This window comes from Odontesthes bonariensis, chromosome 5 (genome assembly GCF_027942865.1).
Source record: "Odontesthes bonariensis isolate fOdoBon6 chromosome 5, fOdoBon6.hap1, whole genome shotgun sequence".
In the NCBI taxonomy this organism is placed as follows: Eukaryota; Metazoa; Chordata; class Actinopteri; order Atheriniformes; family Atherinopsidae; genus Odontesthes; species Odontesthes bonariensis.
In genome coordinates this window covers 24375337-24439520 of record NC_134510.1, presented here as the reverse complement: position 1 = coordinate 24439520, position 64184 = coordinate 24375337, and the positions used below count along the sequence as shown (strand labels likewise).

General features: G+C 41.5%; 1 protein-coding gene across 2 annotated transcripts; it reads left to right on the top strand.

The window, feature by feature from the left end:
* The first annotated feature begins 31101 nt into the window (after positions 1–31101).
* Positions 31102–63792, top strand: efna4 (ephrin A4). Of its 2 annotated transcripts, XR_012769870.1 has the most exons (6): positions 31102–31639; positions 50284–50582; positions 56114–56182; positions 61301–61327; positions 61889–62031; positions 62145–63792. XR_012769870.1 is itself a non-coding variant. In XM_075466678.1 (5 exons), exons 1-5 carry the CDS (start codon positions 31518–31520, stop codon positions 61972–61974), a joined length of 603 nt encoding a protein of 200 aa, XP_075322793.1. In that variant the 5' UTR covers positions 31102–31517; the 3' UTR covers positions 61975–63792. The 2 variants fall into 2 exon arrangements, 1 of the variants encoding a protein (XP_075322793.1); XM_075466678.1 differs by having other exon boundaries at positions 61889–63792.
* The last annotated feature ends 392 nt before the right edge of the window (positions 63793–64184 follow it).

Here is a 64184-nt window from a genome sequence, read left to right as displayed (position 1 = left end):
TATTTTTTTGTCAAAGGGTTTGTACCGGGATCATCTTTTTAATGATGTCATTCTATTTAATGATATGTCTTACATATCTCGTAAAAATGAGAATCATTTCGTTACAACAGAGTTTTCTCCATGTTAGCTGTTTCCACACGTACATGCTTTATTGGTCAGAAATTAATGCAGCAGCTCCGTTCTGCAGTAACAATGTTAAGTAATTTGTCCCCACCGTCACCTCCATTGCAAAAACTCTGCAGCTCGAGAGGCCAGACAGGGAAAGAAACAGGAAGAAGGAGAGAGAGAAAAGGTAGATAGGAGTGAGATTGTTACAGTTTTCTTGCTGCCTGCTGGGAATGAGTTGGTTAAGGAGAAGTCAGAATGATTTATTGGGACAAAAAAGGAGGGAAATAGGGAGAAGAAAAGCAAGAAAGAGAGAGATGAGATGCCATCAGGGAATCCCTCTGTCTTCTCCAGTCCTTCCTCTCCTCTTATGAGCTGTCCATTTAATCCCCCTATCTCTCTGCCTCGCCGTGATTCCTCTTTCTCTCACCTTATTCTGGGATTTTTCAGTAAAAACTTTCTTCACTGTCTGATCCTCACTTTCTGACTGTGCATTGTTGTGTCTATATTTGCTCCCTGGTGGCCTAGCTGTCTTCTGCCCCCGCTCCTCTCTACGTTTCTCAGTTACACATCAGGAATGCAAAATTTGATAATTTTCCTCCAACCCTACCATGCTCTATCATTCTCGCTCACTTTATTTGAATTGTGTGGTCATGGCAACCAAAATGGTTTGTCACACTGGCCCAAATCCGGCTGGCCGGGAGAAATAGTTTGGCCCAAGTACCGTATGACTTAAGACACAGAACTGGCCAACGGGTTGAAAGTGAACCAGGTCCATATGGTGCCCAAATTCAATATAACAGGCGTGCTCAGTTGTTGGTCTGAATAAATTAAATTGAACCCAAACCAACACAAATCTGGCAACCATTACTGTTCTGAAGCTGACCAAACAAACTCACTCCCAGGACAGAGTCAAATGTGTTGACACCTACTGTCAGCTGGATTTATGGTTCCTTCAGATATGAACTCCCAAGCTTACATGTCATTGCCATTCTCAGCATTTCCACCTGTGTGATGGTGTGTCTGCAGTTAGAACCCCAGAAACATTTGCGGCAGACAACAGAGGTTACCTGATTTAACTCTGGGGGAAGTTACACCCAGTCATCAGATCAGGGCTTTGATCCTCGGCTGCTCTGCATGTCACCGTGCCTTTGGGCAAGACACTGCCCCGCCCCCCCCCCCTCCGCCCGCCCCCCCCCCCCCCCCCCCCCCCCCCCGCATTGTCTCTGATTTGCTCCTCTGTGTGTGACTGTAAAAACAACTAAAAAGTGCTGCATATATTGAGTAAAAATATATTTGTGAACAGATGAATGAAAGAAAGCTTTGGAGAACCTTTAGGAGGCTCAAAGGCTCCAAGTAAATGTAGCCCATCTACCCCTCTACATGAGTATGAGAAATCTGGGCTGACATTAAGTGGTGAATGTGTGTACGGCCACTGAGGCTACACAAATATTATTTTTGAAAATGGGAATCTGCAGGCACAAGGTTGTGTTAAAATTATAAGCAAGCCAGAAACTATTACTGTCATTTGCACAGGCTGACATGGGCTCTGCGTTGACCTGAGGTGGAGGCATACATTTAACTTCAGCCCCAATCAGTCTGGTTTGTCCATTAACCCGGAGTGTTATGAAAACCTGGTACAATTAAATTTAAAAAAACAAGTACTCGTTTCAATTTTTTTTTTTTTTTTGCTATTTTGGGATCCTCTTCTTTGCCTTCAATTCATTCTAATTGCTGCTAATGAGGCTACGTCCAACAATTAATTGGCTAATATGAGCTCAAAGACAGGACAACAGGGGGAAATATCAAGCTTGACGTTAACTGTTCCTCCTAACTGTTTGTCTATGATTTTTAGCCCATTTAAAAGCTAAAATGGAACATCAACATGGCTGATATACTAAGCTTTGTCTCTTTAGTAACTCTGACTCAAGCTTCATAGTTAGATATCTGACATGATATGCAAAGTGTTTCATTTTGGATGCTTAAGTTTGTACATTTGTTTGCTGTTTGCACTGAGCAGCTTACTGTGCACAGTCCAGAAATGACTATCACAAAATGACCGTGATTTATTTACAACTAGTTGAGCCTCTGAATGAACATCTTCAAAGTTTTCCTATAGTGGAAACAACAGCAGAACACGCAGAAACACAAAATGTTTCTGCAACATTATTCTATTGAAATGTAAAGCAAATTTCAACCAAATAGGAAAAAATATCTACATGCAAAATTAAATGTGAATATGCGTGGTTTTATCTACCACCGATGTGTGATTGTTAAAGGCTGGTTGAGCAGAATAAGACCAGTCAGATCCCACAGAAATGAAAACAAACTGTAAAAGAATTGGCAAGTTCTTGTAACCGCTCTGTGTGCAAACACAAGTCCTGTGATTTCTGTACATCATCATTAATCTCTTTTTTCCCAATATTTACATTTTTGGGATTTCCTGATCATTTGAAATAGAACGTTTCCATTCAGAACATTTGGTGAAAATGCACAAAAAGACCAACTCGTCTGACCTCAATCAACTGGAAACAGATGGTGTAAGTGCAAAACTATGTGAACAGGATTTTACCAGTTTTCCCTTCAGTAGAAACATTCTTCTCTGTGTCGTACACTATTTATGGAAATGAATAAGGAGCTTCGTCACTGAGCTGAGGAAAAACATCTTTGAAATAATAAATAATGTTAACAAATCAAAGTTCATTCGATAGTTTTGACAGCTCTCCCACTGCCTCCTTCAGCAAATGCATGTTGCACAGACCCACAAAGCCCGTCTATCCAATAGTTAGCAATTTACTCGCACTACTTTTTAGTTTCGTGAAACCAAAATTCAGTTGTCATGTGATCATATGTGTCTGTGAGACATGCCGGAGGTTCCAGCCAAAGCTTGTAATTGTGAATATTTGTACAATCTGTAACAACAACATTCTGTCCATTAGAGCAAGGTTTATGTTAAGGATGGCTTCTCCTTGACTTAAGTGATGAGATGTTTTTTGACCATTTAGGTGAATATAGGCCCTTTAAACTGCAGCTTGTACAACAGGTTTGAATGACTATATAGAGGCCACCGGGAGTTAAACATACCGTATTGACTTTGTTTTAAAAGAAATTGTAAACCCAGAAAACCCAGTAAACAAAAGGATGAGGTTTAAACCCCACAACCAGAGACACAGAGTTTTTTGGGCCCTTTTTTGAATAACAAAAATTCAATATCTCGCTTTTTCCATTTGGCTTCCTTTAAAGAGACGCTGACATGTTCTGTTTCAGCAAACGCTCCTGTCAATTCTAATCATCCGAGTTGGATTTTTCAGGCGTGGGTAGGAGTACTATTGGATTACTTTTGTATTGGGGTTATTATGAGAAACGACCTCCGGGCTGACTGCACGCGGTGACACCGAGGCTCTTATGACATTTCCAACCCAGAGCCGGCCAACAGCACATTTGTCAAGAGCTCCTTTCTGAAACCTTGAAATATAATATGAGTTTTCTCATGGCGCTGATAATTGGTTATTGGGCCCCTGTAGGGCTCACATCCCTCTTCTGAGTGGCCAGGAAGTAAACAATGCACAGATGAATGCAGCAGGTCTCTCTCGAGTGCACACGAACATCATAAACTAAACACTTTCTTTTTTTTTGCAATTTTATGTACGCCGAATTCTAATGAAATTCTTGAACTGGGAGACTTTCTTTCTCTCTGCCTCACACTTGCTCTGTTTCTTGGCCTGCTTCGCTGTTCACTGTTGTGTTAGTAAATTGTACTGACACTCCCCCCGCCTCCTCCCGCTCCCTCACCACCTCTTCTGCTCTCCCTCCCTCCTTGTCCCTCTTTCACCCGAGTGACTGACACGAATTTTCAATTTCTCTGTTTACCTTTCACTGCTGTGCCTAAAACAACATTGGTACAGGCTAAGAGTGAGGAGGAGACTGGGAGACCAGGGGTGGGGGCAAGTGGTGGAGATGGAGATGAGTGCCAAAGGAGGAGGGAGAGGAGGAGAGGTGACACTAAGATTGGATGAGGCTTGGGGGTGGGAAGGGGGGATGCAAAAATGAAAGAGGTGCAAAAAGAGAGAACAGGGCTTTCTCTGTGTTTTGGTTGGAGAGGAATCCAAGGGGGAAAGAGGAAAGAGAGGGAGCGGGGGGGGGGGGTTACGTGAAGGAGAAGCAGAGCTGATGCTTCTGAACAGTCACGCAAACTGATTCAGCAGAGGGCATGAAGGAGAGGAGAGAAAAGGAGTGAAGCGAGGGGAGGGAAAGGAAATGAAAGGGTGGAAGAGACTGTAAGTCGGAGCTGGGAGAAAAAGTTTGATGGGGCACAGAACATTAGGAGTGCAATGAGATATAGAGAGCGAGGGGGAGCGGGAGATTTATAGAGGTGCAGGAAGAGGGAGAGGACAGCGAGAGTGATGTGTAGGGAGAAGGTTTTTTTAAGAAGACGGGCGAGATGGAGGAAAAGAGGGAGGAGAGGGCGTATGGAGAGAAAAAGAAAGAGCTCAGAATAGATACGCTCTCAACAGCATGAAATATTGAACGAAGGGGACCGAACACAAGGAGGGGCGAAGAAAATGGAGGGACTGATAAAGACAAATACAATCATTTTGCGTGTGTGTGTGTGTGTTTGGGCGCGTGTGTTGCTCTGAAGACAGAGGAAGATGAGAGAGAAGAAGAGAATAGTGACAGGAATATGAAGGATCGTTGCTCGTGGCAGGATAGCAATTCTCTCACACCGACACACACTCAGGCACACACTGACGCCTCTTTGAGTTTAGATTACTCCCATGTGTGGGGGAGCTTCAGCAGAATTTGGTGGTGTTGAAAATATCACATTGCAGAATACGTTTCATCACTACTTGCACCACTCCAACACACACAACGCATACACTAACACACATTCTTGCTCACATGCAAGCCCCAGCAGCACCCCCACCTCCCCCATCACCATCCTTTGATCTCACTTTTCACTGATCTTCTCTCCTTCCATGTCAAATATTTAGGCTGCGTTTGGCAGGTTTGACGAAAATTACCATGGAGAAATGATTTTATTTATTTAATTTCCACATCATCAGAAGTCAGAGTCAGTCGCTCTGTGAAGCAGTGATCCAAATAAGAAAAAATAAAAAAACGGGAATGCTTAGTTTCCCATTTCACTTATTATTCTAATGAAGCCAATCTTTGTTGGTGGGGAAAAAAAGAACACGAACAGCTCATTTAAGCAAAAAAGGAAAAAAAAGTTTCTATGGTTTAGAAATAAACTTCTTCCATCTCCTTTTGGCTTTCACACACACACACACACACACACACACACACACACACACACACACACACACACGTGCAGCCACATGGAAATCCCTCAAAATGATGAGTCAACACATTTTCTACTTCCATCATTTTGGCGAAGAACAGTCATTTTGTTGGTGCTGGAGCTCTGCAGGTAACCTCAATCTTCAGCTCCGCCTGAGAGGTGTGGCTCTTTAATAGTGCTACTCACAGAAATATCTTACCAACATCTCATTCACAGAGAAAGTGAGCGGTTCTCGTTCACTATCACACACTCACCTGCATTCACTTACTCTGCACTCTTACCCTTCTGACGAATCAGACAGGGGGAATCTGTGATGGAAGAGATGTGATCAAAATAGACGAAGAAGAAAGAAAATGAGGAAGAGGAAGGGATGCAGAAATCACTTCACATGTGCTGAGCTGCAGATACTCATGATCAACCATGTGAATAATGAAATAATATTCATTTTAAGATATTACAAATATATCCTCAAAAATACAGAAGTATACTGTATTTGGTGTAGATATATCAAGCATTTGAAAATTAATATTATATTATTAATATTATTATATATCAAATATACTATTAATAATAGTATATTTGAATATCAATAAATATGTTTTGAAAATTAAAGCTAGATTGAATTTCATCATTTCATTTGTTTCTGATTTAATTCAATACTAATGCAATTTTATTTAGTGGTTTATGCTTCTTTTCATAAATTGTAAAATTTGTTGAGCAAAATGTTATTGAATGTTTTAATTTAATTCAATATGAGCTTGATTTGTATGATTTTGCCCATTTTTATTTATTTTATTTAATCTATATTATGGAAAATCATTTTTCCAAATCTTTATCATTATTTTTTTTTAAATTTCTTTAGAAAAAAAAGGGGACCAAGTAACATTAATGTATTTATACAAATACGAATTCTGTCATAGAAATTGGGTGTAATCATGTCCTTAATCGTATCATGTAAATCAAATTTTACTACCGCCTTTTTTGTTTTTGTAATTTTAAATGTGAAAGGGCTCCAAATTTCATGTTTTCAATATATTCGATTTTCATAATCAGTCAAAGACATGGAAGTGTGTTTTATGTGTTACTCTCTATGTTGTTTTCTCCTAATCACACAGTAAGAACTTATTTCTTATGAAAAGTTTAGCAAGCTGTCATTGATACTCTTGGGGACACCACGTTTTTAGTGTTTTAGTGCACTGAAAAATGACACAATAACTCTCTTTCCATCTCATTTTATGCCATTTTAAGAGATGCGTCTACCTACCTAATAGACACATAGTGGCAGTGGAAGCAACTCCTTTACTAAACCAAAGCCAAAAAACCAACCAGTCTCACAAGAAAACATGTAAAAAGCTTGTTCGTTAGAATGTCATAAAACATTGCCGTGTGAGATGGTAATGTCTTTCACTGCCTGTTGCTCTGAAAAGGGAAACTTTCACGTGATGGAATGCAAACCTGTAACCACGTATCAGTTGATGCTTCAGTCTAATGATGTGTTTTATTCCTGCCCCCTGACCACATTTTTATTCATATCCAAAGCTAACCAAGTAATGATTTATTATGCCTAAGCTACTGTGAGTGAGAGTGAAGTAGAAAAGTGAAAAGTTGTTGACTTTGGTTCTCGTGTGTGACAGTTAGTGGTGGCTAACCACCATCTACCCTCTCCTAGCTCCCTCCGCAAAAGCATTTGGAACATTATGGTGGTATAGTATAACATCTGTTACAGTTTCAAACAGATGTAACAACATGCAAAAGAAAACATAAGCTTGTAACGTTTGAAACGGTAGTAATTTGGCTATTTTTGAGCAGGCATGACAGTTTCGTGTAGTGCAAAACTGCTACGTTTTTGTAGCAGTTTCTTATTCTGAAATGAGTCCGAGCTCCAAATAGTTTGGTGTATAAAACACTTATTTATTCTTTACTGTATATTTATAGACATTTAATCAAAAGATACCTCATATTCATATTCGGACATACAAATCTCAGATTTCTAATAAAAAATGTCCTGATTTAGTTAATAGGGACTTTCATAATAATAACAATTTCAAAGTTACACCCTTTTGAGTGGTAGTGTCTTAACTAAATATATATTTCCATATTTTCTAACACAGCTTCTATCCATTCAAAATCTTTAGTTGAATGGTCACTTTTGGAATTTAATCATGGCAAGTCATGCGTTTCATAAATGGAAAAACTAATACATATTCAGCTTTTTATGTAGACCAGATTATGTTCTTCAAGCCAAGTTTTCTATTTCTTCCAAACTGTCCCACGTGTAAACATTTTCCTTTGTGCTATATTTGTTATTTTTTCTTTTCTTTTCTTTTCTTTTCTTTTCCGGTTTCTGTTTTTTTTTTGTGCATCAAAGGCCCCCCCCCCACACACACACACACACACACACACACACTGGCTCCAATATTCATAGATGATTCTTTGTCATGTTGGGGAAAAAAAATATATAAAATGAAGAATTAACTTCTTTGAGCAGACTGAAAGAAAGCAAACATGAGCACACAGGTTTAACAGAAAGGTGGAAAACAAAGACAGCGAATATGGCAAAAATAAAATCATTTACTTTGACTAACAAAATCCGACAAGAGAACTAAACAAATTACTTGATTGTGCCCGACTTAGATGAGGTAAGAGGTGGACAATCAATTCAAGTCAAACTGATCTTCTACTTTTGTTAGATTCATCCAAAATAAAGCACATTCGGTTTGTTTATGCCGGATATACTTGTGTTTTAGATGAATAAAGTAATCATCCAGGAAGCATGCAAGAAAAGACCTGTATTCATGTTTCCTGATTTCTTTAACTGTGTTTTCACTATAATTATCAGCATTGTTTACATATTACAAACCTGGTAAGAAAAGTAAAACATTGAGGCGGCAAGCAGATGTAATGCTCTCATGTGTACCCGTGTTTTACAAGCAAGTTTGAGGATAAGCAGGGATACAAGCGTGTGTATGAGACTATTTAGACAAATGCTCCTGATACCTCATATATCACTAGTCTCAGTACTGCATCATCCCATGAGTGCACTTCTGCAGACAATGCAAAAACACTGAAGACAGCAGGTACACACACACACATACCAAGATAGACAGCCACACACACAAGAAAACACCACCTCCCCTGGACAGACACACAGGCACACATGCAGAAAAGAAACAGGTGCAGGTTGACAAAGCCAGCTGCCAGCCGTTCTTTGTAACATCTACATTTCATCAGCCACAGCGGCAGCAGCAGCACAGGTGATGCCGAGCCCAGTGGGCCCCGAGATTAAGAGACTGGGAGGAGGTTTAACATACACTGTCATCTAAGGTCAGATTTGCATTTTCCTTTCATTGTTAAAGGTTAGATATTCCAGTAGCTAAGCTGATCTGAGATCAATGCCAAAATGCACCTTCCACCCTCAAGGACAGCTTACTGGATCTTCTGATGGGGACATCATGTGTGTGAAGGGAGTTGAAAGGACAGTGGGGAGATTTCTGCCCATTTGGATCATCATGATTTGTAGACAGTCGGCGTCCTCCGCACCTTTATATCTGTCTCTTTTCTTTCTTCTTCTATCCCTCCATTTCTTTCTCCCATGCCCGGAGCTTCCACTTTGTCATTCACTCTCTGTCCCCTTACTTCTGTGTCCGCTGCTATCTCTGTTGCCTTACTGCTCATGGTTTCATCCTTGCTCGGTCTATCTCTATTTTCCCGACGCGTTCGGCCTCCCTCCCCTACCCTCTGCTCAGCTGGTGTAAGAAAGCGCTGTCAGGTGAAAACCCTGACAGATTAACCTCCGACCCTCAGCAGGAGGTGGGACCGATTGGCTTGCAATCGCTATCAGTGTAGCTTGTGTGTTTAGTAAGCATCTTTTCTCTATCTGGGAGATGACAATCTGGCCCGGCATGGGTTGCCAGCAAATTTAAACAGTGAGCTTCAGCCTGGGTTGTGATGGTGCATTATGGGTCTAAGCGTTGTCCACAGCAAAGAAGATGAGAAATCATTTCTGCCGCTCTCAGCAAACTGAAGCTTATTGTTGCATCCACATACACAGAGTGCACAAACAAAACACACATATAAAACAGAGGGCATAAATATGTTTAAACATTGTTTTTCCTTTGTCATACTGGCTCTGGATGGCACCTGGCTGGTGCATCTGCATACCCTGCGCCGCAGCCTGTCAGATTGGGTTTGTGTTTATGAGTATTCATGTGTGCAGAATATCTGCATGTGTGTGTGTGCGGGTGTGAGTGTGAGTGTGCACAGATGAGTTTCTGTGAAACAGAGGCTCTGACTCCCAGCAGCCCTTTGTCACACTGACTGACTGCTGAAAGGCTGAAAGCAGAAAAGCTATTTCAGACTGTGGAGCTAAATGGCGGCAGGTACTCTCCCATCAGCTGCTCGCCACAAAAACACAATACAGGCCAGTCATCAACAGCCCTGTCATCTCCATCTGTAAATGCACTTCACAAAGCCCCCCTCAGTCTCCCCTCCTGCTCTGACTGCCAATCAAGCTCGTGTAACTACCCCCTAAACTCAACTGGTCTTCATACAGCATTTTCCTTTGTTTTGTTTGTTTTGTTTACCTTGTCTCACCCTCAGCTTGTTTCAGAGCTCCTGCTGAATTTGGCTCTCTCGCTGCTGTTTGGCTTGCTGCCTCGGGTGGGAGAGGGTGCCACTTGACTGTAATGTACGACTCACTTGGAGTAACCATGTATTTCTGGCGGTTTACCTGCGATTTCTTGAGCCTATTGATGAAATTAATGACCAGGGGGACTAAATGGGCTCTCACGATTCGTGGCTCTAGAGACTCGCAGGGGTGGGCAGGCTTTTACACCGGCCGAGCACAGTCAGCCACAAGAGAGACAGAGCAGGAAAGAGGACTCGAGAGTTTTTCAACGGTGAGGTGTGAGGGGTGGAGACACCAGACAGAAGAAGTGTACAGCAAAAGAAACAGATGGAAAGAAGGGGGGGGAATAAAATCAGATGACGGGGAGGAAAAGAGGGGAAAGAGAGCTAGTGTGTAAGTAAAAGCAGGTCTGGTCCAGGTGGGGTTCAGACAGTCAGTATGTTATTTTAGGAGGGCAGAGGGAGGGAGGACGAGAGAAAGGGATAGATGGAAGGAGGGGAAGATGAATGTAGTTAATTAAGATGAGCAGGCGGAGGAGACAGTGTGGAATTACACAAACACTAATTAGAGTCTTCGTTAGGGGGCACGAAACGAGAACAGCACATCCATCATTTCAACCCTCCATCCCTCTTTACTCCCTTCTCTGCTCTCCTCTGCTTTTGCTTTGCAACCATATTTTCTCTACCAGCCCTCCTCCTCTCTACCCTTCTGCCATCCTCGGGTTCTTCTCTGTTGCTTTTCATCCCTCCGTCTTCCTCTCCCTTTCACAATCATTCCTATTGATCCCGTAACTGGTTGACGAAATAGGTTTGACATCCGGAAAAAATAATGGAAGCAACCTGCTACCTTCTTCCCCCAGTTTCACTTTATGTTTTCACATCATTCCCGTTCCCTTTTTTTTAATGTTTACTCAAGGAAGGGTATCACTTCCACTCTCCCATTTCCCTGTTAGATGCTGACAAACATTAACTCTACCGTGTCAGCAGTATTTTTATAGTCTCAGAAAGCCAGTCATTGCTCCTGTAGTCTACTGCACTCCCCCGACATACAGTATGCACAGCAGTGTAAACCATTTACCTCTTCTTATCTTGTTTTCTTTTTCTATTCTGTTTTTTTTTTTTTTAACACGAAGGCTGTGAGCACTCATGTCGTCTTTATCATTTCACTGTCCCCCTCTGACTCATCCCACATTCCCTGTTGCAACAGAGGAGCAGATCAGACTCTCCTCGTCGTTGTCTGCATCCCTGCCCTCATGAGACTGGAGGGATGGACGGAATAAGGAGGAATGAGTGTCAATGGAGCTGAGGGTGGTACACGCTCACTTTCTTCTTTCTAACATTCATTCACACACACACACTGAAGGAGTGGTCATAAGTCATAAGTGTAGTAATGTACCTAAAAAAAAACAAATATTTTGTGACTGAATACGTTAAGCTCATTGAGGGACTTTGATTATGGACGTTTGCATTGATTTGTTGCCATTCACATGGGGATTTACATCAGATCCAAATCCACAGAGCTGCAAGGCCCAGTATTAATGATTTCAGTCTGGCAAAAAAAAAATAGAGGGGAAAAAAAATCAATTCATAGAGATGAAACTTGGCAGCCATCAGTAATCCATCACAATGGCCAGTTGCTTCACTCGTTTTTTTTTTCAGGCATGGCAACAGAATTGCAAGAAAATAGTGCTTTAAAAACACATGTTCTTGACATCTCATAGATTAAGCTCTTCTTTATTTTGTTGTGCAAGCGCCACCGTGAAACTCAAACATTAGTGACTATCGACCTTGCTGATGGACTAGAAAAAGAAAAAAATCGGGTTTGGCCCTAGAACACCTGCACTTGGCGGAAAATGCTCATTTTCTGATTTTAGGAGTGGGTGGCAGTTTAACTAACCAGTCTATGTGTGCTTTATGGGCTTGGAAAAGGCATGACCTCATCCCTCAGAGTGTTCCGTATGAGCTCTACCAGTCCTGCAGTTGTGGGCATTTCAGTCCCAGAACAACCGGAGCAAGAGTTTGTTTCGCAGTGCTGACAGATTCCAGGGGGGTGTTAAATTCCTACCAGGGCTGCCCTTTGTCACCGGTTCTGGTAATAACTATTATGGGAAACATTTTTTAAGCACAGCCAATAGGCAGAACGTGTGCGGTTCAGCCGGCTCAGGCTCTTTGCTTTTTGCAGACGATGTGGTCTTGTGAGCTTCATTGAGCAGTGACCTCGTGCCTGCACTGGGGTTGTTTTGCTGCCAAGCGTGAGGCAACTGGGATGAGAATTAGCAACTCCAAGTCTCAGGACTTCTTTGTTCATGAGTGGAGAAAGTTGAGCTGGAGATTGACAAGTGAATTGGTACAATGTCTGCGGTGATGTGGTGGCACAAGCTATTGACGGTGACCAAAACAATAAAAGTGTGGATGCGCCTCCTTCCAAGAGTGCCTGGCCTCACATTTAAAGATAGGGTGAAGCACTCAGATGCTAGAGCTCAGAATTGTATTGTTTGTCTGTGTAATGTTACAGTAAGGGTACAGTCACACAGTACACAAAACAAAGCAATTGTATTCTTATACAAACTAAAAAGGAATATATTCATATTCCTGTGATAAAGCACTCTCCAAAGCAGCAATTATCCATTTTTAAATTGAATTTTCACATCTGTTTTTCATTTTTCCATTTGGACAAATTTGACAAAGGATTGGAAAGTTACACGGACTGGTGACTTCTTCACATGAGTCAGAAAATGTTTTCCTCCATTATATTGGGATGCATTACTTTTCTTTCACATGTTCACATGTTTAAACATTTCTTGGGTTATCATTTCACAGAGGCTTCAGTCATTTTGATCTTATTGTGGGATGGGCTTGTAAGAGCTAGACTAAGTGTGTGCAAAAACAACAGTTTGCAATAGTCACTGCTGTTCATGAACTGAGTGAAATATCAACATTATCTGTTTGATCTGCGGTGGGCATATAACAGTCGACGCACCTCTCTTAATCTCTTTCCGGTGAGTATTCTTCTTTACTTCTCGCCCTCTGAACCAAACCTAGCTTCTTTCTGCAGACAGAGCCCAGGACTCCTCGCCGTTTGAAGCTCCAAACTCAGGTCAAGGGTTGCAGTGGGCTCACAGTTGGAGCCTGCTAACAAGCTACTGTCCACCTGCCCGTCAAATCTAGGTGACCCCGGAATAATTACAGCACAGTGATGCACCAACTACTCTTTCTTTTCTAGACAAAATACTTGGACGCGGTGGTAAATGTTGGCACTCAAGCAGGAGAAGCTGTGCAACAGCCACCACAGGAAAAAAGTTTAATTTATCAACAAGACAGACACTGCTGAAGTGATGTCAGCCAGATCTAGATGCTCTTACATGCAGGGCCTGATAGGGCAAGCATTTCTTTGAGAAACTGAAGGTTTTTCTATTGAGATATTAAAGATGTAGTTTGCTATTTTGCATAATTTGCAAAGTAAATATGTGGATCCAGCAGACAGGGGCACACAGTGTACCCTGTTTCCCCTTTAGCAGTCTTATTTAGTTGCCTGTAACGTAGAAAACAGGAATGTTATCCATCTCTGCATCTGTTTCTTAGCAAAATAGCAGATAAACGTATTTCCCAAGGTACTGAACTGTTTCTTTAAAGCTGTTTTTTAAATTTGAATCACTGTAAAGAAGAAACATTTTACTGACACTTTACAAAAATCATTTCCAATCTGTAAGCCTTATTTTACAGCTCACTCTCAAGGTAAATAGGCACAGAAGAAAAATCAATTTAGTTGTGGACACAGGTAAGCCTGGCTCCCTAGAAAATAAGGGGATTTTTAACACGTATATACAGATATTTTTATTTGTGCACTATCATTAGCATGCGGTTTAGTTGCATCCACCAAACAGCAAGTAAAGGCAAAGGTGAACTGCCTATACCTAATTGTTTTTCTGCATGTAGGAATGGAGAAAAGACAAAGTTCTGTCCTGGAACATAAATAGATACATTATGTTTTGACACTTTCTTGAACAGATGTGACACTGTCTGAAAAACAGCTTAAAATATTAAAAAAAAAATAACCCAAATGATCAACAGATTTTCAAAAAAGTGTTGCATTTCACCACGCTGTACCACTTTGCAACTCAGATAGTATGTCAATGATGTGTGTACTTTTAGAGGCGGCGCTTTTCTTTTACCTTGTGCCTTCTATCACTTTAACTTCTTGTTCATGATGTTGAAGGACGGGTAGTCATGAATGATATAGTAAGCGCAACAATAGCTGAAACTCTTGGAAAACAACCACTATAAAACAAGGATCGCTAGGACAAAAGCAGCCCAATTTGGGTTTTTAAACCTTTGCTTTCTATACACACTTGCACAACCTTGTCCTCAGCTTAACGCATCCTCTCTGTCAGCCACCAGCAGAGGCCCAGAGGCCTGGTCTCTGGCCGCAATAAGCTGAGGTTACATCCAAACCCATCATGCAGCTGGGTTGTTGGATCATAACCATGTTGTAGCAGTGTCTAACTATGTGATCTGATCACTTGATCATTTGATAATGTACCCTTTGATTCAGTTTGAAAACATAAAAGTATCCATATCATGATGAAATTGGCAGAAGTATTCAAAAGAAACAGCGTTGCCCTCTACTAAACCTATTTCTAAAACCATAATCTGACCCTAGCCCCGAATGTTTCATCCTCCTACAAAGCTTGTAATGTTGTATTATGGTTACATACTGGTAGATTTGGTGCCCTTGAAGAATATGCTTTTTATAATTCATGTACTCCCCACAGGTCTTCAAGGTTGAAATACTTCTGTTACCCAAAACCAACCCCACGAGCATGACCTGTCTCCTCCTTCTATCAGTAACCAACAATCTGCTGGCCAAAAACAACGGTGGCATGCTAATTTACTGTGAAACCAGCGTACTGCGTCCCACCACTGCACCTCCTGTAATCCCTGCAGGTGAGAAAGGGAGAGAGATGGATTCCTGAGTATCTGATTGAGCAGCACACACGATGAATAATTGATACATAGGACACACAGATGCCCAAACACCCACCGTCTTCTAGCATGTGCAGTCACCAGCATTTCAGACTCAACTAATCCTTCAGGAAATGTAATAAGTGATTTAATTAGTAGAAGCGCAGAGTGCCTGCTGTCATCTGTGTAAGGATTCGGTTGTGTGTGGGGGATCGTGTTTGTACATGTTCTGCTGAATTAAGCCTATTCATTAACATAAAACCCTTTATTTACCTAAGGTACGGATCTCTTTCAAATCCTCAGGTATGAAGACTAACTCGTATGCTCATGAGAGAGCACACATAAACATATATAGTAAAATTAAAACTAAAAGGACATCCAATAAATTCTGGTGGCACAAATACAGAAGGAGGCAATGTGATTTTGATGTTGAAATGAAGAAAGTACTATTTCAGAGTCTGACAGAGCACCAAACACTGGTGCAACTCATACTGATGTCCTTTCTAAATGAAGTCTCTTTGCTTCTCCATTATTCAGTATCTTGTTTTCCTGCACTCACAGTTGTCTTCCAAGCTCACAGCACTATGATGAAGTCAATGTCTGTTTCTAAGGGTCAGCCCCGACCCTGGGACCCTACATAAAACAAACCAAAGACGTAAGGTGCACTCACCTCTGACCTTAAGATTTTAATTGTCCCATATTTTCAAAAAACATGTTGAGGAAGGGCAAAACAAGCATTAACATTTCATTATGACTGCAGCCAACCTCTTGGAGTAGGTGTTACACAAAGTAGATGCAATGCGTCTTAATTTACTTTAAGACAGTATGCCAGAGAAATATCAATCATAATAATTCACAAGCAAATTATATGAAGGAAAACAAAGTTTTTAGAGTTATTAAACACTGCAACATTTAACACCTGTGTTCACTGACATGACTCATGACTGAGCTTTCCAGTTCTAGCATAGTCTTGTGCGGTTTGTCATCACTTTGCTTCTTTTGTATCGAGAGCATCTTCTCAAGTCGTGTTTGCTCAGGCAAGCCAAAACGAACTGCAAGATCATTTGTGGAATGTATGACCTTGAGCGGTCGTTATGAGAGCAGCAGCATGTGAGGTGTGAAAACGGCCCCCATGAGGGGACGGTGGACTTGTTGTAAAAATAACGTATTTTAGCTCTAATTGTGATCATTTTCTGACCCCAACCAAGTGATGTCATTGCTTAAGCTCAACCAGGAATTGACAAAGTTTCACTGTAGCACATTCAATTAACATGTAACCAGGGCAACCAGCAAAATGGCGTCCATGACGGTGACAGGTGCCTTGTAAAAAGAATCTAATTCAGTCCAAACCACTATCATTTTCTGGCCCTGACCATGTTGTTTTTATTACAAGTAGTTTCAATTTCAAAGTTCAGAATTACATCTGCTCTGATTAGGAAATATTGATGTCAGTCACATTTCCCTCCTGCAGCTAGTCGGTGTACTACTTTACAGGATGACGTCAATAACTGTAATGAAGGGTGTGAGCAAACAACTTAAATGGTTTTAATGACGAAGGACTGTATCAGTCCTGACTGTTGTCTGTATCAGTGTGCCTCAACTCAGACGGCAGCAGCGGGGGGACTCATGAATTCTATCTTCAAACAGTATAAAGTTAAACCATCACGAGAAGAAAAAAGGAATTCAAAACTAACAATAAAAATCATGGAGGAAGCTTGTTTTTTTAAATAAAAAAAAAAGCAAAATTGGCGAATGATAATTTCTTTATTCAAAGAAAAAATACATGTAATGAAATACAGCCCATCTTCTGGTCCAGTGGGAATGAGATAGGACAGGGGTTCTCAACCTTTTGCAAGCGGGGCCCCCCCTAAGGTGGTTAATTGCAGTTGGGGCCCCCCCTCCTCCCGACACCACCCCTCCCCCTTCACGGCCCCACCCCCACGACACGATACGTTACGTTACGTTACGTTACGTTACGTTACGTTACGTTACGTTACGTGACGTCACAGGCTCAAAATACTACCCCCTGGTAAATTTGAAATGAAACTAGTCAAACAATAGTCCAACTTCTTGCATTTTGGAGTAGGGAATTTTCGTGATTTTTTTTTTTTTCCAATTTTTTTTTTTTTCCCCGATTTTTTTTATTTTTATTTTTTTTTCCGATTTTTTTTTTCTCATCCTGTAGTCTACTTGCGCCCCCCCGGGAGAGTGTCCGCGCCCCCCCAGGGGGGCGGGCCCCACCGGTTGAGAACCACTGAGATAGGAGAAGGAACAAGAGTGTACTCTTTATTGCTCTATTTCTCTTTCACGCTTTCTGAGGATCTCTATTCGCTGGAAAGTCTCCCAAATCTCTGAAACACACACCCGAGTACAGTGTCCATCTTTGGAAACTATATGACATACATGTATATGGGAATGATGTATGTTTGTTCTTCTAAAAATGTGTCCTGGGCTATCACTGATGTCTCTCTCCTCATTGAAAAAACGAATGGGATGAAGGAGGAGGGCACCAGAGTAAGGAGAAAAAACAACAGCCACTTAAGAGGCTCTAAACCATTTAACCGTTTCACTTCAAAGCCCTCTCAATGTCAGGCTCAGACTGCTTCCTCTGTCCTCCATCGTGCTCCTCATAAAATTCCAATTCTAGTTTACTTCAATGACGTGATCATTATTGAGAATTGTCAAGGCATATTGAATTACGACACAAAATTTAAATAACGACACGACTTAGTTACAGCTAACTCAATTTATTGTTCATTTTGCAGAAGAAAAAAAAAGGAAAGGGAAAATCTAATCATCATCTCCACCGGAGAGTTCTTGTTTTAGTCTTGTTGCAATTCAAAACCCAGATTACAGTGGCACAAACATGAGGAGGGCAACAAATCCTTGTGTTGAAGAAATCATAACGTTCGATAAAAGAAGAAAAAGACCACAAACTGTATATTAAAAGCAAGACAGTCACTAGCTTGCGAATGCCCCCATCTTCCCTTAAAGAAGCTGAATGACTGATGAGAGGGAGGCATGGATTTCTGCTCAGTTTCACCCAGTGGTAGAAAATGGGTGGATGCATGGGTTTAAACACTTGTGAAATTGCTGTTTTTTTCCTCTTGATTTTGGCTTGAGACTGCTGTTGATGCCTGTCATGAAACCTTTTTTTTCTTATTAGTTTGGTTCATTATTTTATTAGCCATTGAGTAGACTCTTATCAACTATGAATCTGCACTGACAAACGAAACAAAGGGTGTCTCGTTTGTTGCAGTTTAATGCCAAAGGGGTCTTGGCTGAAGCAGAATGCTCAAACTGACAGGCAGCTAAAAGCTCACAGGTGCCACTTGACATCTTAGTGACACCAGAGGAAGCTGCTCCCTAGAAAGAGAGTTTTCCTAGGGTTTTAAAAAAGCACTGCTTAGCGACTTCCAAGGTATAGAGGACTCATTATCATTCAAGGGGTAGAATAAACGATGAAATTCATTAGGATTTCGCAGGATAGAGCTAGGACGACTGTTCTCTGGCTGAATAAAAAGCCCGAATAACAATTGACTGTGAAATCCACCCATTTATTTGTCCCATTGATAACTTAAACAACCCAACATCAACTTAACATAGATGCTATGGAGCATCTCTCACCAGAAACTCAGAGCCTGAGCTGAGGCAGGGGCCTCAATAGTTAATTTTTTTGACTTGAATGATAAATGTTGTGTTGAAATGTTAAATCACAGCATATATCCTGCTTCATTATGGATGGTTTGTTTGATGAAGTTGAAGCTGCACATGTTAAAAAGCTACAGCAAAAGGTCATGTAGCTTTTCTTACCACTTTACCTCTATTTGAACCTTTGCGATGGCTATTTGCAGAACAATGTAAGGAATTCTTAAATAATTTGATGGAAAATCACTTCAGGCTATGACTCTAACATGTTTTATTGACATGTTCAGTTGTTTCTCCAGGTTTCTTTGAACATTGCATCATGTTATGGTCTAAAAACATTTTTCTTTTCCTACTCGGAAGGATTTTTCTCTTCTTTCACTTTTAAGTTCATAGCATATTGTATGTGTATGTCAACATAGAAACAGTGAGTTCATTTTACAATAATCAAAATCGGTAATGAGCAAACTCAGAAACGTTTGAGAGTGCTGTAAACAAACACAGTGTTCATCAAAGTAATGCACCAAAGGCGCAAGATCAGCTAATTGCAGTGGCTTATCTCAAAAGAAGACACAAATAGTGTTAAGACAGCTTCCAAATATAATTACTGTCACAAAAAAGAGGTGATCAGTTTTTATGTGAAACAGCAATGTTAAAAAGCTTCCTTTTATACAGTTGAACTGGTATTCCGATTCCAAAATCGCTTTAATGTTATCATTTTTAGTATCCAACTGCAAAACAAAAGAGAAAATGTACCCCAAAGACCAATATAAAAGTCACACCATATCAATCCATTTGTTAGCATATCAACACATCTGCCACAAACTGGAGAAAACATCCACTGCTGTCACCCACCAACAGAATGATTTGTGCTGGCGCCATATTAACCCTGATTGGCCAACCTGTCTGTCTGTAATCAAAGCGGATGAGGCGAGGGCAGACATGAGACCAGTCGGGTGAGAGTCTCATTATTTTCTCTACTACTTTCTTCTCCTCTCATCCCCTCCATCTATTCACAGCGCCTCTCCTTCGTTGCATGTCCTCTTCTTCTTTCCCAAGTCCTCTGCTCATCACATCCCCCGCATTGACTGATAAATTCCCATTTTTTCATTTCCATGTTCTCCCTCTCTTCTCCTCTCAGTCTCTCCTCTCTCTCACTCTCCCCTGGATATTTAGGTTGATTTATTGCTTCTTGTTGAAAAGGTTGGCGTTTTAATAACTCAGCTCCTCCTCAGCCGTACGAAGAGAGAGAGAGAGAGAGAGAGAATGTGCTGGAAGAAGAACTTTGGTAAGCACAAAATAAACGTGCAGACAGACAGCAAGGTTTTTATTGTGAGTTCCTTTTATCTCCCAGGCACTCTCCCACTCTTTCATGTCTTCCGGTTCTTCTCACTGTGTGCACTCCGGTTGAGGATATAAAAGCAAAACGTGCTGTTGAAATGGATGTCAATTTGAACTCCTCTCTGATCTGAAAAAAAAAAAAACCACACACACACACACACGCATGCACCAAACAGCTGTAATGGACTGAGGATGTGAAAACTGACAAGCATATGAAAAATGGACCATCTGGTTGGAGGTAGACGAAAGCATGGGACTCCCACCTCCAACCAGAAAGTCAGTGATAGAGGAGAGAAGGGACAGCCCGAACAAGGTAACCCAATCTCATGACAGAACTTGAAACAGCTGCATTTGTCTACCGCGCAAAGCATTGCAGTTCGAGGATAAAATGCTGTAAAGTTACTACATGTGATGAGTTTATGTTTAGGGATATCTCGAAGGTTACAGTTTCAAAACTCTACATACTCACAGCTTACATATGTTACTGTTTATGTGTTGTGATTCCCCTAATGTCACATAGCAACAGGATTTAAAGGCAGGTTGTAAAATATATACACTAGTCCACGTAAAAGCATGTAGCAATTTTATAATAAAGTTACCTACAAAATGTAGGAATTGTACAATTTATTGATACATATATATATATAATAGCCATATTTTCCTTCCTCAGCACCTAAACAGCAATACAGCTCCAGCGACAATACTCGTGACGTTTCCACTCCTGTCGTGATGTGATGTTGATGCTCATGGCATAAGGATGTCATGTTAAACACCTGACCTTCAAGCAAGAGACCACAAGAGATTGCTGGTTCTGTCTTTTCTGCAGTCCATTTACTTTTCTACTTCACTTTCACCTGCTAATGGTTACAGTCAGGAGTTCAAAGAACATGGTCAGCATTAGAATTAAAGTACATAGCTAGGTTTGAATGTTGGAAAAAGACTCGAGCTAGAAAACTATTCACTCTAACAGACTAAGCAGTTTACTAGTCACTGGTCAAGGCTCCTGTCATCGTCATCTCAAAATCTCTAATCCTAAATTGTGAAACTACTATTGGATGTGTGGATTTCTGGCGACACGTATACATATAAAAGCATTTTACACATTATAACTGGGCAGCACAAGGTTAAACAAGAGGTGGGAAATCTGTAAAAAGGGAATGGAGCGGAAAAGGGGCTGTGGAGTGTTAAAAAGGGAGAGAGACAAAGTGGGAAGTTTCTAGCATCAAATAGATCCTTTATTTAGATGGTGATTATTCACACTAGTCATTAGAGAACCATATCACTTTCCCTCATTTACTGAAAGACAGCAAGGGAGCAGGGGCGAGGAGCGAATGAGAGGGCAATCATTAGATGATATCACTTTCACCCATGTTATGATGAGGGGAAGAGCAGCACAGCAGACAGAAACAGTCCGAGAATCCACATCCTTGAGCAATAAGACAATAACTAGCGATTAATAATTCAAATCACAAACCACCACCCAGTGTAACAGGAGTTGGGGAAACCTGCTAACTGAGTGTCTCGGTTCTGGTTAATCTAATTCTGTGCCTCCACTGGAGGTAAATCTACCTGATCAGAGTAATTGTGTATTCTCAGCTATAAGCTGCGTATACTGTTTGTTTTTCTGCAGCATGTCTCCTCAAAGAGCAATTATTTTAAAGCGTATGTGTATTTAATTAAAAAGCTTCAAGTGGAATTATTAGAAAACATGTGTGCATTTCCCACTTAATTAAATGTTTGCAGGTGTTCATTGTAACCCAGTCAAACATATGTTATAACGTAACAACAGCAGAAAAGAAACAAGTAACGACACACTCACTCACTCATCCACAATACTTGTGCCTGACCCTACAGTAATAACTCTTAGGAAAAAAACTGTTGATGGTGGGGAAAAAAAGTCATTGACAGGGAATAAAAAGAAAAATCTGCATCTCCAACCCCTGATTCTTAAGTGCTCCGTCCTGTTTCTATGTTTCCTTGGGGAACAATTAACTTGCTTTTACTTCCTACCACATAAGCATGTCTGCCAAATCCCCATCAGATCGCTGCCCACCAGAAGCACACACTTACTGCCAGAGATTACACACACAAAGATACAAACTGGAAAACATTTCATGAGTATCCTTAATGAAGGAGCAACACAGCAAACAACAGTGAAGCAGCAAGTAGTGAGTGAATATATTGAGGTTAAAACCAGACAAAAAGTGCTTTCTTGGCATGACTGCGCTTGAATGTAGCCTTGTTTGACTTGACATCAAAGACTCGTTATCGTAATTTTAGCTCTTCACCACAAATATTTCAGAAAAGCAATAATGAAAACACACAATATGACTCGAAGATGCTTGCTTGTGGTCTCTGCTGTTAAGGTAGTCGCTGGAAAAAGAAGAAAATCTGGATTATTTACATTTCAGTCTCTTATCTCATTTAGAACCATGTGACTGAGCAGAGGTTTGTGTCTGTTCGGTGAGACTTAAATGGTATTCAAAGATAGTGATGGTACAGTCATCTAAACCCCCGTTCACTTTTTCTACAGGGAGATGCGTTTTTGGCAGTGAGGAGAACTGTTTGTTTTTTCAGATACCAGAGCGTAAACCGTAGTGAAGTGTGTTGGCAGTAAATACATCAAGACATAACCTTCACTGCCTTTTTGGCAGAATTTCAAACTGCACTCACAAACTGCTACAGCCTCGTTCATCTCAAAGTTAATTTCTCTACAGAGGGTTCACTCGATCCATCTGGGATGGAGAAGAGGAGCACAGAGAGATGCGGTGCAGTGGGGGACAGAAAGGGACAGGATAGGATAAATTGTGGAGGTGATAGGGGGCAGAGAACGACTGCTGGGACAATGAGAGAATGGAAAGACAGAGGAGAGAGCAGTGAGAAAAAAAGACTGCAGCGAGTGGACTGGTGAATGGAGACTGCAAAAAGGACAGATGAATGTATGGAGCGGGCTGTGTGTCCTCTAATCATCCACAAATTCACAAGGCAGCTGGGAAAGAAAGCAGGTGATTGGTGGATCAATATGGAAACGCATTGAGGATGAGAACAGCAGAAAAGAAGGACTGGGTATCATTTTACGAAGTATAAAAAAAAAACATTGTTTCTCGTGCACGGCCTTTTTTCCCCCCATTTACCAGAAGTTGTAAACTGTAAACCTTGCTGTGTGAGAATTGCAAGCCGTGAAATAATCCTGCAAAATAATTTAGTTTGACCTTACATAAAACATCACGGCATGCGTTGAAGCATTTTACAGCCGTTGTGCAAAAGTATGTATATAATATTCTTTTACTGTGGAGGTATTTGGCAAAAATTCAATTTGACAAAAACAATGCAGGCCGACTTCCATTTAACCTCTTCAGTTTGTGGGCCCTGGCACCGTGTGAGCTGACTCACTGTCAAAACTTACAGGAACAGCTAGAACACCACTGCTGATGTTATTAGTAACATCTGTGCTTTGTTCGATGACAAATCGAACTGTCAGCAGTGAAAACCCACATTTGGTGGTATCTCTCCGGAGAGATGTGACACTGTTTTACTTGCACAAACACCTGTCCAAAAATGACCTTCATGGAGGACTTTTTGGAAGTCTTGCATCCTCACCACAAGTTACAGCATCAGAAATGTTTTCAAATTATGTTTTCAAAAAGCCTGGTGCCTTTTGAAGTCCTGTGGCATGGTGGCATGAAAATGTAAGTTTCTGACACCACAGAGCAAAGGTATAATTAAAGAATTTTATCAAAAATAAATCAAATAAAAACCGATCCAATTAGATATGAGTAATCATGCCTCAGGCTGATCATTCAGGATCACATGAATAATTCCACAATGGATTATGAGATTTATTGGTCATGCATACATGCATCCACACGAAATTTGTCCTCTGCTTTTAACCCATCCAGGTTGGCACCTGTTGACACACACATGCACATGCACAGGGTCACACACTCATAGCGACAGATGCCAACCTGGAGCGGCAGGCAGCTGTGAATAGCTGTCATAGCATGGGGGTACGGTGCCTTGCACCTCACCTGAGCCGTGACAAGGAGGTGGACTGACACCCCTCCAGCTGTCAGTTTCACCAATCTTTTTGAGTGGCGACAGTGGGAGTGGGAACCATCAACCTTCCGGTTATTGGACGACCGACTCTAACCACTGAGCCACGGCCTCCCTTAAGATGTATACCTTAAGAGGTATAAGTTTGAAATGGCATTCACAGTCCCTCAAACATCATCATAGATCTGTAGACCGACTAGACGAGAGCAGTCCATGTAAGACCGCTTAAGACTTAAGACTTAAGACTAACAAAATCAGAAGCCTGTTGCAAAAAGAGTGCATCAAAATCTCTCGAAAACAAGAAATGAAAGACACTTAGCTGATACACAAAAACTGCAACACTTACCAAAGTAGGTGTCACTTAGTATGGTGCCCAAAGTTGTTCATTCTCCCTTTTTTTTCTTTTTATCTGTTTAAGATGGAAACTACACAGTTATCATGCTGAAAATGTGAAAGATTTGTTTCATTTTTCACTTTACGTCTTCACTAAACGTCACGTCAATGAATATAAACCACTTCTCCATGTAAAGTCAAAATAAATTGTGACATTCAATATCTATTCATCAGTCACCGCCAAGCACTTTTTCCACTACTTGTACAGCACAATAAAACAAGACTCTATCCATGTATACTTTCTGGTGAAACAGTGCATTTGTCATTAAAAAGCATGTATCTCCCAAACAAAGCTGAAACTAAACCTCTTGTGAATCCAGATTGCACTGCTTTGTGAAAAAAACTTTTTAAAAATAAAATCTAAAGTTAATACTTTTTCCTGAACTTCTAAACGCGCTTTCTTTTACTTTATTGGCGGGCAGACTTTAGAGAGGTCAGTTGTCATTTGCCTGAACACAACAGCTATATTTGCACAAGGGGAGTTGCAGTTTTGAAATGAATAAAGACAAAAACAAAGCAGACTGGCGAGTGCATCTGTGACAATGAGGAAACAGGAGAGACACAGTTGGACTGCTCACATCCCAGTGTTGTATTCAGCGGGGACCACTTACAAAGTCAATAGTAATGGATAGCACATTCCAAATCAGTACAATACAAGACCTTGCATCTTTATCTGCTTACATGTGGTACTGGCAGCAACAATGGCCACAACTACTCCATTGAAAAATCTATCCAACATAGCCAGTTCTCATCTTTTCTTTGCAAACACAAATAGCAACTATTAATCACCAAAGAAGTTGAAGAGGCTCTCCAGAAAAAAAAGAAGAAATGACCATCAATACATGAGAGTGCAAGAAAAGAATAAACAGAGAGAAGCAGGGGGAGGAAAACGATGGGGGCTCGGGGGGAAGTACGAAAGTGTGGTAAAAAGCATTCAATAAACACGTCTCTATAGTAACCAAGACGTAATTTGCTTGGTGAGAAAAAGAAAATGATGGAGATTGAGGGAGAGTGATGGAGAGAAGGGAATAGAAAAGCATTTACCGTCACTGCTTGAGTCCAGAACTGTAATTACGGAAGTGAGACACAGCGACAGAGGGGGAGGAAAAGAGCGTAGGTATACACAAGAAAAGAGCTGCACGCAATGTACTTTTACAAAAGGAAAAGGTGAGAATGAAAAACACACACTCAAGCAAAGTGGCGACCCCACAAAATTGGCACCGTTGCAAATAAGTGGCGTGGGCGCGTGGAAGAAAGGCAGGGAAAGAGCAGCAGAGAGAACAAAATGGTAGCGATAAAGGGAAAGAGAAAGTTGCGAGAAGGGCTTCTTTGGTGAGTCTGTGCGTGGGAGTGAGTTCATGTTCACATGTGCATGGAAACAAGGGTAAAAACATAAGGCCTGGTCGTGCAGCCAAATATAAAAATTAACCACTTGACTGATTAAGTGGAAGTGAAAGTGTTGGTGCATCAAACACAGAGAGAAATTCAGGGATGTAAAGGACTTCAGAATGGAGTAAAGTTGATGAGTGATTGACCAAGTTTTGAGTTAAACATGATTAAGATAGTAAGACTCCCCCTACACAGAGCATGCGTGTGAGACTGAGTGGGCAAGAAAAGTGTGTTCATGCTGGGTGTGTTACCTGTGCAGAGGTAGTCATGGTGAGAGGACAAATTTCTTCTAGTAAAATGTAGAAAACTGCAGGCAACCTGAAAAAATGAGCACCATCAGATGTAGATGTAGATCTGTACAGGGCACGAGAGTTTCCTGAAAGTTTTGAGGAGCGTGAACGTATTGTGAACGTAGTCCCCAGATTAAGATTTGGACAATATATTTTACAAATATCATCGCCACCACACCAAATAACTGAATATGACATATTTTCACGACTATCTAAACCTAACCATGTATATCTTTTTAATTCTTACGCCAAACAGATGCTGCATAATATTGGGTGAGATGGGACATTAACTCGGTTTTGTTGTGTGACAGTCCATGGTGTAATGCTGCCATCCATCACATCTTACCTGATTATAACAGCTAATAGTGTTGAAATGCTACATTTGTGACAGCCTCACGTCATGCAAAATGTAAAGGGGTTACAATTTGCAAAGAAAAATATGGGTACGTTTTGTTTTCGGAGCCTAGAAAATGTATCACATTTTGTTGATGCAACATAGCTATTTCACATTCTGATGAGTCCATTTTAATTAGGCAGATTTAAAAATGTACATTTTCAATAAAGTTTACGAATCTCCCTCTGGCCAGGTTAAAATAAGAAGAAGACTCGCTGTGTTTTAGAATTCTCCCAAGTGTCTCGTATCCATGGAGCCCAAGGTCATTGTGAAGCTCTAACTGGTTTGAATTTTTGTTTTTGAGGTGAAAGGTTGGAAAAATATCCCAGGGCTTCAGAGGCTCTATCAAATTACAGCGACGCTTGAAGGTTTGTGAACCATTCATGTTCCCCAAAGGCCTAAAATGAGTTAATTAGAAATCGGAAAAAAAACAGTTGGTCATTTATTTTTATGGACACTGGAGTCTGAATTATTGCAGCAACTTCTAAAGGATAATGTGACAACATCTGTCAAAAAGTGGGTCATAAGGAAAAAAAAACCTAAACACACGTTAGTCTACAAGAGATAAGTTCATAAAGAATGAAGTTCATGTTTTGGAATAGTCAAATCAAATCTAATCTAATGGAAACGTGGTGGACATCTGAAGTGACTGGCTTATGTGCAGAAACCTACTACCATCCCAGACCAATGAACGGAGGAATGATTTATAACTGCTTCAAGCTGATGCCCACGTCAGATCCTCAGCTACTGTAAACAGATACTGAGAGCATCGGTTCACATACTTAATTGTTTGCTCTTTGTCTACAGATTAAGTTTAGATCATATTTACATATTTATTAAGATGCATATTTAATCCAATGGAACTGACAAACAACATTATAATTTCAGAAACTGCACTTGTAATTCTGGATGTATATCTTCTCTCTCTGGGCTACCAGAGAATGTGTATACTGTGCCGAGGGAAAGGGGGGGAAAAAACAACCCAAAAACATATTTGACCAGTAACGAGACGATCAATGAGTGTGAAGATTAGGACGGATGATGGATAGCGATTGAAGGAACACATTTTGGAAAGACTGCAGATAGTGATTAATAGACACACAGCAGATGAAACAAACATTAAAGAGGAGAAAAATGAGAAAGACGGCTTGAGGGAGGAGAAATGAGGGTGTGAAGTTAGTGCTCAGGCCTTCTTTCCTGTTTGTTAAAATAACAATTAATACATGCTTTATTCATTAGCTTTGCAATCAACATGTCTTTTAATTTCATGCATCGTAAATTCTTGGTTTCAATTGGCACATCCATGAGGTAAATGAGACCACTTTTCTCTCCAATCTAATCCAAGCCAAGAGGGAAATCTGGTCAATTTATAGTGTGCAACTGAAGAGTTAGCTGCAGGGGTAGTGAATACTTTAACTGCCATACTCTCAAGACAATCCCAAATTGAGGGTTGAAAGGGTTTTACGGAGGAAGAAAGCGAGAATAAAATGAATTTTCACAAAGAATTATTAACCTCTGGCACTCTCACAAAATGTGTAAGAAAGTGTCTGGTCCAATAGGATCAATCAAAATGACTAAGAGAGAGACTCCCACAGAGTGAGATACTCCTCTGTGGTCCACTCCACGTTTGCTGAGGGAGCACAAGCTCACCAGGGACAAATTAGCCACAAAGGAGCACTGAGGCATCATGGGAAATTAATGATCAGGACCTCCAGGAAGTGAGCTAATGAGTCCTAGTGCCACACACACAATAAAAGATAGAGAAAGCAAGACGAGGGGGAGGGTCCTGCAGAGAGAAAACAGACAAACGTGCAGTTGCAGCAGCTAATAACACAAAGTTATCATCGCAGCCTCGTCTGGATGAGTGATAGCACTGGAGGAATAGCAGGGTTAGCGATCTCACAGACACTCACACATTATAGAATCAGATAATTAGAGAGGACCTCCAGTGGCTTTCGCTCATGGAGGTGTAGTGATTACTGTTGCTACACTCTCCCCTGGGGCGAATGACAAAAAACAGAGAATTAATTCTTATCAACACACACATACACACAACAACAAGCTCATGCATCCATGTGGAACTGAATTACATGTGGCTCTTGCAGACAACGGTCAAGAACACAACAGGGACTCACACCTCGAGTCCCTGTAGTGTTCTTGTGAGTCGGGTTACCTGTTTGCATTCTTCTATTATCCAGTGTTGTCCTGTTGGAGCTAAAAACTGAGCTGAGAGGCTGGAAGGAAGTTCAAGAGATAATGAAGGAACTTGACTTGTTGAACTTGTAAACTGCAAAGTATCTGCTCGGATTAACCCAACTGCCTAAGTAGCTACTACACATGCTGTGTGTTCTGTCACACAGCAAGAATCAACAACACTCAGACCCAGATCAGTCATTCCCATGAACAGATTACTAACTGGGTCCAACACGATTGTTACAGTAGGCACGTCCACAAGACTCCATGATGGAAGTGTCATCATCAAAGGGTGTGTGCATTGCTCTCTTCAGATGAATGTATTCGCAGCAATTTACTGAGACACGGGTTCTGCATACCTCATTCTGTGGAAGACAGAGAAAATGAAAACATGTTAAAGTTACAGCAAAAAGAGACAAATATCAACAAAGAGACTAAAATGACCAAATGTAAGACTCAAAACCAAGAACAAACGATTGAAAAATAACACGGACTCTGAGCAAAAAAGTAGAGTACAAAGTGTTATAAATGTGACCCAAAATGAACGCAAGAAAGCATCGCATCAACAGATAAGCTAAACGTCAAAGCTGTGACTCAGAGTTACCTTATTTAACCCTTGTATGGTCTTCACTTTTGGGACCCTCTGCTGGCCCTCAGGTCAGATTGACCCGGGACATATTTGGGGCTTTAAAATCAATTTTAACAAAAAAATGTATTTCATAAACCATTAACATATATTATCTTTATCTCAATTTCAAACAACTGAGATAATATATATGTTTAATGAATACAATCAGTCTCTACTAGAACACAATTAACAATGTGATACTCTTTTTGTCATAAGGTTATAATTGATGTTAAAAATCCACTATACTCAAGACTTGGGTGTCATAAATCATGCTTATCTTGGAGAATACATGGCGTACATGGAAGCCATTTCAGAGACATTGTGGCTCTAAAAATTGCTCTCCCTGCCTCAGCATCCCTCAGACTTTTAGTCGACTCCCATCTTGACCTGTAAGACACCAGCAAGGATGAGGATGCCAAAGTAGTCATGCAGATACCTATCTCTTTCCACTGGTCACCAAAAAGACGTCTCCCCTCAAATTAGTCATATCCAGAATAATTTTCTGAACTGAGTCAGGAATCAGCAGCTCAAAGGATGACTTGATATCCTGAATATAAGTCACTACAAATTGTGTGGGCCCTAGTACCATCCGTATTATGTTAACAGCTGAGCGAGGGGGGGGGGGGGCTCTGTCACTGGGGATGAATACCATTCAATTTGTCCATTCTTAGAACAAAATATGTCTGTGAGGCTCTTCCAGTGGCTGACTCTTGGGCTGCTCCAGCGGCCACCCGTGGTGCTCCTTGTGGTGCATATTCCGAGTGAAGGTCATCTACAAATTCACATTCAGATTCAGATCTAAATTATCCTCGTATTTGGAGACATCTTCCTCTTCCACATCGCTATGTGCCTGAATCTCTTCAAATATGAGTTCCAAAGTCCTCTGGCAGCTAAATCTTTTGGTCATACTGATGCTGGAAGACTGTACTGTGATTTAAAAGTATTTATCTTTTTGTCTCACCCCCTTGATATGCAGGTGTAAAGCATATAGTGCGAGAAAATATTTGATTTTTACAATGTTATGGAATAACATCTAAAAAAGAAAGTGAGAACAAACAGCTGTGCTTTGATGATAATAATGTAACATTGTGTGTTTCTGTGTGTCTCTGTGTATGCGGGTCAAAATGACCCGAAGACCATATGAAGGATGTAAATGTGTGGGGTATAGTAGCATGTGTGCTAAAAAAAATATTTTGGTTTGTACATGTTTATCACAGAAAATAAGATAAGGCCATTGAGTTTTAGGTAGAAAAACAAGTATACTTGTACCATTTTTCTTCTTTTGAAAATTTGAAATGGGTCAATTTGACCCGAATACCATACAAGGGTTAATGAAAAATTACCAGAAAAAAAGATTAAAATGACCAATATGGCATAGACTAATTTGTGGAGTTGCAAAAGGAGACCCCAGACACATAAAAACTCCTGAGACATACAAGAATTAGGAAGGTCTTCATATTGAGATAAAACCAACCATAAAGAAACACAAAACGATTACAAAGAAACACAAAGTGGCAACAAATACATCAAAAATCCATCTCCAACAAGCCAACCGCCCTGATTTCAGGTAACTGGGAGAGCCACATGGGTCCCAGGTTTCCCTGAAAAAAAACTAAACAAAACAAAACCTGATAGGGTAACACACGTTCTTCCCACACCAGTCGGCGCACCTCACTAGGATTTAACTATTCACTTCAGAATCATACATAACCACACCCTTGTCTTTTGATTGGCCAGAAGTTTTCCCCGGCACCGCCCTTCCAGCGCTCCGCAGCCTGTTGCTGCCAAACCAGCTGGCAGTCTTAAATGTTAATCTGATTGATTACTGTACCTAACACTCTAACCTTCTAACTTAGGTTATGTGTCTTTTTTAAAATATTTCGCTTTGCTGTGAAGAGATCTCGGCCTGAAACCACTATGTGGACTGTGGCCAAACTTTCAGGAGCTTTTCACCGTGGAGGAGCGCACCTTCCACCTCACAGTTTGTGACTCTTACATCTTTGTTTTGGAGACCCTTCGGTCAGTCGGACTTGATGCATCATGCCAAACTGCAGCAGCAGCAGCAGCAGATGACGTAGAAGTTTGAGTTCGTTGATGAGCTGGTGAAGCCTCAGGGGAAAGTTGTTCACCGCGCTCCTCCGTCAGGTCTCCTTACCTGATTCACTCCCAGCCGGGTACAGAAGCTGCGCGGCGGCCAGGATGGGCTCCCTGTGGACACCGGGAGCCGCGGCTGCCTGGAAAGCCACGGTTTTCCTCCTCAACATGATCTCAACAGTTGTAGCCAAAAGACACGTCGTTTATTGGAACTCTACTAACACAAGGTGAGAAAACTCTGAGTAATGATGCTTCTCTCCAGGACATAATGATGAGACTGCAGTGTGGGCTCCTTTTCTGCAGGTTAAAGGAAGGCTCAGAGTTAAGGGTCAAACTGATTCAATCTGTGGCCTTTGCAAAGAACCAACATAGCTGGTCTGAACTTGCCTTGCCTTACTATTGCACAACAACCTGAACGCCCTCTAAATGAGTCAGACTTTGGCTTGTCTAAAGAATCTCAGCTATGCGGTAGACCACGTCCTTGTGTGCTTAATTAAAGAGGGGTGCAGAGCAAGTATGATTACTTAAGGCTGCTCTAACCCAAAAGCTATCAGACAGGTATTTATCTTAAATAAAGTAGCCTGATCTCTGTGGATACAGTTGGACCCTGGGTTCATTTTTGAGACACAGTTTCCTGATTGCACCTTCTTCCTGCAGCCAGTTATCTTAATCATAATGACCACACTCCAACTCTGCTTTTCACCAGTCTGCTGCCTTTTGTGTGTAGTTAGTCATTATGCTGGTTATAGAAAAAGCCAGAAGTCAGGGGTTTTCTCAAGCGCTTGTTGTGATTAATGCCCTTGATGGCATTCTCATGACACAGGTGTACATTAAAATCTTAAGCACTTACATGCATAAGTGAATATATGTAGTTGAGTAATGGCGAGGTGTGTGTTTGTCAGTGTGTGTAATGGGTTGATTGGGGGCATTAGCAAGGCAGAGAGAGGCTCACCTGCTGATCCAGGTGTTCCAGTCTGGTTAATTGAAGGGTTGAGGTGGGAAACCTGCAGGGGCAGGCCAGGCCCAAAACACATCCACCACTGTCTCTCTCCTGCTTACTTGGAGACCATCAGATCTGATTCCACAAACACTCTTTCAGACAATATTTGCTTTATACTTAGTACCTTTTTGTCATTTGTTGATGACTGAATATAACGTCTGGGACTATTAGTTTACTCCAAAGGCTCCTTTGTCACCCATACAGGGCTCCTCTTGTACTGGAGCCGGCCACGGTTATATCCAGTGTGTCCTGGCAAGCAAAAACCCGGTCCTGTAATGAGGATCCAAGAGAAATGTGGTTTGAGAGGAACACGGTAAGGGTTAGGCAGCACCGTCTTGTTCCTCAGAGACTCAGGGATGAATGGTCACAGCTTGTGCAGGGCCACACAGTCTGCTGCAACGCCACACAATCACAACGCCATCAGCATCACGGTGGAGGGTTACCCACTGTGGCAGAGAATCACTCTCATCAGCAACACAACCCAATCACAAAGCTATCAGTGGAGCAGAGATGTCCAGAATCTCAGGGACTCTCTCTCCTCTCCTCTTTTCTCACTCTTCATTACCTCCCCACTTACACCCTGCTCTCCATTTAATTATTTTTTTTGTCTGTACTCTCCCCACTCCTCCCTCTCCGCCTTCATCTCTCTCAACTCCCTCCTGCCCAGTGATGGATATTGGCAGTGTGATTAGTTGAGCTTGAGTCATTTTCCCATAGCATATTTTCTGTTAGCTGCCTGTCAGCCAAACAGGTTGTTCTGAGGCCTGTAAATGCAGCCAGGCAGAGGAAAAAGGAGCACTGTGACAGGGGAGCCTTGCTTTTGTTGGCTTAACGCAGCACTGCAGGGCCCAAACCTGCATCACATCCTTTCTACAGATATAACCCTTCTTTCTTTTTTTTTTGTCTATTGTGGAGTGATGGTTTACAGTTTAGCTATGTATATACAGATCAAACTCCCTTCCTGAGGCTGTAATAGATGTTAACAAATCACACATGCAAACCTCTCACTTTTGACTAATCTTACAGAAAAACGTCAGCCAGCTTTGCAGTTTTCTTCCCTTCTCCATTTTTATGGCCTTGTAGCATTTTTAAGCTCCTCTGTTGTGATTGAACAGCCTGAAAGTTTACTATTTTGATTCAGTTGCACAGCTCTCATCTGTAATGTTGATATTGAAATAGCCCCTATAAAGCCACTGTGCTCTATTTGGTCAACACGAAACTGCAGAGTGACCGGGGGGGGGGGGGGGGGGGGCGTGCTGTAGCAGCTATACAACCTTATTTCCCTGTGGAGTTGATAAAAGAACACAACGGGATGAATATTGACACAGAAGGGAGCAGTTTGGGATTTACATTTACCACGTTAGCAGAAGCAGGACTTAAAATGCATACTAAAATTCTTTCATATCTGCTGTGTGTGTGTAAATAAGCAAGTGTTTGCTAACACTACAGCTTTTTAAGCGGATATGTCAATGCTGTATTGGCACAATGTTGTTGATTTGGCCTTGTGCTTGTTTTCAGTTCGATTGTCTCTGTAAATATCACTGGTAAACACGTAGGTCATGATATAGGCTCAGGTCGTGTAATTAGCTTTTTAGCAAATAGCCTCTTTTTAGTATGGATGACAGGAGACAGTCTCTGGCCATCACCTCTCCTACGACATCTAGATTTATGGTTTTAATGAAGCGGAGGCAGTGAAGTGAAGACTGAAGGGCCTCGTTGCTCTGTTCTTCGCTGACTAATATGCTTGTAACAAAGGCTCAGTGAAACCCTTTAACAGGCACACATTTAGCACTCTCCAGATTGAAAAAATGGAGCTCTGAAAGGAAAGTGATAGACTGACTGCAGGGTCAGCTCTGAATGTTGTGGAATCAGATACCCTGGCCTCTTACTTTGTGGGGCTCAAGCGATCGCCCCCTTTTATGATTTTTTTATGAACAGAGTTTACGATCGCTCTCGATTTTATAACTGTGTCTCCTTCTGAGCAATAGTTCCTGATTAGATGAGAAATTATTTTGCACTTCCTGGAGCAGTTAAAGGTCAGTAAAATTATATAACCACAGTTCTCAGAGCTTTAGTGTGTGTGCTCTGACAATTTAGCTGATCTCTCTCCTGAGCAGCAAGCTCAAGCTATTTTATTGGCATATCCAGGCCCTTCTTGTGCGCCATGGTGTGCTTTTAAACCTGTTGGGCCAAACACTTTGACCAGCTTATTTGCTGATGCAGCTTTGTCTGCTTTCTCTGCTTCATTCATCCTCATAAAGCCACGCAGGAATCTGTCAAGGAGTTTGCTCAAAGCAGCAAAACTTTACGCATTGAATTACTTTTGCAAGATATGGCTTGGAAGATGCTTTTTTTCCCATCTGTATATGAGCCACTCGCTCATCAGTAACAAGAATAAATGTCACCCATGCCTGAAACTGAAATCAGCTACTCCATTTCCTTGTGCTCAGACTTCTTGGCTCTTACCTGTGCTGCCGGCTCCCCCCCTTACCTAAGAAGGGAGGGGGGCAAACTTGTTGCAACAGTTCCTCTGGATTCAAGCTCAAGTTTCTGGTTTCAAACTATTTTGATTCCTCTTTTCCAAATGACTCTTTCTTCTCCTGAATAGTTGCAGATTATTTCGAAAGTCAAATGTTTTAACGTTTGCGGTCTTGATAAGTATAAAATAACCCATTTTTCTTGTCCGTTTCCTCGCTTAAGCCCACTTTGCAAGTTTGAATACAGACCTTTAAAGCATTCAAAAAGCTACAAACCCCTCTGAACTCCCCCTTTCCTTGTGCCTCTATCTCTCACCCCCTCTGAGAAACGCTGAGGATGAGCTCCAAGCCAGTGAAGCATGTTTAAACGGCGCGTGAGGAGATGAATATTTGTATTGGTTTTCTGTATCTTTATTGAAAGCAACCCTCATAAGTCTCCCGTGTAATCTCTAGTCTGTTTATGCATCATTTCCCTCTGTGTGCACTCATGAATGATCTAGTTTAAATACCAAAGTAAATCACATTCTGCATACCACACCTTCACGCACACACACTCAGATCTGTACGTGTGTGCGCAGCAGACACACCTGCACCATACAGTAAAGTGTAAGCAGACAGTGTTTGTAATTATGTCTTCCTTGGGGAGATGATTGCACTTTCAGGTCAGTTTCTTTTCTTTTTTTTATTTAATTTCTTCATCCTGCAGTCTGTCTGTGTCCATCCCTTCTCCATGGTGTGTGTGTGTGTGTGTGCATGCAAATGAAGGTATTTCTCATACTGTCTGCTATCTCTCCTCTCTGAGTCTGTCTGTACTAATCTCCATCTTCCCCTGGTAAATGATTAACATTGAGAACCTGGCTGAACTATAATCAACAAACCCACAGTGAGGTAATTACCACTTTATTCCCTGTCCTGCTAACAAAGCAATTTCTCTCTCCCCTCCTTCTCTTTTCATCTGTCATGAAGCTATATCAGTGTCTTTCTGTCTCTTACCGTGTCTCTCTATTGTCTCATTGGATGCCGTCTAGCGATCTGTGTAGATTCAGAGATGCAATTGCGAGTGCAGTTGCCTGCCTTATCAGTCTTTGTAAGCATGCTTTGTATGTTTGTTTGTGGTTTGAGTGTATTATCAGGGAACAAGTTAACTTTGTGTACACTTCAGCTTTTTCATCAAAGTCACAAAACAATGCAGGGCAGTGATTTTAGTGATTTGTAAGCCTGAGAATTGGCATTTGGTGCCATTGTTGTCGGCTGAGGTTCGTTTCAGTGGAACAATAGCTCTGTCAGAGGTGTGGGTATGTGTGCTTTGGGAGCTGTCCTGCTGGTTTGCGTAAAAGGGAAGTCTTTGTTTCCTTGACAAGAAATGGAGTGTGATAGATTTCAGTTCTGGAAAAACAAAACCCATAAATGTACCAGCCCTGTGAAAACACTTAAGTCATGAATTCATTAGAGTTTTATTTATTTTTCTTAACAAGATTTCAAACTTCTCTCACAGCCAGCAGTGAAAGTGGCTTCAACTGGAAAAAATCCGACTTTTCCGGCCAGTGGCATGCGGCTGTGGGAACATTTACCAACCGCTGTGCCGGCCCCTTGTCTAAATGGGTCATTGTTTGGTTTCCACTCTTTAGTTGATTTTAGGTGTGACTAAAGTGTTCAAGGGAAACAGCAGATTATTGCCGCTGGATGCCTGTTTTTTTTTTCGTTTTTCTTTTTTAAAGGCAGTGGCACGCAGAGAGAGAATATTGTGCCACAATTTCTTTACGGAAACATTTACAGTTACATTTATTTCCTAGCATCCGTTACGTCCTTCACTTTTCATGCATGCATCCGTGTGAAACCCGTAATCCTCCATTTTGCTGGTTAGTGATATATTATGCCTTAGAATGAAACCGGCTTCATTGTTGCACAAAAAAAAATAATCTTTGCATTTGAAGCGAAGGCTGAGATACAGGAAGACTCGGGCACACTGTCTTGAAAAGGATTTTGGGGCAGAGGCCTAGCAGTAAGGACGTCTGTATTAAAATGGATAAGATAGTCACAGTGCAGCTTGGAGGTGTCGGAGCAGACATGGGGCACAAGCCTGAAAGGACGGCCGCTCTCTCCTCCTGGTCAGGATATTTAGTCAATCGATACCAATTTAACACCCAGATATTATCGCTGCCTTCTCGCATTATCACCAGACTGCATATGGACCCATCTCTTTTCCCAATTTGTCTGCCCATGCGGCCCTGTTTCTCTGTCTACACACATGCATCAATATTAGGCTGCATTAAGCTGTAATAAGTTGCATTGTATGAATGTCTCTGAGTGAGGCGGGGTGGTTGTGGAAGGAAATAAGTTTCAGTAATGTCTGCAGCTCAGTTGGCACAGTGCAGCCTGACTTTGGCACAAAATGGCTGCTGTGCCGTGTGCGTGTGAAGAGGGTGGTTATGGTGGTTAAGGGCTGTTGGTGAGCACTGAGTGGGAGTGCGTTCATTCATTCATAGCTCACAATGAGCTGTCATTGTTGCCAGTGTCAGACAAACTGTGTTGTCCTTTGATGCACAAAGCAGCAATTAAATTAGCGGGGGAAGAATTTGTAAACACGAAATGTGGGAAACGCTGTCAATTTAAGCCTGACCAAAACAATATGCTGGTTGTTTAACCAATACGCGCATTGTAGAATTTCTCACGCACGTGTGCAGGGAGAAACGGGCAGACACACACAAGTACATATAACCTCGTACAATGCTCTTTTCGCTCAGCTCAGAAAATCCTACCAAGAGGCAGCCTGGGAATTCCCAGAGACAGAAATTGAATTAGTATTGACCCAGGCAGAGCAAAAGGCTGTAGCAGGAGCCCGGATTATTGTACAAGACAAGCTCTTCACTGCCAGGAGGACACTGAGACATGTTTGCCATCATACCTCCTGTGTTGAAAGGGGCTTAAGGGCAATCGGTCAAATTTTTTTTTTTTGTGTATTTGCTCACTCTAAAACGTCTTCTCTAAACACCTTTCCCATAAAGTGTCTCCTCATTTTGTTTGCTGTGATCTATTATGAATCTAGGACAAATACTGTGTGGAAATGTACTTCTTTTGGTTCCCGAATGAGTGTTACTGACTGCAGAGCTTAAACAGTCATGACTCATGTACAACGGATAGATCATCTTTGTTGATCTTATTTTTGCTCCAGAATGTTTGGTGGTTTTGGTGAATTTCTAAGCAAACGCAGTTCTCATGAGCCTTCTCGTGGTGCTGCAGTAGTCGTGTGGCAAGTCAGCAGCTTAAAATGCACAAATTTGGAGATGCAGCGCTGTAGCGTTATCTTGAAATGGTGCAGCGTGTCACCGGATTAAAGTAAAGACCCAATAAATCTGTATAGCAGGCTTAACTGCTTTTTTTTTTTTTTTTTTTGCTTTTTCTTTACAAAGTGTCTTAAAAATGGCAAATCAGTGCTTTCAAGTGTTAGTTATTAAGATTATGAAAATATAAATGTGTCTGATGTAGTTCTGATAATAGTATAATGTGATCGTAGATTCTGCCACAGAAAGGCGTAATGAGGAATAAAAATGAATCATGTTCCAGACCTGCACCCCCTAAAGGAAACGGAAAAATGCCTAAGCAATTAAAAACATGCGCGGAGGCTGTTTGCTTTGACCTGCAAAGCTCGTCGCTTTTTATCTATTGATTAGATTTGACTAATTATGTCCTCTGTTGACCATAAATCTGTTTGTCTTGTAGCACAATGTCATGTTTTGAACACATTGCAGTACATTGTGTCTTGACTGCGATGTGTGTGTATCTAGAGCGGTGGACAAACTTTATTGGCTAATAAACTTGCTAGAAAATATAGCTCCTTTACACTTTCTGGAAACAACAAAGAGACTAAAAGTAATTAAAACAAAAACACATTCAAAGGGGTGTGAATGTTTTTTTTTTTCATTGGCTGGATACTCTTGTCTTTTACTTTTCAAGAGCCTAAAGTAACACTTCATACATTTTTTTTTCAATTATTACTGCAGTTATTATTATTATTGTTATTATTATTATCATTATAATGAACAGTTCCTGAATCCTGCGCTTTGAGACAAATGTTGCACTAAATAGATATTAAGATTTTTTTGTTTGTATTATTCTTTCTTTTTTAGGGAAATTTCCCATGGTAAAATAAAAACTAATATTATTTTGTCATTGCCTCACTGAAGTATGGAAGCGCAGCATACTTCTGCCTCTGTTTCTTTGTTGTTGTTGTTTTTTTTGCACACATATACCACACACACCACAAATTTTTTTATTTTTTTTCCCCGTCAGCCCCTAGAGATAGTAAAAAACATTAGACCTGCAGTGGAGGGAGTGAGGGATGGAGGATGTGTTAAGGAGAGGGTGGTGGGGAAAGAGTCAACAGATTTCAACTCCCAAAACAGCTCAGGAAGGCCCTCAGGGATGGAGGGATGAGGAGGGAGAGAGAGAGAGAGAGAGAGAGAGAGGGGAAGAAAGGATGTCAACGGGTATTACTATCACTGTCAAAAAGAGGCGTGAGGAGCGAACCCTTCCTCCACCCCTTCTACACACACACACACGCACACACGAGCGTGGTGACGCAGGCTTGTATACAGGTGTCGTAAAGAGACGCGTACATACTACCAATGGTACAATCACCCTGCCTGCACACACACGTAGCTGCTCAGAGAAAACTCGGGGAAAGAGCCTGAGGAGGAATCGCAATCCATTTAGAACTGACGCCGCTTTCTGGTTTGCGTTGCAGCAGAGCGTCTTTACCTGAGTGAAAATAAATTTTAAAAAAGGACAAAATGTAGGAACATACGCTCATTTAAAAACACCGACACTCAGATTCTTTGAGACTAACTGGAGGAGGATGTGCGCAAGCATATTTAGATGTGTTATTTTTGTAGCTGTAACCAGTACCACGTTTTGTGTGTGTGTGCCTGCGTGTAATAAAGCCCAGTTTGATCCCTGTCTCCCGGTACTCTGACTGCTATTTTTCTCTCTGTTCCCATGTTTTCCTTCATTCTGTTTTTTTTTTTCATAAAAAAATTTTGCACTCAACATTTAAGCCCCTATTGTGTACTATATATGTTTATATATGCACATATATGTTCTACCCCTGCAGGCAGATTGTGAAGTGAAACATTGTGCAAGGAGCAAGTTTTTGTTTTTTCCACATCCTCATGAAAACTGCCCGTTTTAGATTGATTGTTCGTTGTCACTTTCGTAGGTGTATTTGTTTAAATTTGTCACAAACGATAAGGCTTATGTAATCTACAGTCTTAAAGCATCTGGAGCGGTGGTTGTATTTCGTGCTGAAAGGAAGAGGAGAAATAGCCTTGTCCCAAATCTCCATAGTCGTGGCCTTGTAGCAGGAGAACTCATGAATCTCATTGCTCCCCTATTCAGCTGCAAATGGAGTTCTTGTAAATAGTGCACCTCTCAAAACACTGGAGCAGACACTCTATGTTTATGATTGTGGATTAATATGTATGTTTGCCTAAAATACACTTAGTGGCAAATGCCTAGTCATGAAAGCCTCAAAGCCACATTTTGAAAAACTTTTCTTCAGAACAGAATATTGGTCAGAGAAGTATTGTTCTTCATCAAAGCTACAAAGTTAATGGATGTTTGTGGTATCCGCATAGTTTGCATCTGATTAACAGTAACTATTAATCATGTAACTAAGCAAAAGCTTTGCTCACAGTCACACATACCTTACTGCCTATGGGTTAATCTTGTAATTTTGGGGTCATTGTGGTTCATTACTTAAAGCGCCGACCAGTCATCTTTAATCCCAAATTAATCAGTTAATCCTGTCTGCACCTCTCCTCATGACCCTCACCACTTCCTTCCTTTCTAACCAACCCCCATCCTCTTCGCTCTTATTGTGTCTGAACCTTTCATCCGTGTTGTGGAACTCTGGCCTGAAATGACCTTTCTAAGAAAGTCGGGGGCTTCAAGGTCGACCGTGTCATCCAGTTCTATCAGCACAAGTGTCATGAAGATTTATCTTAACTCAAAATTGAAGTAATGTATTGGTGCTGAAAATACTATGCAGAGTATTTTAATAGCAAAGAATAAAAATGCTAACTCTTGCCAAATGCACTCTGAAGACTTGCTGGGGAAACAAATCTGCAATATTGTTTCTTGGCTCTTTTGATTGACCCTCTACTGTATGTTCATGAGGGCGGAGTGGGGCGGGCGGAGTGGGGCGGGTGGGTGGCTGTGCGTGACAAGAACAGGACAAAGCTGGATGCCTTGAGGAGGAATAAAGTGGACCTTCCATACCCCCAACACACGGAGTGATATGAATCTCAACCGATGTGACGGAGAAAGATGGAAAGCCAGAGAGAAGCATGGATCGGCTACGAGTGCGAGAGAGGGAAGGGGCAGTTTAGACTCCTGGGATTCCAAAGCAGTGACCGTGAAAGTGCTTAGATAAACAGAGAGAAAGAGGGAGGGAGGGAGGGCAGAATGGGTAAAAAAAAAAAAGTGGTGGAAAAAGCAGTGAAGGGAGGAGAGGATGGGAAGGTGTAGGCACGCTGAGTGTGGAAGGATATGGGACCTGTGGAAGATGGGGTGAAAGACAGCACAAGGGAGTGAAACCAAGAATAGAAGTTTTTAAATAAGTTGACCAGGAGTCAGAGGGACTGAAAGCCGCCAGCTTACTCTAGTTACACCTCAACTCTTCTGCCTCTCCAATGTATCTCTCCATCTTCTCCTTTCCTCCCCTCTATTTAAATTATTCAGGCCAGTTGGATGTATTAGAGCAGGTTTCCTTGACATGTCTTAACTGTGTGTGTGTGTGTGTGTGTGTGTGTGTGTGTGTGTGTGTGTGTGTGTGTGTGTGTGTGTGTGTGTGTGTGTGTGCGTGTGTGTGTGTGTGCGTGTGTGCGTGCGTCTGTGTGTGTGTGTGTGTGTGTGTGTGTGAGTGTGACTGACAAACTGAAAGGTAGATTTAGCCCAACAACTAGCCATTCCTCCACTAACAACCACCTCGTCATCAGACACAAGTAAAGTGAGAGGGAATGTATACGTGGGATAAACAGTCTAAGCTGCCCATCCAGCACTGACCTTCACATCATAGACATCAAGACTAAAAGCGCGTGCACGAATGAGAAAGAAACTACATCAAAACTGTGACCCACTTTGTCAATGATGGATTCTCAAAGCTAAGTCTGATTTATTTGCTGAGTGTATGTGCTTTGCGAGTGCCCTTTCCACTGTAGTGACTGTATCTGATTAAATATGTCTTGCATGTCCAAGGGGTTGCTTGCATGTTCTCCTTAACCCACTTACACAGGTGGGCTAAAAGACCTCAGCCGAAGCTATTCATGGTTAAGTTCAGTCAGATAAAAGAGAGTGCAGGGCATGCATGGGCTGCCGGGATGCACTCCAGAAGGGGGAGGAAAAAAAATCAAAAGTACAAAAGGCGTTTATCATGCAATGTGAAAAATATTACATTCTTTTTATTTTCCTTTTTTCTAATGTACTTTGGCTTTGATATATATTAGCATTCCTACAAAGATGGGTTTTGGTTGATTGAGAGCTAATTTGTAGTACCGATGTCCGTAATGTGCCCAAAATAGAACCTTTCGTGAGTTTTCAAAGCATCCATCACCTTTCATTGCTCATTATTTGGTTCTAAGTGTGTCAGGTTTTCAAAGCTGAGTTGAATGTGGACATTACATTTGGGGAACTGGAAAGAGCCAATAGCTAGAGGAGAAAGTTACTGTTTTATGTTTCCGTATACCAACGATACGCGTAATATGAATAGGTGCTTTTGGACCAAACAGCTCTGGAGACTCCTTACTGGCACTAGGAAGCACCCATAAGAACTAAATGTATTCAGTAATGTTGTGGTAGCCTGGTGGCTGGCACAGAAGTCAAGATTATGATGCTTTTCCTTCATACAGACTCAATAAAGCATTGAGCATAAAGTTTTTCTTTTCTTTTCTTTTCTTTTATGGCTGACGTTTGGAGTTTTTCCTGATGTTTAACTGAAGTGGACTGATGGGGCTGCAGTCATGTGCTGGAACAATCTTCATACATATACGCTGTTTGAAGCGACGACCTGTTGGTTATGACGCTGACTGTTCCTGTTGTTCTTGGAGTGTTTAGATGCAGAAAAAGCCTACAGAGCAGGCAGGAAATGTCAGGTTTAGGCACCAAAGCTCCATAATTAGGGTTAGGTAAAGATTATTGTTTATTTCTTTGATTTGAAAACTTTGTAATATTTGTAAAGATTTTTTTTAATTTTTTTATTTATCTATGTTTTTTTATCTATGTTTTTGCTTTTAGTAGAAGGTTTTTATGTTAGGCTCATTCGTATGCTGTTGTTTATCTGTGTACACCAGCATGCTTATGTAGTTACCAATTTCAATATTAAGATACCATCAACCTGCCAGAGACTCGAGATGAAAATGACCCTGAATAGCTTAAATCAAATTCAAACATTTTACACGACTGACTTAAGTGCTCACGTCAAGCATAAATGTGAACTCCCAATATTTTACTCTGGTGACTGAAACCAGAGAATGTTTTGCATTTGTGCTGATAAGAAAACACTTGGACGATGGAAAAATGATTAATTATATTTCTGTTGATCACACAATTGTATCTGTTTTTAACCATCGGGTTACTACCACTATTATGGATCATTTTTTCATCTAACTTTTTCTTTAATGGGAGTTATGCTGGTGGATTGCAACTCTATATGGCAAGCACTTTATATAACTGCTGCTTACCACAAAGTTATTATTAATTATTCTAAACACCTGGGCGCATTGTCGTACATATATGTTCGGCGAACGATTTTGACACAGCGGATTTGCTGAGTTACCAGTTTGCAGCAATGCTGTTTGATGGATTTTCTAGATAGATTGAATCATCGCTTTTCGAAGCCACCTATCATAGTCGTAATCTCGTCCCTTCATCTCGTAAGTTGGTCCTGTCAGTGTCTGAGCGGTAAGGTTCAGTAGCTATATTCAACTTTATGTATCCGAGCCTGGCACCTGTACAAATCAGCCCTGTATTTACGCTGCAGCTCCATTTAGACCACTGAAACATGGAGAGCAGTCATTACTCTGAGGTTTAGGCTGTCTGACAGTGGGATGCAGGAAAAAGACGGATGGAGCGAAGGATGAATGGGTGGGGTGTTGGCTTGGCACCAATCCCAGCTACGGATTGGTGGTTGTCTTGGTAACGGCACGTCTGACCTTATTTACCCCCTTGTACACCCCCTTGTTGAACGTGCACGCCGTTTTTCGCTCGTGCACATTTCTTTAGCCACACACACAGTCCCCGTCACTCTTCTCTGCATGCGAGTTGAAACTCTTGTTCCCTCTTTTTCTTCCCTCGCGCTAAGCTTAAAAATGTGGCCACCTCCACATAGCACAGGTAGGAGTCAATGCGACTTTTTTCTGCTGCAGTGCTGGTGGTCAAAGTAGGGCCACATTTCACCGTACAGTGCCTCCTGTGAAAAGGAGAAATAAAAGGACTGCAGGACTGCACTCTGGCCCATTTACTGTATGTCGTTCACAGTAATTTCATACCTCCTAGAAAAGTCACTGGAAAGCTTATTTTAGGATCAGGCTCGACCACACAGGAGCAATGGTGCCTATGCCTGAGAGAGCTTTGCCACAAGAGGAGATGATGGTTTCTGCAGACCTGCAGCCATGTCAAAATGGTCCAGATGAATTTGTTCCCAAATTCTCTGGGCTTGAATCGGGCAATTTTCCTCAGCTCTGCTGGCCGTAGCTATACATCCTGTTGTGCTGCTGAGTCACACAGAATGTACACACGCATACACACACACCAAACAGACCTATGCCATAACAGGCAGAAAATAGGGTCTGTCTTTACTTGTGGATGAGAATCCTTTTGGCCTTGAAGCAGCAGGTGGCCGTATATCTGTGTGTTTTATCTGTGTCTGCAAATTGATAGGAATTTGTGGTGCCTGAGGCAGCCTGCTGATCCACACAGTTTGAATTAAGAGTAGTGTGAATGGCCTGTGCCTTCTGGTCATATAATTGAGTCTACAGAGAAAGAAATGTGCAACCAATCACTTCATTAAGGTGTCACATATACACCCCGACTCCATAGAGGTAAAAATTTACCAAGTTAACATCCCCAATTAATACTTTGTGACTGTTTAAATGTGTACCTGTGTTCCACTATCTTCTTGAGAACAGAAGTATTTTGTTCAGTCATTGCCAAAGTTGAGATAACGTTCCTGGTCTCAAGGCATATTAATACAAATGTGTATGCTCAGAAGTTGCATGTCAAGAAATGTGGCGAAAAGAGTTCACATTCCATCCACTTGAGAAGGTTACAAGTCACAGAAAAGAAATCAACAGTCTGGTGTACAGCACAGTTGCACATCCTGCTGACCTTCAGGAAAGCAACAGCACACACTTACAAGCACACACACTCCTGCCTAGGCATACCAAACAGGAAAGAGTAGATAAGAACAACAGCTTGTTCCTCTCAAGTCCATCTTTCCTGTCCATGATGAGGTATTTATCATGTGTTTGACCACAGTTTAATGAAGCCGAGAGTCTACAGAGGTGGAGTCCACAGACTCTTGAGGGTGTGAGGTGGAAGGGGGTGGAGCCAGCTTTTTGGAGCCAGCTGGGCAGGCGAGGTGGTGAGGGGGCCACAGATGGTCATAGATGGGGGGTAACATCCTTGTTTATGTGCGTTGAGGGGAGTAAGCACCAGGATAGACACAACAGTTGTGTTTGGGCTGTGAACACAGCACAGCTTTGTGTTGGTGTGAAGGGGGGCACAACTAGGTGAACGGGGGGTTGTCCTAATTCCGTTTTGTTTTCCATCTATGTGGAGAGAGATCAAGTTGGAGAGAAGAAATGGTGAACCAAAAGATTCAAGCCTCGTAAAACTCATAGAGGTGATGAAGTGTGTTCCTCTCGTTATTTGACTTTTTTCTTTTTTCCTCTGAACACAGGATAGCCTGTGGTCTAAGAGGTCACTGAAACTTTAGAGACCTCAAGGAAACACTGTTCTCTTTCTTCAGCAAACTGTCTGACATCCATTGTCTTCCTGAACTATCTTTGGGCTCTTTTTTGTCATTACTTCTCTCATCCTTTTTCATCAGTGATTCCCAACAGCACAATGCTGCTGTTCCCACAAAAGGCTTTCCAGGTCTGGATTTATACATCTGCCCAACATCATAATTCTTGTTTCTTCCTCATCATGATTATAGTTCAGAGGTCTGCTCTCTTTGAGTTTCCCCTCAGACCTTCTGCTGTCATACCTGTTGAGTTGAGTAATGTGAGTTAGTGCCTGAGCATCACCAAAAAGAAGTGCTAAAAAACAATAATACGTCTCCGTGAAATACCAGTGCTAGTGTGGAAAACTGGCACTGCTCCATAAAACTGCTGATCTGAGTGGTGGAAGCCCAAAAGAATTAGCAAAAGCTTTTATAAAAGATTAGCAGAACCAATAGAAGTATGAGGCTTCTCAGAAGGGAAATACACTGCTACATCATGACAGAAAATGAATCACTGAGCACTCATCGGCTGGAAATGGCAGGTGGGAGAATATGTCAGCATTTTCCAGCCTCAACAACCTGACGAGGTAGCTTACCGGCTAACTGAGTTGTTAATGACAATGACGTAAAGCAGTTTTCTTCCGGAGATTTGCCATCACAACTCACTGCAAAACTATTCAGTAAATGAAACCGTTTGTACTCTGGCAGAATGGAGTCTTATAAAATTGTATGGTGCAACAAAACCAATATGACTGTTGCTTCCACTTTCTTCAAAAGCTAGCCAAGACCATTTGTAGCTGGTCAAAAGCACATTTTTGTCGAAGCTCATCAAAGGTGAACCCTACATGAAAGCTTAGCACATATTTACATCGTAGAATGAGCTGAAGTTTTGTTGTTTTTGTTGCAGGTCTGACCTGTTCCTTATGACGACATTACAGTGACAACTCCATTACTGATGCTGTGAATACATTGCTTTATTCACTGAGACTAATGACTCACCTCGCGAAGACTTGTCGTAATCGCACCCAATCTTTGAAAAGAAAGCTGAAATATGCAACGCTGCCTCACAAAGTCAGACTCCTCGCAATCACCAAAGATCCACCCAATGTTTTCCAACAACACTTACCACAGTGTCTGTAACTGTATGTGTAGCCAAGTCAGGGTGACCACAGAGTGCTGTGCTCAGTCAGCATACTACCTTGAGTAAGTGGTCACCCTGCTGCGACTGAGCACGGAAGAACTGAGGCTCATCCAAGCCCTCTGGCTTCCCAGCATCAATGCAAGGAACCAAAAGGCTCTTACTGGGGGGTGGTTAGTGTACCATCACTAGCAGAAAGATTTGTATTAACACTACTGCACACACCGCATACATTTCCTGTATTTATTCAGGATGCACTGTACAGTGTGGGCATATTATTAGCATTTTCTTTGTGGTATATTTTTATCCCCGATATTTATGTGCAGTACATTTGTTAAGAGCCCCGTTGTATTTGGGATTCCAAGTATGCAGCTGCTGTGAACGATCGAGTATCTGTTCTATATTCCTGAGGCTGTGTTGCAAGATTGTTGCTCCTTTAATTATTCTCTCATATTAAAGGATCAAAGGTCTCTGCCACAGTCAACCCCCTGCATTTCATTATAACTACATACACACACATCTATGCCTCTGTTTGCACACGCGTTCACATCTGCAGGATATCAGCTTTGTTCAGTTTTTGAATTTCCAAAACAATTTCCTGTGATCATGACGGGATAAATTTTGGAGTATTCAGGTTTTTCACCGAATCATTTTATTTTCAATTCGGCTCCTCTGTAAGATTTTTCTTTATCAACCACAAGTTTGCACCGGTCCTCAGGAGGGTGTCACTGATCACCCTGTGGCAAGAGGGATGGAGTATGTTTTTCTTCTCCTGAAGTACTTTCATGTCCTGCTGTGTGTGTGTGTGTGTGCGAACATGTGTTTGTGTGCCGTGAGTGCACGTGCGTGTTTTCGCCGTCTCCCCCTGCTCAAGCCAACTGGACGCAACCAGTCCTCTTTGTTGCGTTTGTAGAGGATTCTCCCACTGATAGGCTGCTGTAGTGCTCTCTTCTCAGACACCCACAGCTCCTCAGTGCTCCTACGATGCCCCTGCGCTGTCACCACTCTGCTGCTTTTTTGGCTGGCAGGAGGGGAGGATGCTGAGTGTAATTAGGGCGTACCCAAACCTACCAGGGCCGGAGACGAGGAAGGGGAAGAAGGAAGGGAAGAGGAGGGAAACAGGGATGACAGGTTGACATCAGTTCAGCACACAGACTCTGTAATTGCTGGCGTGCATATGGTGCAGGCTGAGGTTGGAGGCTTGTGGGATGTAGGGGGTCAGGTTATATAGGATATGCAGTCTCCGAAAGCAATAGATGCCGGATGAGTGCATGTCAACCAAGTGAGGAAAGACGACGGAGAAGATGGAGTAGAAGAGCAGGATAAGGAGGAATACAGGGAAGGTTTGGACGGGGGGGGGGGGACCTGAGCTGCAAGAAGGAATCTTGAGATGAATGACGCATAGCAGGGTGTGCAGCATATTGACACAGCACGTGTCTATTGTAACATGCACAGACACTTCAACCGTAAAACATTCTCTGCCTCAGAGGTGTCTGAAAAAGCACCACAGGTGGTACGAAGAGAAACGGGCTGTGTGTGTGTGCTTGTGCTGGTTCACACGCTGGTTAGTGCTGGTTTAGTGTTCATCTAACCACACAATCAAAGCACCTCTCTGCTGCAATTAGCGCACACAGGTAATAGAGCTATTGGACATGGCCATGCACAAACACACACAGAGGGGATATTGATCATGGAAAGGTGTGTATGTGTCCTGAGTCCTGAGTGAAGGATTATGATCGATGGTGCCTTACCCTGATGATAAATAGTCAATTCCAAGTGGTAGCTGTTGAGCAGGAAGCAGCTTTGGCAAGACCTGCCTCCTTGGTCTCGCCAGCATCCCCAATAAAACACGCGCACACTTGAGTTTCCACTTTTCTGCTTCATTCTTTCACTAAGAAATATGCCCCCATTGCAGTTTCATTGTTTCTATTTTTCTACTATGATAGAAAAGGTGGAGATATACTTTAGTTTTTTTCTTGTCATTTCACCTCTCATTGCTCCATCTATCTTTGATACTCTCATTTTTCTGTTTTCATCAGTTGTGACACCTCCTCCTCTTGCTTCTCTGCACTCATTTTTCCTCCCTTTTTATTCTTTTGCTCTCTTCTTTGTCCAACTACTTAACTTGAGACTACTCTGCCATGCACCACCACCTCCAACCCTTCCCCATTCCACACTCCTTTTCCCTCCCATGTTCCCCTTCACTGACTCCCAGCGTTCCCTTCCTCTCTCCTCTGCTCTGTCACCCCTCTATAAAGACTCCCACTGACGGACCGAACCTTCTTCCTGAGCCACATTCTGCCCCTCGTTCTCCTCTCTCTTGCCCCATGCAAAGAGAAGACCAATTAAAGTCCGTCTGCTCTTCCTCCTCTCCGTTGTTCTCCTCTCTGTGTGTCTGCACTCAGACTCTCTGGGGTCGCTAATTAAAACACTTTACTTTCTTTTCTCTTTAGTTCACTTTATTCACCAATTCATCTTACTTTTCTCTTTTTATTTGCAATTATGTTTTCCTTTTGCCTTCGCCTTAGCCTCTCTCCACAACTCTTTATGTTAGTCTTCTGTTTTTCTTTGGGATTCTTTTCATATTTCTCCATCACTTCCTTCATTTGCCACATATTTCTGTGACGTTCTAATTTTATGATTTCTTCATGTCAAATTCACTTCATTTTCTTCACTCTTCTATTTTCCCTATTAGTTCATGCCTGTATCATTCTTTGTGCTCTACTCTAGCTGACAGGGAGTCAAAATACTCAGTCTGAAAGGGCATACATTATGCAGCTCTTCTGTTCTTATGCTGCTGTCTTGTCCAGAGTTGTCATGATGCCAAAAGTCATCCTAAATTGACATTGTTGTACATGCACGTTCATTTATAGATTGTACACACCTCCACTTGTCAGAGTTTTGTAGTAGGAGGTGGAAAGCAAAGGGAGTCACGTTTGCTTTACACTCAACTCAATTCAGTGGAGTTGATTAGCATACGAGGAGTTGCCTTTTCAGTCTGATGTTCAGGAGCACTTCTTTGCTCATCGGGGAATAAAACTTCTGAGTTGTGATATATTAAATCCCAAAACGTTCTTGAAAACCTGGAGAACTTTGTTTCATCATCAACTGTAATTGTGTTATATTGATAAACTATCAATCTTCTTGAAGTACCCATATTACCCCAGGCTCTCTTTGTGTTTAATCACCACCTCAGTCATATATTTCTCTGTAATTAGCACATTAAATATTAATGCTTTTGTCATTCTTTCTTCCAGGTTACTAGCAGGAGATCTGTCCGTCAAAATGAATCTCAATGATTACCTGGACATCTACTGCCCCCACTACCCCGACAAGGGGACCCCAGGTCCTGAGCAGCCTGAGATGATGGCCCTCTACCTGATAGGAGAGGAGACTTTCCAAGGCTGTGTGGAAACCAGAGGGGCCATCAAGCGGTGGGAATGTAACGCCCCCTTTGCTCCATTTGGACCAGTGCGCTTCTCTGAAAAGATCCAAAGGTTCACTCCCTTCTCGCTGGGCTTTGAGTTTCTGCCAGGGAGACACTACTACTACAGCTGTGAGTACAGAGTGTGTCTGTGTGTGTGTCTGTGTGTGTGTGTGTGTGTGTGTGTGTGTGTGTAGAGTACGGTGGTTGGGGAGTACACTTAGTTATGAAGTTAGCCTTAACGTTCAAAGACTTGGATATAAGGGCTTCAATATGATTCTGCAATCACTCTGTGTTGGTGCTTCCCAAACACATCCACGTGTTGTAGTAATTCTGAGACACTTGGGACGCAGTCTCAGAAATATAGGGAACAATCTGAGATGTGGGTTGCTCTTGGTTATGTCAGTGTGCCATTGGTGGTCCTGTAGCTGTGTTCTGCGGTGGAAACGATAAAGTCATAGGCTTCATACACACAAACATGGGTAATTTGGAGTTTTATTTGCTCCTTACAAAAAGTTTTCTGTCCCCAGAGAAAGACAAAAATATATATATATATATTAAAAGAACTACAAATATTTTTGTGTGCAGCAACTTTTCTGACAACGCTGACAAATGATCTCATAACTTTTGAATTCTTCTTAAGGTGCGGGCAAAGAAGCTCACTCAAACACAACAGAGAAAAATTATGTTACTCTGCAGCAACAAGGTTGTCTAGAGGCCAGATGGATAAAGGGAGAAAGTAACTAAACATTTATGTGCAAACATGTACAAAACTCCTTTTGAAAAGGTTAGAACCAGCACTGTCTTCTCAGCGTCTCTTTCTACATGCCAGCAAAGGAGAGATTAACACATATACCAGCATCAAACATGTCCATTAGGCAACAAATAACTGGAGTTTTTAGATATCTTTGTCCTGGCCAGAGTTTTTAAGAATGTTCCTTTTCAGGGGCTGAGAACTGCATTTGATTGTGGACGATAGGCACTTTGTCAAAATATTTTTTTTGAGGGTCATCTGCTTTGTGATTAAGTAAAAATAAGTGTTAAAATGATAAACACTGTCCAGTGATGTTTTTTGTGCTTTCTTCCTTTCTGCCATGAAATCCGTTGTCATCCGCCCCCTCCAGCTGATCCTTCAGCCAATCAGGATTCAACCTATTTGCAGCATCACATCTGAGAGCTAGACGCTGTTAGGTTTTTGGAGGACTCAAGTCCATCTATGTTGATTGAATAACCCAAATCCTTAACTCCACTTGCGGGGTGATACCTGTGGCCTACCGTAAATAAGCCCAAAAGAGTTAATGAGTTTTTACACTTTAAGAATCAACAATTCTTAAAGTTGAATAAATTAATTATTCAATCAATAATTATAATTACAATGAATTGAATTCCAATTGGCTTGAATTGGACTTTATTATTTAAGTGCCTTGAGATGACATTTTTTGTATTTGGCGCTATATCAATAAAAATGAATTGAATTGAATTGAATTGAATTGAACTTCAAGCTTCTTACACGTTTTCTTCTTTTATAAATCAGCCCAAAATGAACTTTTTTGAATACTTGATGTTTCAGTTGTTCATCCCTTGCAAAGACACCTGTGTGGCAGAGATTTTGGTGGCCAGTCAACCTCATTTGTGAGGAAAAAGAAAGTTCAAAGTTGTGTCAGTATGTTCTTTTATGACCTGGAGTGTCAGCCTATGCCATTAATGTTTCTCATAAACGAATGCAGAATGGTGCAGAGATGATGTTTCCATAAACCTGCAGACTGCTATACATGGTGATTTCTCCTGATGACACCTGCCAGGTCTCACTTACACTACCCACATTTATTTTAAGCCACTCGAGGGAGAAAATGGAGGGAGACACCCACACGTTGGCTAGGTGATTGTAAAAAGATTTTTTTTTCCTACTTTTTACAACTTCTGGTGTCAGTCCAAGAGGAGGAGTACATGAAACAACAAGGCAGAGAATGAAAGATTCAAGCGAATGCATAGTATTAAAAGGTGACAACAAAGAGGCAGAGGGATGGCAAAATGTAGGTGGAAGAAATGGGGATCAATACAGGAAGGAGGAAAAAAGACAGGCAGAGAAGCCAGACGGAGGTAAAGAAGCATTGAAGAATGACAGACAGAGAAAAAGAGCAAAAGATGGACACAGTCGGACAGCAGAGAAAGCGATGAGAGAGGATGGGAGAATGGAATCCACCTTGGAGGAAGGAAAAAAAAGGGAGAACAACAAAAGAGAAGCAGAAAAGGGATGGACTTAGTTGAAGGAAGAGAGAGAATCTTTACATAAATTACTGTTGCGGACCGAGGGACAATGGAGTATTGTGAGGGTATGAGAGAGTGGTTCCACACTCACATATATGTACACACATGCACACTGGGCTATTGTGGTTGCTCATGCCAGCTCACAGAAAAGCAACAATAGGCCTTCCCCCCTGGTCAGGCCACTGTGGGCCCAGAGCGATTGTGTGTGTTTTGTCCACATCAAAGATAAGGCGTAAAGTTGGTCCAAATGTCTGGCTCCGGGGTTTGTGTGCTGAATGGGCCCGCAGCACTGGATACTGCATAATGGCATTAGCTTGGGAAAACAGTACAATGCTATTAGAAACACTAATGGCATTAGTTTGTTCAGTCTGAGCTGGGCTAAGCTCATCTCTTCCATGGAGGATGACACCCATAACCTACTCTGATCTGGTCCCTGCTCGACTCCCCAACCTGCTGACTAAAACCCACAAAGTCTCCATGTCTGGGTCCCAGAAAAACAGGAAACACCTTGACATCCTCTGATAGTCAGCTGCTCATAACATGGAACAATTTAAGGGTAAAGTAACAGAGACAAAGAGAGCTCAGTTCTTGGAATCTCAAAACCCAAATACACGAAAGCACAAGCCAATTATCAGATCGTCTGTCACTACTTTGACGACACCTGCTCTGCATTGGAAAAATCCTGCACACCACAAATCCTTTTAAAGCACACGGTAAAGGACTCAACATGGGTAAACACCAAATACAGACGTGGAAATTCAGACAGACGTTTTGAGAATTACACTAATGGCTGATAAGCAGGGTAGTAATTTACAATACTCTGTGTACAGCAGATACATAAACAGGATGAGAGCTCTATCAGATAAACCTAATTTCCTCCATCAATTTAATGTAAGAGGCTGTATTTTGAATAGGTAAGTGTGTGCATTGTGAAAAATGCTGCTAATGGAATGTCAGCAGCTTGTTTGTATGGTTGTATTAAAAGCATAGGAAATTGCAGGGTAAGACGGTGACCTCTTCAAGGATTTAAAAGCTGCTCACTGGGAGCACAAGCCCAGAAAACGTCAGCCATGATTTCTCCAGTTTTCTCACACTCCTGTGTTTTGAGCTTGTAAACCATGCAAACTTGCATCCCTCTCCAGTTGAGCCAACAAAAGTAATGTTCCTCTAAAATTTCCACCCACCGCTGACTTCCTGTTGGCTCCCTGCACACATTTTGTGGCAAACTAAAGTGATCATGTAGTTCCTCTGTGCTTTCCAAATGTTATTGCACCTGTTGCCAATCCTGATGTTAAAAATAATATGTTTTCAGGATTAGTAAAGCTCAGAAAAGGTATTTTCAAATAGTTTTTTTTTTTTTTTTTTTTAGTCCAGTGTGTATCACATGATGAAGACACAAGTTTGGCCTCTCGACCAAAATTGACTGTTCCTGCAGGCTCGATCATGTCAGTTATGACGCCAAACAATAGGGACGACTCTCAAAACGTAGCCGGCTTAGTGTCCCACTGTTGTGGCTTTCTGAGACACGAGAGTTGATCGTGAATTATCTTAGATTTTATCGAGTTTTCTCCCGACAGTCTTGGACTTCCACGCACATTTCCAGAAACCAGTTCTTTGCGAGCCACTGAGAGTTTATTTTGGTCTTCTCAGATGTCACTGAAGAGAAGGATAGATGGTTACTAAAAGAATGGCTTGTGCTTTTATACCAAAGCCAATGTGTTGTAAATGAAATGAGAAAGAAATATTTTGATATAGTATTTAAGACTCCAGGGAAATTACCTAATGTATTGTTCCAGTGTCTCAGATCTTTACTCTTCTTTACCTCTGGTTGCAGGACTGGATATTTTTGCTGTATTTCCGTTACATTTTCCTTCACTTTAAAAGGGTAAATTACACCTTTAGTTTCAGCAAACTCAGGATGTCTAAACATCCTTTTTTTTTTTTTTTCAGGACCCATCCCATTTTTCGTGCCACTGTTAATATACCCTAACTAATTCTCATCCCAACAGTGATAATATTCATTATTAATCTTAGTCTTGTAATTACTTTTTGAGCCGTCAAAAATGCAAGGAAAAAAATTATATGTCTAATATAATGTCAAAAATATATGTCTAAATTATTTATGCAGTATTTTTGTTAAGCACCTGGAATCCAAGTTAAAAGTCACAACCTCAATCAAACCTCGGCTGCTTCACTTCATTAGTTGTTGTGGTATGCATGGCGGCAAAATTCCAAACGTTGTGTAGCTATCTGAGTTTTTAAAAGGACCGTACAGTATGTATTCATACAGAGATTGACTCACAAATTGTTTGCGTGACTTTATTGAATTATTAGTGAATTATTTGAAGGCGTTGTGTCAGTGTGGTTTTGTTTTAATTCAAACTGATCGGTTCTTTTTTAGCTCAAATGTGAGTTCACAAAGAACATCGGCGTTAAAAGCATGGAGTTTGGCGTCTAAAAACATTTTTTAAAAATCCATAGTTTATTCATTTTTTAAAGATTCCACACCTTTTCCTAGATGCTCGGGTGCTTGTTAGTTATCTTGTGTTGTTGTTTTTTTTTGGTTTGTTTTTTTTAAACAAATCTGATTATGAGGAGGCTGCAGCGTAGGCCTTCACGATCGGTTTTGTTGGCAGTGACTGAAGTTAAAATGTCTGCCGATTTTGCAACACAGTGTTAAACTGAAATGAGCGTTGTGGGTAAAGGTTTATTGAAATTTTTCTAAAAGCACTTTAAAAGTCCAACGCTCTGAACAGAAGGTTGGTGAGTGGTAGACTCCGCCAAATTAAGCGTCGTTACCTCTTAAATTTGTGTCGTGGTGGAATTCACTTTGGTTGTGCTCATTGTGTTTTTTGTTTTGTTTTTTTGCCTTTTAAATTGAAATCATGAGTACAAAGTGAGACGAAATATCTTGTGTTGTCAGCTTGTGGGTCAATGTTAGCTGCTGTTTATGAAATAATTTAGATTTAAGACACACTGACTACGACTTCCATACAAATTTGTTCAGTAAAAGCAGCCTAAAACTGACGGATAATACGGCTGATGCATGCCTGTTTTCCCACGTGAGTCATGATCAGAGGTGATCCCGAAGCAGCTGCATTCTTTCATGGCTGCATGTGCCTTTTATGTTTGTTATTTAGCTTTGTTAAAGGAGTGTAATTCCTGGTAGTCTGAGACGTGGGGGAGATACGGAGGAGGCAAGAAAATCACCTGTTTTTCTTTCCACAAAAAAAATAATCTGGAAACGTAGCACAGGAAAAATGAGACTTTATTCTTTTAAGGAAATTTTTTGTTCAGCCAAATTTCTTTTTTAATTCCACGTGTTGGAATCCTGAATTCAAACTGTTTGTTGGCTTTGATAAGTGAGCAGCTTATTTACATCTTGTTCTCCACAGCTCTACCCACAGATGAAGGCCCTCCTCTGCCATGTATGAAGTTGCGTGTCACAGTGTGCTGTGTGCCCAGTGAGTACACTTCTCTTTTCATCTGTTCATCCTTTCATCCTTCCCCCTTTGTACACCAAGAGACTATTCTCCCTCTTACATCTCAGCTATCAAGGCTGTAGCTATAGGATGGTGTTTAGACTCCTACTCATCCTCACTACTCTGCCCCCCCGTTTCCTTCCTTCTTTAACCTTGGATGATTTGACACCTTTAAAAACTGAAGAACTTAGCTTTTAACTTAATTAGTTTGAGGGTTTTCTAAGCACCAGTTTCCTGTTCCTTGCTGCATCCCTCTTTTTTTCCAACCTTCTTGTCATCCTAATTCTCCCACTCCCCATCTCTCTTTCTCAGTGTGAAATTCCCAGAGTTGATCTAATCCAGAGCCCGCCTGGAGTAATGTTAGTCTTCCAGTCCAGTGAGCTGCCCATTCCGGTTGGGAATGTTGCCCAGCCTCTGTGGGAATCCCTGTACAGTTGCCGGTGTGTGTGTGTGTGCCTTCTATGTGAACGACCATTTTTTTTCCCCTGTCTATGCTCTTTGTGTGTGTGTCTGTCTGTTTTCTTTCTGCACTTCTGCATGAGTATATGGGCCTTTGCGTGCGATCTTTGGCAGTTGAGGTTGGGCGTGCATGTGTGTGTATGTAGCCTCGCCTGCGTGTCTGAGACGTCTGTCCCAGTTCCCATCCCAGCGTTATCTGCAGGGGGCTTGTTGGGCTGTCCCAGACTAATCTGACACTTTTTCTTTTTTTCCCGAGAGAAACCGCTTGCAAGGTTGTCTAACTAATACCGCCAAATCTTGCAGCCTTGATTAAATTCATCACTTTGGCTTTAAGGAGGAGATATAGTGGTGAGGTGGGGGTATAAAAAATTGTAATAAAAGGCACTCCATCCATCTCAAATCAATCCCTAAATGCCATCACTGCTCCGCTCCAAGATAGGGCTTAATTTGCTGTTATTACCGGCCTGAAAGCTGATGACTTTTTTTATATGCTAATTATCTTGCTGTCATTAATTAGAAATACCTCAGATAGTTGTTCAATGAGAAAATGTTAATGTATTCTTGACCTTCCAACAGTATTCCCTGTCAGCCCACCTGAGCCAAAAATAATCACATTGTTTGAAATTCGCCTGGATTGTGTGCATGTTGGAAGAAACGTGCACAAACATTTCACCTTACTGATAAAAATCACCTTTATTTCAGAGTAGAAAGAGAACAAATGCCCGTGTTCTGTTTCCTTGACAGTTTTTTTTTTCCCTCTTGCCTCTCATCCTGTTTCTTAAGCAAAACTAATCCAGACTAAATTTCAGGATCTGCGTCTCCTTGTCTTTTACCTCCACACACCACCCACACACCCCCACCTCTCTACTCCAACCTCCCGCTCTTTCTTTCTTCACTCTTCTGTCATTCTTGAAGTGGCACTAATCCCCCCCTTCTCTCTGTCTCTTCAGCTTTCTCCTCCCTTCCTCGTTTTTTATGATCTTTCGCTACTGGAGCAAAACTAATCTAGGCACCATCCATGGCAGTCTCTTACACATCCTCCTCCCTCCCCTTAGGCTCCGCCCCTCCTCACCCCACCACCTTCCTCGTTCCACCTTCTCTTTGTTGAACCTCTTTATCTGCTATATAGTTATTCACCGTCTCTCCTCTTCCCATTTCTCTGCTTCGCTCCATCTCTGTCGTGCACATGCTGTGCAGCGAGTGCGTTGGGATGAGCTTGCATGAGGCCGGAGAGAGAAGAGTGAATTAGATGGATGAGAGAGGAGATGAAGGAGAGTTGGAGGCTGTGTCTTGCCGGCTGTCCACGAGTGGCAGTTTACCACAGCTGTTGTTGTGTTGTTCCCTGTGGTAGCACTTCGTATACTCCCCAGTTCCTTCCTGCTCAGGTTCCCTTTTATCTGACAGGTAGTACTCTCGGTATGTGTATGTGTCTGTGTGTGTGTGTGTGTGTGTGTGTGTGTGTGTGGCCGTCGGTGATGGCAGCTCCTGTCCTTCAGCTACATCTCTTATCTAAACTTTGAATCCTGCACTTCCCTCTCTTTTCTATCTCTTTCCTTTAAACAGCAGCTTGTGTGATTAAAAGGTAGTTCCACTTTGGGATTCTCTGTTGTTGGCATTTAAATGAATTATCAGCACTCTCATAAATACAAACCCCTTCACACTGGCCTGACAGAGGTGACAGCAAAGAGAGTCCATCAGGTACGCTGTCATTGCTCCAAGGTCAGCCAGCCCTCACTAGTCCCTGGATCTCCTCTCCTGTGTGTGAACGTGTGTGTTTATCACCTTAATTTAACTCCAGTGCACAACAAACCAGGCAGCTTAGATCCACGGACGCAGGGTTCCAAACGATGCCCCGTTCGTACATGTCGAACCAGTTTCTCTGTCTTTTGCTGGGTGCATTGCAGACGCATATTTAAGGTTTTGTTGTGTAGTTCGGTATTGTGATGTGTATGTGGTGATATCTATTCAAACCAAACACTGTCACGCATCACAAGTGGGGAAAAAAAGACTTTGTTGATAGGTGCTTAAGCCTGTGTTGCATCAGAAAAATATGCTGTGAATCGGCAACAGCAGACTGGTGTCATGTGAAATTTCTAGCTCCCTGCAGCCCTTTGTTGCGTCTTCGTGTAGCTCTCTTCGCCTCCTACTCGGTACTTACCTTTCCTTTTTTTTTTTTTTAAACTGCATCTTCTCCCTAAAACTCATCCTGTTGTGTTTATCTCTCTTGCTTCTCTTGTCGCTCTGCCTTTCTCTTTCTTAGCCGTCCCACTGTGAGAAACCATTACAGACCAACTTCCATCTCTCCCTAATTGATTCCCCTTCCCTCTCCGACTCACTTCCCCTTTTTCTGTCATTGTCCCGCTGTGAGCAGTCCATTACATTTATTTCAGTTTGCAGAGCGTTACCATTCTCCTCGCTTTCTTTCTCCTTTTTTTTTCCCCCCAACCATTTCCTCTTTAATTTCTTGCGTTCCTGCCCTCCTCCACCCCCTCTGCTCTCGCTCGGCTACCTTTGTACCCCCTGAACTCGACACTCACAAGGATAAAACTTGAACGGGTGTGCATGCACAATCTCTCTCGTATCGCTTACCCAAAACTCAAATTTTAGCTTTCGCCGCTTTTGATCGAGTTGCGTTTAAAGTTTGCGGCTTTTGGTTCTTTTTCGCAGTTTTGGTTAAATTTGTAGTTTTGTGCTAGCAATCAGAGTTGGTTAGCATTAGCCCCTTGAATGTATAAAATGGCGGCATGAGAGGAGAGGTGGGATGGTGGAACATTGTCTGTCTCTGCAGAGGAGCGTTCTGAACACACCCACATGTACACCGTTCCATGCGCGCACGCACACTTAACCATGGTTGTGCATGTACGGTTACACATGCAGCATGTCTCTGACTGCACTGCGGAGAGGGCACTCTTCTTGCAGTCACGCCACCGCGGACACCATTTTGTGGCAGAGCTCGCCACGACCAAAATTATGAAGTTGACACAAACGAATGCCGCCAACGTTCGGCTTTTGCACAAATGATGTGATTAAAGACAGATCAAAACACACAAATCACACACAGCCGGGTAAACTCAAGGCATTCGATAGGAGCAAATTTTATTTTCCAGTTTGACAGCGAGTTTAACGCACATTAATTGTTACGGTACTTTTTACGGGAGTGTTAAAACTAAAATGATATGTTTGATTTAAAATCAAATTAACTGCCATCATTTTATCTTTATTTCATGTTCTTTATTTCTGATACCTTTATCAGTAGTAATAATTCAACAACATATTTTAGGTTTTTTAAATTGTATTTTTAATTTAGAATTTTCTTCTTTTTTTTTAGATTTTGAGCACATCATTTACTGTAGAAATTAAACTTAAAATCAAAGGTATTTGGAGGATAATAATTAAATTGTATTGATAAATTGTGCTCTGTGGATGCACAACATTTTCAGTTGAAAAAAATACGATCTGATTTCCACCTTTTTGCTTTTTTATTTTTTCTTGCTGGTATTTGAGCGTTGTTTTTAAAAGTAGAAATTGACTGTTGCTCTTGTCTGTTTGCTTTAATTTCTCCCTGCGAACAGTCTCACACACATGAACGCACACATGCACATGCACAAGCTCAGTCCAAGGCTTAAACCTAGCATGCTATTTAATGCTTCGTTAACCCCTTGATGGTTGTTACTTGTACACAACTTGAGAGTAATTTAGTGTCATGTCAGCCGGAGCCTCAGATTGTTCAGCCACACAGAGGGAGGCTATCGGGCTTGGATCGGTGGTAGCTTTCCTGGCGTCATCAAACGTGTGCATGGTTATGTGTTTGTGTGCGACTCAGGAGTTGCCAGGGTTGCAGCGTGAGAGCTGGTTTCAAGGCCGTAGATCGATTTAATAAGCGGTTGTGCAATCTCATCCTTGTTTCCTGACTCTTCTGTCGTTGCTCGCTGGATTATATGAACATTCTATGTTCAGTGGTGTTTAAACAGTTTTTAGTGCTGCTGCCTATATTTTTTGTTCTTTTTCCTCTTTCACTTTTAAAAGCGCCCTGTTCCTCCATCGTACCATCCCTCCTTTATTTTCTTTCAGCCCCTCCTGCTGAGAAACTTATCCAGTCTCTTTCTCTCCCTCCCTTTTCTTTCTGTCTGACCTTGTTTCAATCTTTCCAACCTTCTTTTATTTTATTTTTTTCCAACGTACTTTCTCACTCGAGTCTCCACCACTCTCCCTTTCATCTTCTGTCCACTTCTTGGTTTCGCTCTGTCATTTTGAATTTTCTTGTATTTTTCCCCCTCTTTTTCATTTCCTGTATCCCTTCAGTATAATCTCCATCATTCTTACTCTTTCTAATTTACATAACACTATCTTTTCCTGTTACCATGCTTCTCAAGCTCTTTTTTTGTCTGACCTTTAAAAGAATTTGCATAGGGGACATATTTAGGGTTGCACAGCCAGACAGTACTCATTTTTCATGGCGTTAGTATTTGAGTAATGGTAAATACCTTCCTCTGGTCGTTTGTCTGTTTCTTGCTCCTTTTGTTCCACAAAGCAGCAGCTTTATTGAGAAAGTTAAGCATGCAGAAATGACTAATCAGCAACTTGTTTCTTTGCCTCAACTTTATCTAAATCTTTTCTCACCCTTTTTTTTGCCTATTACAGCATCAGAGGGCTCAAAACAAATACAAGGTGAGATGCAACATCTTATGTCTATTTATCTTTTAGCATAGGAATCTTTCTAACATGTCTGCACGCTTACATAAAAAAAGGAATCTACATGTCGAAAAATACGTGATTGTTGAATATTTCGTTCATAATTATTGGAAATTCTTGTGTTGCTTTATAGCCCCACCTCCTTGGGGACGTTTTTCTACAAGAGATTTAATCCAATTCAGCCACAAGTGATGCCATTAGCCATTAGTGATGTTGGGGGAGGAGATGTCAGACGCAAATCAGTGCTCCAATGTGACCTAAAAGTGTTGGAAGCCGTTAGGGTCTGGGCTTTGTTTAAGCCAGTCAGGTTCTCCCACAGAAACGCAGAACTCCCAGAGCCTTCCTCAAACTGTTGCTTCGAGTTTTGTCGAGTAGAACGACATTGCATCTTGCTGCATCGTGCTTTTCTTGATCAGTATGGCCACGTTCAATTCTTGAAAGACAGCCTAAGATGATTAGTAACTCGTGTCCACATACGTTTGGTTTTACTGCAAATTAGACAAATATTTTCATGCAAAGTTTCCTTCTGTGTTTCAGAAACTGTATCTCGAAGTCGAGTTTCCTCTCTGAGGGCAGCTCCACTTCCACTCATCCTCCTCATTCCCCTCTTCCTGACCACCTGATTTGTCCATCACCATTGCTGACCTGTATTCCGTGGAAGCGGTGGCTTCGGCAATAAAGTACGCAATGCAATCTGCGCTCAGACAATGAATGACGCCAAGCAATCTATGCTACAGTAAGCTATCGCAAATGACACATACTACCGTGTGGTTGTTTACCTGTGAAATTCCAGAGAGAATCTTCTCCAGAACGGGCCCCCAGTGACTCAGGGACTGACACACTGAATCACGGCGCTGCATTTCTTGTTCTTCTGTCTCACCTGTTGTGCAAGTAGTGAAACAGAATATTACTTGCACAGCCAGGTCAAAAGTAATATCGCTGTCTATGCCAGAAAAACAGTAAGTGTCAGGACTTGCTTGAACAAAGTTTTTTTTTCACCTTTTTTATCTTTCTCATTTCATGTCTCGTCTTTTAGCTTTGATGTTGCTTCTTTTTGGGAGCCTGCCTCCAGTTAAAAAATGGCCAAATAAACACACACTAATGTACTGATTTGCTCAGGTTGGAGGTCAATTACTGGGGCCCTTTTTTTTTATATATGATATTCTGTACATGGACATTTTTACCTGCCTCATTTGCATCAGAGCCAGATAGTTGTGTTCTACTTTTGTTACTTCTAAGAATTGTAAAATAAAGACATTTTGGGAGGAAATGGGGAATACTGTAGAACAGCGAGGATGGGCTGCTGCGCCCCCTGCTGGGATTAAACTGGTTGTACTGGAGTTGAACTGGGTTGCCTGTAAGCCCATAAACTGGACATCATATTTTGGTTCTGTACAGTAATAACCAGACATGGGACAGAGTTCGTCATCCCTGACTGGCCACCCTGTCTTTGTGCCCTCCTCCTTGCTACAGAACAAAGTGCAGAACAGAGGGGTTTATGGGTAAATGGAACGCTTTGCTTCACTGAAAACAGTGTGATGGCTGATTGGCTGATTCTGCTGTTGACCTGCCAGATGTGCAAATATGCACATAAGCTTTTTGTTGTTGTTTTAATGCGATATCCTTGATCTCACCTTTTGATGTATAGTTTATATTCTGTAAAAGTCAGTCATAATAACTGTACACTGTAATTGTGTATCATACCAAGAATCAATCTCTTTAATATTGCTGGTATATTTTCACCACGTATGCTCCACGTTTCTCAAGTTAAGGGTTTGATTGTTGAATTGATTTCCCTTTTTTTCTGAAAAAAACAAAAACAAATAAAAAACAACATTAAATGGTTGGACAAATTTATCCCAAATATAAATGAATAAACCAGCGACCTTACAGTTCCTGTATCTTTCTGATTTATTTTTTCTTTTATATTGAAATTAGTGATAAAGTAGGTGTGTATGGTTTCTTCAAAATTAAATGACGTTTATGTATTTATATTGTTACTTTTTAACTATATCCTCACACTTTTTGAATGGTTTTCCCTCGGGAAAATCTAAAGGTTAATTGTAAAGTTTATTGTTTGCTTTAAAAACAACACCTTTAGCACTTAATATATATTTTCCTCTAAATATTTGGGTGTCAAAATGCTGTAAACCACTGCAGTCATTTTTTTTTATTATTCTTATTATTGTTATTATTTCCAAAATGGACGATCAAACCCATCTTTAAACATTTGTTGAACACTTTTGTTTTGTCATGTAAAGTTTTACAGTCATGTAGTGGTAAGATTTAGTTTTTTTTAAACTTGTCATGTGTGTAATTCAGTGTCTGCTTTCACATTTTAGTGAAGAATGTAGCTTCTTCTGTGAAGAGCCAACTGCAATCTGAGCCTTTGTTTTTTTTTTACATGGCGGGACAATTGAATAAAAATGATTGCATTCAAACGCTTTGAGTCGATTATTTTGTTTTATTTATTTCCAGGTTTAAAACATATTGATTCTCTTATGTAACCGCAGGTGGCTGTCAGAAGTCGCACACATAAACACGACTTTATTTGTGGAGCACACACATTCAGTGTTGGACACGGGAGTGTGGAGATAAGGAGACTTCGGGGACTTAAAATGACCTTGTGGTGTAAGAGGCCGTTGTAATGTGAGTAACCTAGTGGAATATCGAGCCGGCTTTTTATCTATGGGCCGCCAAGGCCCGATAAGACTGATCCCCAATGGACTCCCGGTATTAATAGACTCTCAACCATCATTGCCAATACATCGACCTTAAAGTAGTTATTTTCTGTCAACACGGGGCTGAAGTTCAATCCAGCCCAAAAAGAGAT

What these genes read in the sequence shown, in the direction of transcription:
- efna4 (XM_075466678.1), top strand. Translation starts at nt 31,518, where the DNA reads ATGGGCTCCCTGTGGACACCGGGAGCCGCGGCTGCCTGGAAAGCCACG. An exon ending in TGGAACTCTACTAACACAAG is followed by an intron (nt 31,640 to 50,283) that starts GTGAGAAAACTC and finishes TCTTTCTTCCAG; the next exon opens with GTTACTAGCAGGAGATCTGT. An exon ending in GAGACACTACTACTACAGCT is followed by an intron (nt 50,583 to 56,113) that starts GTGAGTACAGAG and finishes TGTTCTCCACAG; the next exon opens with CTCTACCCACAGATGAAGGC.